The sequence below is a fragment of the Salmo salar genome, chromosome ssa02, assembly GCF_905237065.1.
Source record: "Salmo salar chromosome ssa02, Ssal_v3.1, whole genome shotgun sequence".
NCBI classification, from domain to species: Eukaryota; Metazoa; Chordata; class Actinopteri; order Salmoniformes; family Salmonidae; genus Salmo; species Salmo salar.
The window spans coordinates 79807419-79866920 of NC_059443.1; the positions used below are offsets into that span (position 1 = coordinate 79807419).

General features: G+C 43.1%; 2 protein-coding genes across 6 annotated transcripts in view; both read right to left on the reverse strand.

Moving 5' to 3' along the window:
• LOC106591099 (uncharacterized) overlaps window positions 1-14679 on the reverse strand; it is a 17597-nt gene extending 2918 nt beyond the window's left edge. The window contains exons 1-4 of one of the 3 annotated variants that reach the window (XM_045710926.1): window positions 14439-14679; window positions 13686-13854; window positions 1109-1188; window positions 915-1010 (exon numbers count right to left, since the gene is read on the reverse strand). In XM_045710926.1, the coding sequence (XP_045566882.1) occupies window positions 915-1010; window positions 1109-1188; window positions 13686-13854; window positions 14439-14490 (397 nt within the window). In that variant the 5' untranslated portion in view covers window positions 14491-14679. Of the gene's footprint in view, window positions 1-662; window positions 1011-1108; window positions 1189-1396; window positions 1567-6897; window positions 7106-13685; window positions 13855-14438 lie in introns of those variants that run through there. The other 2 variants (XM_045710924.1, XM_045710925.1) reach the window with 2 other exon arrangements.
• Window positions 14680-34840: 20161 nt separating this feature from the next.
• On the reverse strand, window positions 34841-51512 carry LOC106595580 (vascular cell adhesion protein 1). Of its 3 annotated transcripts, none has more exons than XM_045710890.1 (6): window positions 51292-51512; window positions 49523-49691; window positions 38718-38797; window positions 38272-38619; window positions 37835-38101; window positions 34841-35184 (listed from the first exon to the last, which is right to left on the reverse strand). In XM_045710890.1, the coding sequence occupies exons 1-6, from the start codon at window positions 51320-51322 to the stop codon at window positions 34994-34996; spliced, it is 1086 nt and encodes a 361-aa protein (XP_045566846.1). In that variant the 5' UTR covers window positions 51323-51512; the 3' UTR covers window positions 34841-34993. The 3 variants fall into 3 exon arrangements, with proteins under 3 accessions (XP_045566846.1, XP_045566840.1, XP_045566843.1); XM_045710884.1 differs by lacking the exon at window positions 51292-51512 and adding an exon at window positions 50337-50620; XM_045710887.1 differs by lacking the exons at window positions 49523-49691; window positions 51292-51512 and adding exons at window positions 38956-39124; window positions 39752-39980.
• Window positions 51513-59502: the final 7990 nt, after the last annotated feature.

The following is a 59502-nucleotide window of genomic DNA, read 5'->3' on the forward strand; positions in this document are numbered from 1 at the left end:
CATCTACAGATGGATAAAGTGTTACTGGGTTGCCTACCCCTGCCCTATATATTGCACTACATTTGACCATATGGGGAATACGGTGACATTAGGGATGTATGTTAGGGTAAAGTAGTGCACTACATAGGGAATAGGGTGCCATTAGGGATGTATCTCAGGGTAAAGTAGTGCACTATGTAGGGAATAGGGTGCCATTTGGGATGCAACCTTCCAGGAGTTTATAATGTCTCTGGTAATGTTGCATTCAAGTAGTGTTCAGTCAGATTCTCAGATGTCCATCCCTCCCTCTGCCCTCTCTCCCTCCACCTGCCCTCTCTCCCTCACTCTGCCCTCTCTCCCTCACTCTGCCCTCTCTCCCTCCCCCCGCTGCCCTCTCTCCCTCCCCCGCTGCCCTTTCTCCCCTCCGTCCAATCGTTCTGTTTTCCTCCCCCCAATATTTCACACCAGCCCACTCTGGCCTCTCACCCCCAGTCATTTCTCTCTCTCTCACACACACACACACACACACACACGGAGAGACCGAGAGAGCAGAAAGACCAAGAGAGCAGAGAGAGCAGAAAGACCAAGAGAGCAGAAAGACCAAGAGAGCAGAGACCGAGAGTAAAGGAGAACAGTGCAGACAGACATCACCAGTCGAGTCACAGAGAAACAGATGGACTCACAGTGCACGGTGAGTTTGAAGGGCTCTGATTCCACTTCAGGAGGAGGTTGGGGTCCCAGTTCTCCCAGTCCTAACAGGGCTGAACACCAGAGCTGGGCCCCATCATCACCTCTACTGGGGGACCACAGCAGGGGATATTCCCCACTAATAGGTTCCTTGGTGGTCTGCCTTGGTACATCTGGTGCATATAACAATGTCTTTGTCTTTCTACCGATGGCAGAGGCTTTGTAGAAGGACACATTGAGACTGTTACCTGGAGCGACCTTCTGGATGAGACACTTAAACTCGTACTCTTTCCCCTCAACCATCGGACCTGAGGGGCCTGTCATGGACACACTGTCTGGAAGCTCTGTGGAGGAATGGAAACACACACAGTGATTTAACAGTGCAGAGCCATACTAAGAATACATTCAGAAACTCCAGAGAAGATAAGGGAGAGTCACTCACTATAAACTGTGATGTCCAGCTGTTTCTGACACTGGCCTCCTTCTGTGTAGCATGTTGGTTTGATATTCCAGTCAGTCACACTGTCAAATCACATTACATTTTATTTAAAGCAGCAATCCTTAGTTGAAACAATAACCAACTTGATTTAAATTGCATTTAAAATAACAAATAAAGGCAATATCACAGTTTAAGTTCAAACATCAACAAAGTAGCCAGCTGCCACTGTTTGCCACTTTAAAGGCTAAGAAGGTGGGTTTTAAAAGTCTCAGCTGTGTCTGCCTCTCTTACCTGTCCACCCTCCAGTGTAGGAACTTCACCTCCTTGTCTGTTAGATCCGTCCCTCCCCTGGGTGGCTTCCCAGCCCATTTGTACAGGGGTATCTGAGCTGCAGTTAGAGGAGGCTGGGTCTCCATACTTCACCACCAGCCTGGCAGGACTGATCACCAGGCACTCAGCATCTGGAAGACCAAGGTCAAGTTATAACTTTATTGTTCTGTTATTGTTGATTTTATTGTTCAAACTAAACAGGACAATATTATTGTCTAATGTTTGTCTATCTGAATGTTAATCAACCACATGTTACACTCCATAACCCAGAAATATCCACACACACAAGATGAAGAACATACACTCACACACACACACACACACAGAGAGAGAGAGAACCTGTTGAAGCAACCCCTCCCTAGTATTCACCAATCATACCATGTCAAATGAGTGACTAGTTTAACTCTAGGAAGGAAGGAAGGAAGGAAGGAAGGAAGGAAGGAAGATACATTCCTACAGAATTTGAAAGGAGGGAGAAGGGCGTAGAGGCCAGATCAACTCAGAACCTTTTGACTCCAAATTATATTCTATTTCACTCTGTACCACGTAACACACAGGCTTTCCAATTTTTTCATTTAAAATAGTAAATACATAAAGTACTAAAACATTAGATCGAAACAGAAAAAAAATACTTAGGCACATTCATCACAACATTGTACTAGACCAGGGGCCTGTTGCACAAAAGTAGAATTAAGACATCCGGGATAAATGACTCAGCTGAGCTCAATGAAGCCAAAACATGTGCGTCCAGGCTTAATTGGTTGCACAAAGACCAAGCCAGGATGAGCAGACACGGATTCATTAAGCCAGGTGAAACCAATCCTGGATAGGTGCGCGCTCACGGCTCACTCAAATAGACCCCGCCACAGATCACAGATTAACTGATTTACCATGGCAACTAGAGCCGCGTACTTTTCCCCGTCGGAAGCACAAATCCTCATGGAGGCATACGAGGAGGTAAAATATATAATTAAGAAGAAAGGCAACACCGCCACAGTGATAAAGCAAAGAGAAAAAGCGTGGCAAAGTATTGCAGACCGCCTGAATGCGTAAGTAGTGCACAATTACACAGTCACCGCTCCGCTGAAACATCACAATTACAATTCAAATATTTAATTCACATCTCCAAAAATGCAGTTGTACTGTAATTATGAAACGGTTAAATTTTTAATTGAAATGCACTGCAGATATGAGTGAAATTGTGTAAAGTAACTCCATCACACTGTATAAAGCTATGATAGATTTTTTGATATTTTTACTGAAAACAAGACAAAAATACCAAGTAATTTTTTGCAGTGTGACTCCATTAAATGTGTGTGTGTGTGTGTGTGTGTGTGTGTGTAGATTAAACATGAACGGGCCAAAACGGACATGGCAGCAGGTCAAAATCAAATACAAGAACATTCTGCAGAATGGTATGGTCCCTGACTAATATTTAACAAAGCACAAGCATATATTGTACCCAGAAGGTGCCTGCTCACACATTGTCTGTACTGTTTTAGCAGTGAAAAAGAATACCCACAGACAAGGCACGGGTGGTGGGTCACCAAAGGCTGACCTTACCCCAGCAGAGGACATGGCCTTGGAGCTAAATAAAGGCAGGCCCGTCTTAGAGGGGATCCCTGGGGGGAAAGAGACGAGCATAGGTTCCTCCCAAGATGCCACCCGCTTCATTCAAGGTATGTCCTTCCATCTCTACATGGGATACAACCACATTCATATTGAATCAATTTGGACTGTCTGACTTTGGTTTACCTATTGCCTTGCAGTGTCTGGCAGCACTGTGTTCCTGTTAGAGCCACCAGCACAAGCACCAGACGATGCTGATCCAGTGAGTACTCCATCAAAGGCATACTGTAGGCCTGGCATGTCTTGTCTACTAGCTTCAATATGAATCCGATTAAATGTGATAGGGTGAAGGCCCCAGTGCAGCAGCAACAGCACATGATGGAGACGATGATGAGGAGGAGACCATCTCTCTGGATTCCAGAAGGCATGAGGTATCATGTTAAGACTGTGAAAGTACTATTTACTCTACAATGGTGAGGAGTCCTCATCAAAATCAAAAAATCTAATTTCTTTTACAGGACCCAGATGCTATACAGTGGGAAAACCAGCCTGGCAACATAGTGCGTATTAATAAAAGGACACCACATCCTGCCAAATTCCAGCTGCGCTAATTGTATTGTGTTCACAGAGCTCACAAGCTATCAGGAAGTTGTATGGCAACCACCTCCGGCGCCAAATAGAACTGGCAGACATAGACATTCAGTACAAGAAGAAAAAGATGGAAAATCTTGCACTGGAGTCCGAAATAAAAAGAGGACAATTAGGAAACTGGACCTTGAAATAAAAAAACTTGAGAGGGAGGTGAGATATGCCTTCAATGTACACTGTATGCTAACTGTAACACAAATGTATTAATCATTATTTTTCTTTCCTCCCCAGCTCCAAGAAGATGACACAGCTCAAAATAAAAATTAGGTATATTCTCGTAAAGTCAAGTGAGCCATGACATATGAGCTCTTATTGTGAGCACACAGGACGGTGGCATCTTTCTAAGGTTTTTTTATTTTCCCAGCAATCAGTACAACCAAGTCATCGTTATAAGGCATCGCCCTCTTTTGCCCACCCCCAGCACCAGGTGTGGCCACTAGCCTATATGAAGGCCCAAAATTGTGTGTTCCTTTCTGCTCTGACAATGGCATGCCCATTCGTGCGAGATGTGGTGGATGAAGAAGCACTTGTGCTGAGGAGAGCCTTCAGGCGAGAAAGGGTCTTCAGGGACCGGTTGGACCCACTGGCCTTCCCTGATGACCATCTATATGAAAGATACAGGTTTTCTGCAGATGGCATCAGGTATCTATGCAGACTACTGGGTCCCAGGATTAAGCACCGCACTGCACGGAGCCATGCACTGAGTGTGGAGCAAATGGTTTGTGTGGCCTTGCGCTTTTTTTCTAGTGGAGCCTTCCTGTACTCAGTGGGGGATGCAGAACAGCTGAACAAGGCCACAATTTGCCGCACAATAAGGAGTGTGTGTCTGGCTATCAAAGCATTAGCAGATGTCTTCATCTCCTTCCCTGGCCACAGAAGACTCTGTGACATCAAAGAGGAGTTCTATAGGATTGCAGGTAAGAGGATCTACAAATTACAGGACAACTGTTAACACATAGTAGGATACTCATTACTTTGTGTGACAGGTTTCCCCAATGTCATTGGTGCAGTGGACTGCACACACATAAGGATAAAAGCCCCCTCAGGTGCCCATGAGGCCGATTTTGTGAATAGGAAATCCTTTCACAGCATTAATGTTCAGGTGAACATAACTTTTTGATATTGTCCATTGACGAACACTCTGCATTGCCAGTGATGTGCATTGATTGGTGTAATATTCCTCATCTTATGATTTCAGATGGTCTGCAATGCTGACTGTGTGATCAGCAATGTTGTGGCAAAATGGCCTGGCTCAGTCCATGACTCCAGAATCTTTCGGGCCTCTGAAATCTATCAGTGCCTATCACAAGGTAAGCCACACAACCCCTATTTATAACCATCATGGCTGTGTCAAGAATATCACTGTGTTTATGAGGTAGTAATGATGAGATTTTGTGTTGACAGGTGAATTCTCTGGTGTGCTGCTGGGAGACAGGGGGTATGGCTGCCAGCCTTTTCTCCTGACACCTTTCACAGACCCCCAGGAAGCACAGCAGGCCTACAACCATGCCCATGCCAGGACCAGGGCCAGAGTTGAAATGACCTTTGGCCTCCTGAAGGCACGCTTTCACTGCCTTCACAAATTAAGGGTCAGCCCTGTTAGGGCATGTGATATTACTGTGGCTTGTGCTGTCCTCCACAATGTGGCCTGCCTGAGGAAGGAGAGGGCCCCCAGAGTGCCACCAGCCATGGACTGGGACAATCCGGCAATCTTCCCTGATGACGACAGTGGTCGGCTGCTGAGGGACCAATATGTGTTGAATTATTTTAGTTAGTATGTGTGCTTTCAATTTTGGTTAAATATGTCCTGCGGTGGCAGAGGAATTGGGTTTTTTTGGGTTCGTTTTTTTTACGAATTTGGCCTCTTATGATGTTTGTGCGGTATACTGTGTGTAATACAAGGCTGCAGGGAGGCTACTGCATCCATTCATTTGTCTGTTCAGTTGATGTGTATGGATTTGTCCTGCATTTATTTTAGTGTGCAGACATGCAGGGTGTGTTATATACAGACCTTTGAATGTGTATGTATCATTTTGTATAATATGCTTGGATTCTGTGCTTTCCATCTTGTAGTCACTGTGACTTCAGTTTCGAAAGGAGCTGATGGTTTACCTGCTTTGTTTTGTCCTTATTCAATAAAGGAACATAATGTTACACATTGTGTTTTTATATTCATCTGGAATGTGTATTTGTTTATATGACAGAGTACTAGGGCCACACTGAAGAAAAAGGATAAAGTCATAAATTTATGAGGCTGGTTCTTTCTGCAGAAAAGCTACATATTGTTTTTACAGTTTTGATACTTATGACAATGTGATACTTAATATTCTGGCACATCAGCATGTCTTTGTTTATGAAACCATACTGAAGTACAATTTCACCGAAATGCCCCACATCTGTCATTTTAACAACTGTCCTCCTTTAAAACAACCGGTTACAATATTATTACTTGTGTTTTTTTCCCCTCTGTGGCCCTAATATTCTATCATTTTATATATAGCCTTATAGTCTATGGGAAACTGTAAATTATCTAATGATAGCAACATAATCTAAAAATTATTTTTTATCCAAAATCATTGAAATTAATGATCACAAACGTTTAAATAATGACAGTGGGTCTAGTTATGTGATAACAATGTATAGTGAGCAGTGAAATAACTATTGGTTTCCATTTGTGGTGACTGCTGACTGACATTAGGGATGAGATTAAATAGATCCTGGAATTTAGCCTGGTCTGGAGCAGGCTAGCTCCACAGAATAAATCTCCATGGTAATTTATACCATAACATATCCTCCTGCCCCCTATCCATCTTTAGTGCAACCGGATTACGGATCAATTGAGCCAGGATCACCAAGATATCCTGGCTTAATCCCTTATCCTAGTTTTGTGCAACAGGCCCCAGAAGTCTAATTTACCAAGCACCTGTATCACAACATTGTACTAGACCAGAAGTCTAACTTACCAAGCACCTGTATCACAACATTGTACTAGACCAGAAGTCTAACTTACCAAGCACCTGTATCACAACATTGTACTAGACCAGAAGTCTAACTTACCAAGCACCTGTATCACAACATTGTACTAGACCAGAAGTCTAACTTACCAAGCACCTGTATCACAACATTGTACTAGACCAGAAGTCTAATTTACCAAGCACCTGTATCACAACATTGTACTAGACCAGAAGTCTAACTTACCAAGCACCTGTATCACAACATTGTACTAGAACAGAAGTCAAACTTACCGGTGAAGTCACAATACAGAGACAATAATGAAACAAGTATTACAATCTCCATTTCCCCGTAATAATCCCTGAGCGTCCCTCAGTGAAGGACACTGTATTCTGTTAGGGAGCTGAATCATTTTTACTGGAAACTCCCCAACGATCCGCCCTTCTCTCTCTCTCTCTCTCTCTCTCTCTCTCTCTCTCTCTCTCTCTCTCTCTCTCTCTCTCTCTCTCTCTCTCTCTCTCTCTCTCTCTCTCTCTCTCTCTCTCTCTCTCTCCTGCTTCTCTACGGGCAGTGAGGGGTGAGCCCTCCTCCTCTCTCTCTCTCTCGTGCTTCTCTAAGGGCAGTGAGGGGTGAGCCCTCCTCCTCTCTCTCTCTCTCTCTCTCTCCTGCTTCTCTAAGGGCAGTGAGGGGTGAGCCCTCCTCCTCTCTCTCTCTCTCTCTCTCCTGCTTCTCTAAGGGCAGTGAGGGGTGAGCCCTCCTCCTCCTCTCTCTCTCTCCTGCTTCTCTAAGGGCAGTGAGGGGTGATCCCTCCTCCTCCTCTCTCTCTCTCCTGCTTCTCTAAGGGCAGTGAGGGGTGAGCCCTCCTCCTCCTCTCTCTCTCTCCTGCTTCTCTAAGGGCAGTGAGGGGTGAGCCCTCCTCATCTCTCTCTCTCCTGCTTCTCTAAGGGCAGTGAGGGGGGAGCCCTCCTCCTCTCTCCTGCTTCTCTAAGGGCAGTGAGGGGTGAGCCCTCCTCCTCTCTCTCTCTCCTGCTTCTCTACGGGCAGTGAGGGGTGAGCCCTCCTCCTCCTCTCTCTCTCTCCTGCTTCTCTAAGGGCAGTGAGGGGTGAGCCCTCCTCATCTCTCTCTCTCCTGCTTCTCTAAGGGCAGTGAGGGGTGAGCCCTCCTCCTCCTCTCTCTCCTGCTTCTCTAAGGGCAGTGAGGGGTGAGCCCTCCTCCTCCTCTCTCTCCTGCTTCTCTAAGGGCAGTGAGGGGGGAGAGGACGAGGGGAAGTGTAGTAGGTTCCTGTCGGTGTCACTGGTTTGGAATTTCCCAAAAAGCTCAAGAAAAATGTTGTTCTGTTACTCCTCGTGACCAGAAACATAGTAATAATTCTGTATGACAGTACAGGCTAAAGAGAGGTGAGTGAGAGACAGAGAGAAATTGAGAGGGAGATGGGGGAGAGGGAGATGCCTTTATACCGACTACCCTTGGCCTGGGTACTGACTACCCTTAGTACTGACTACCATTGGCCTTGGTACTGACTACCCTTGGTACTGACTACCATTGGCCTTGGTACTGACTACCCTTGGTACTGACTGGCATTGGCCTTATTACCAAGGGTAGTCAGTACCAAGGCCAATGGCAGTCAGTACCAAGGGTAGTCAGTACTGACTGCCATTGCCCTTGGTACTGACTACCCTTGGTACTGACTACCCTTGGCACTGACTACCATTGGCATTGGTACTGAGTACCATTGGCATTGGCACCGGCTACCCTTGGCACTGACTACCCTTGGTACTGACAACCCTTGGCCTTGGTACTGACTACCCTTGGTACTGACTACCCTTTGCCTTGGTACTGACTACCCTTTGCCTTGGTACTGACTACCCTTTGCCTTGGTACTGACTACCCTTTGCCTAGTACCATTGGCATTGGCACTGACTACCCTTGGTACTGACAACCCTTGGCCTTGGTACTGACTACCCTTTGCCTTGGTACTGACTACCCTTTGCCTTGGTACTGACTACCCTTGGCACTGATTATCCTTGGCCTTGGTACTGACTACCCTTGGTACTGACTACCCTTTTCCTTCGTACTGACAACCCTTGGTACTGACTACTCTTTGCCTTGGTTCTGACTACCCTTGGTACTGACTACCCTTGGCCTTGGTTCTGAGTACCCTTGGTACTGACTACCCTTGGTACTGACTACCCTTTGCCTTGGTACTGACTACCCTTTGCCCTGGTACTGACAACCCTTGGCCTTGGTACTGACTACCCTTGGCATTGGTACTGACTACCCTTTGCCCTGGTACTGACAACCCTTGGCCTTGGTACTGACTACCCTTTGCCCTGGTACTGACAACCCTTGGCCTTGGTACTGACTACCCTTGGCATTGGTACAGAGCACCCATATGGAAAAGTCATATCTGGCCTTATACATATCAAAGAATACTACCGTTGTATCAACAAACAAAAAAGTTTGGGGTCACTTAGAAATGTCCTTGTTTTTAAAGATAATCACACTTTTTGTCCATTGAAATAACATAAAATTGATCAGAAATACAGTGTAGACATTGTTAATGTTGTAAATAGCTGTTAATGTTGTAGCTGGAAACGGCTCATTTTTAATATAATATCTACATAGGCGTTCAGAGACCCATTATCAGCAACCATCACTCCTGTGTTCCAATATCATGTTGTGTTAGCTAATCCAAGTTTATCATTTTAAAAAGGCTAATTGATCATTAGAAAACCTTTTTGCAATTATGTTAGCACAGCTGAAAACTGTTGCGCTAATTAAAGAAGCAATAAAACTGGCCTTCTTTAGACTAGTTGAGTATCTGTAGCATCAGCATTTGTGGGTTTGATTACAGGATCAAAATGGCCTGAAACAAAGAACTTTCTTCTGAAACTCGTCAGTCTATTCTTGTTTTGAGAAATGAAGGCTATTCCATGCGAGAAATTGCCAAGGAACTGAAGATCTCATACAACACTGTGTACTACTCCTTTCACAGAACAGAGCAAACTGGCACTAACCAGAATAGAAAGAGGAGTGGGAGGCCCCGGTGCACAACTGAGCAAGAGGACAAGTACATTAGAGTGTCTAGTTTGAGAAACAGACACCTCACAAGTCCTCAACTGGCAGCTTCATTAAATAGTACCTGCAAAACACCAGTCTCAACATCAACAGTGAAGAGGCGACTCCGTGATGCTGGCCTTCTAGGAAGAGTTGAAAAGAAAAAGCCATATCTCGGACTGGCCAATAAAAATAAAAGATTAAGAAGGGCAAAAGAACACAGACACTGGACAGAGGAACTCAAACTAAGTTTTTGCAAAGTAGTAGATACATTATTGTTATTTATTAAAACTGGATACAATACTCAGATAATAAAAGAGACAAAGATTTAAACAAAAAATCCTTACAATCAGACAATGTAATTTGTATATGAGCAAAGTAAATAGTCAATTGTATTTGATCTGACTCCATAAGATAATAAGGAAATGTAGAATGAAGTATTAAGTCATTGCTGACTAACATCAAGAATGGTCTGAGATCGTGAAATCAAATGCAGGCAATAACATTGTCAAATGAATGAAATCCATTATATATAAGGCAAAATTATAAAGTTACAAGGTAATATTATCAAAGTATTGTAGGCATGGTTATCAATCAAAGCTGCACTATGCGGAAATGGCTTCAGCCCTGGCAACCATCATTACCCACACCTTCTGTCACGCCCTGACCTGAGAGAGTCGTTTTTCTCTGTTTGGTTAGGTCAGGGTGTGACATGTGGTGGGCATTCTATGTGTTGTATGTCTATGTTGTTTTTGTATTTCTTTGTTTTGGGCCTAGTATGGTTCTTAATCAGAGGCAGCTGTCTATCGTTGTCTCTGATTAGGAATCATACTTAGGCAGCCTGTTCCCCACCTGTGTTTGTGGGTTATTGTTATTTTTCTGTGTGTACGGCACAGTGCGTTACGTTTCTTGCTGCGTACCTGTTTATTGTTTTGGTTTCGGTTTCCTTCAATAAAGATGTGGAATTACCGGCACGCTGTGCCTTGGCTCCTATGTGACAGGGAATTTGAAGATTCAGAACATGACAGAATAACCCACCACAAGAAGGCCAGGCAGCGTGCGCTGACTGGGAGGACGAGCTGGACCGGGGAGAATCAACGACAGAAGCCCGAGAGGCAGCGGCAATTTTTTTTGGGGTGGGGGGGGGGCACACGGGGGGAACACGGGGAGATCGGCGAGGTCGGGTTTGAGACCTGAGCTAACTCCCCGTGCTTACCGTGGGGAGCGAGTGACCGAGCAAGCACCGTATTATGAGGTGATGCGCACTGTGTCGCTGGTGCGCACTCACAGCCCGGTGCGCTCGGTGCAAGCTCCTCACAGTTGCTGTGCTAGAGTTGGCCGTCAGCCAGGAAGAAGTGCGCCGGCTCAGCGTATCTGCTCTCCAGTGCGGCTCTACGGCCCAGGTTATCCTGCGCCTGTTCTACGCATGGTACCAGCGCAGCACAGTTCATCCTGTGCCAGCGTCCCGCCCTTGCTGGGCTACAGTGACCATCCAGCCAGGACGGGGTGTGCCAGCCCTGAGCTCCAGACCTCCGGTGTGCCTCCACGGCCCAGTGTGCCCTGTGCCTGCTCTGCGCACCCAGTCTCCTGTGCGTCTCCCCAGTCTGGTGAGACTGGTTCCAGCTCCCCGTAGGAAGCCTCCAGTGATGATCCATGGTGCGGAACCAGTAGTGATGATCCATGGCACGGAGCCTGCAGCGAAGGTCCCCAGTCCGGAACTTACAAAGACGCCCCCCAGTCCGGAGCCTCCAGCGACGCTCCTCAGCCCGGAGCCTCCAGCGACGCTCCTCAGCCCGGAGCCTCCAGCGACGCTCAGCAGCCCTTGAACCAGATTAAACATCTCTGGAGAGACCTGAAAATAGCTGTGCAGCTACGCTCCCCATCCAACCTGATAGAACTTGACAGGATCTGCAGAGAAGAATGGGAGAAACTCCCCAAATACAGGTGTGCCAAGTTTGTAGCGACATACCCCAAAAGACTCAAGGCTGTAATTGCTGCCATAGGTGCTTTAACAAAGTACTGAGTAAAGGGTCTGAATACTTATGTAAATGGAATATTTTAGTTTTTTATTATTAATGTTTTTGCAAAGAAAATCCCTAAATGATTTAATCCATTTTAGAATACGTCTGTTACGTAACAAAATGTTGAAAAAGTGAAGGCGTCTGAATACTTTCCGAATGCACTGTATATTATTTACTATACGTAAAGACATTCAATTGATCAGCTCAGTTCAGCCTAAATTCAACACACCTGGTCTTCCAGGTGGGTTTAAATCAAAAACATGAAGTGCCTGTGGCCCTCCAGAACCAGGGTTGCCAGTTACACTTTATTTGGATAATCCAGTTGGTCATAATATCAACAAACTATCCATTGATAACAGAAGCTTACTAAATTTACGGTTAAGGTTAGGTTTAGAATAAGGGTTAGGGTTAAGTTTAGGGTTAAGATGAGTGTTAAGGTGAGGGTTAGGGTTAGTAGATAGTTGACATGTTACTGATAGTCTGTAGAGCATCTACAGATGGTGTTACCGGGTTGCCTACCCCTGCCCTATATAGTGCACTGCATTTGACCATATAGGGAATAGGGTGCCATTTGGGATGCACACTTCCAGGAGTTGTCCAGTATAAAGTCTCTGGTAATGTTGATTTCAGTCAGATTCTCAGATGTATATCCCTCCCTCTGTCCTCTCTCTCTCACTCTGCCCTCTCTCCCTCCCCCTGCCCTCTCTCCCTCCCCCTGCCCTCTCTCCCTCCCTCTGCCCTCTCTCCCTCACTCTGCCCTCTCTCCCTCACTCTGCCCTCTCTCCCTCACTCTGCCCTCTCTCCCTCACTCTGCCCTCTCTCCCTCACTCTGCCCTCTCTCCCTCACTCTGCCCTCTCTCCCTCCCCCTGCCCTCTTTCCCTCACTCTGCCCTCTCTCCCTCACTCTGCCGTCTCTCGCTCACTCTCCCCTCTCTCCCTCACTCTGCCCTCTCTCCCTCACTCTGCCCTCTATCCCCCTCTCTCTCCCTCCGTCCAATCGTTCTGTCTCCCTCCCCCAATATTCCACACCACCCCACTCTGCCCTCTCACCCCCAGTCTTTTCTCTCCCTGCCTCACACAGACACACACACACACACACACACACACAGAGAGAGCAAAGACCGAGAGAGAGAGGGAGCAGAGGTCAGAGAGAGAAGAGGTCAGAGAGAGAAGAGGTCAGAGAGAGAAGAGAGCAGAGACAAAGAGAGATCAGAGACAGAGAGAGAGACAGAGAGCAGATAGACAACAGAGACAGACATCACCAGTCGAGTAACAGAGAAACAGATGGACTCACAGTGCACGGCGAGGTTGAAGGGCTCTGATTCCACTTCAGGAGGAGGTTGGGGTCCCAGTTCTCCTGGGCCCCATCATCACCTCTACTGGGGGACCACAGCAGGGGATATTCCCCACTAATAGGTTCCTTGGTGGTCTGCCTTGGTACATCTGGTGCATATAACAATGTCTTTGTCTTTCTACCGATGGCAGAGGCTTTGTAGAAGGACACATTGAGACTGTTACCTGGAGCGACCTTCTGGATGAGACACTTAAACTCGTACTCTTTCCCCTCAACCATCGGACCTGAGGGGCCTGTCATGGACACACTGTCTGGAAGCTCTGTGGAGGAATAGAAACACACACACACACAAAGTGATTTAACAGTGCAGAGCCATACTAGGAATACATTCAGAAACACCAGTGAAGATAAGAGAGAGAGATGTCACTCATTATAAACTGTGATGTTCAGCTGTTTCTGACACTGGCCTCCCTCTGTGATGCATGTTGGTTTGTTATTCCAGTCAGTCAAATCAAATGAAATATTTAAAGTGGCAATCCTTAGTTGAAACAATAAACAACTTGATTTAAAGTGCATTTCAAATAACAAATAAAGGCAATATCACAGTTTAAGTTCAAACATCAACAAAGTAGCCAGCTGCCACTGTTTGCCACTTTAAAGGCTAAGAAGGTGGGTTTTAAAAGTCTCAGCTGTGTCTGCCTCGCTTACCTGTCCACCCTCCAGTGTAGGAACTTCACCTCCTTGTCTGTTAGATCCGTCCCTCCCTGGGTGGCTTCCCAGCCCATTTGTACAGGGGTATCTGAGCTGCAGTTAGAGGAGGCTGGGTCTCCATACTTCACCACCAGCCTGGCAGGACTGATCACCAGGCACTCAGCATCTGGAAGACCAAGGTCAAGTTAAAACTTTATTGTTCTGTTATTGTTGATTTTATTGTTCAAACCAAACAGGACGATATTATTGTCTGTTTGTCTATCTGAATGTTAATCAACCACATGTTACACTCCATAACTCAGAAATATCCACACACACAAGATGAAGAACATACACACACACACACAGGAAGGGGGAAGATACATTCCTACAGAATTTGAAAGGAGGGAGGGAGGGAGGGGTAGAGGCCAGATCGACTCAGAACGTTTGACTCCAAATGATATTATATTTCGCTCTGTCCTATTAGAGGGTCCCCCGTGGTAGGGAGAAGAAAAAAAAAGAGAAAAAAAAGATGTATGAAATGTATGCATTCACTACTGTAAGTCGCTCTGGATAAGAGCGTCTGCTAAATGACTAAAATGTAAAATGTAAATGTATTAAGTACCACGTAACACACAGGCTTTCCAATTCATTCATTTAAAAATACTTCATAGTAAATACATAAAATACTAAAATATAAAAACTGAACAGAAAATAAAATACCTAGGCACATGTATCACAACGTTGTACTAGACCAGAAGTCAAATTTACCGGTGAAGTCACAATACAGAGACAATAATGAAACAAGTATTACAATCTCCATTCCCTGTAATAATCCCTGAGCGTCCCTCAGTGAAGGACACTGTATTCTGTTAGGCGAGCGGCAGACGCTGTTTCTTCTCCGGTGACCGTTGAAAGTGAAAGTATTATTTACTGGAAAACCCTTAATGACCCTTCCTTCTCCTCTTATCTCTCTCACACACACACACACAGTGTTCTATCACTCCCTCTTCTCCTTCTCTAGGGGCAGTGAGAGGATGATGGGGAAAGGATAGAGGGAGGGGTAGGGGAGGAGTTCTGGTTCCAAATAAGGACATGACAGTAGGCTATATTAGTGTGTTTAGGTTTAGGGGTTACAACGGGATTCTGTCTTTTCTTTCTAACAGAAACAGAACTCCCTCTGTAAATCCCATTGTCTCACGTCTGCACTGATCTGTGTGATAACTCGCAGAACACTCATGAGTTATCTACAATAGGCTGTCCTGACGCTCTAAAATATTACCAAGGTGACATCGTCCCTTTCATCCTTAAAATAGTTAATCTTACCAAAAGCTATAATAAACCTGTAGCCAATATTGACTTTTTTTAATGAGCAAGTCTTCTCTACCTAATTCTACATCTAGCTAAGGTGTTTTGTGGTTGTAGAATCAGTATTTATGAAAATCGAAATGTGCACGAAAATGAGCAACCAAGTCAGTGTCTGCTTGCTGCATTCTGGCTGAACTGGTCTTAAATCAATCCATATATGAAACGAAAGGGATGCTAACAACGCCAGTTGTAGCTAGTGTAGTGAAATTCTAGCTAATAGCACGAATACGTTTTCATGATAAGGCAGTTCCTGTTCTGTTGTGATAAGTGCGCTGAGTTCTGCAGCACAGCTGACTGTTTCTAGCTGCGATGTTATCACGTTGGCCAACTGTTACAACGTCACCGGCTGTCACAATCAGATACATGCTGATTGCTTACAACAGTCCCAGAACTTTGGTGCCATACAGAGTGTTGCCAACTAACTTTCAGGGTAAGTTGCTAGAGGCAGGTTGATTTGTTGCCAGAAGTTGCTAAACGACGTTGTGATGTCATTGCGTGATAACGTAAAACTGCGTCATTACGTAGAATACACACTAACATTACTCAAATTGACTCCCATCTCGGCAAAAAATATGATTTGACATTTGTTCAGGTACAGACTCTTTTCTGTACTTCTGGCTGTACAATTTTGATTGACATGTTGATTGATGTTGTAAGTTCTGTTCAAGGTCAAACATTCGGGACCAACTATATTCATTGGGTTTGGCTCATCGAACCCGTTCTACTGCAGTCAGCCAACAATGATTTGCAATTTACTGAAATTGCTGCTGCTGCTGGCTGTACAATTTACTGAAATTGCTGCTGCTGCTGGCTGTACAATTTACTGAAATTGCTGCTGCTGCTGGCTGTACAATTTACTGAAATTGCTAAAAGTTCCAAATACGTTTTTAAAAGTAGCTACATTTGTTGCTAAGTGCTGTTTGAAAAAAAAGTTGCCAGGGTAATCTGAAAAGTTGCTAAATCTAGCAACAAAATTGCTAAATTGGCATCACTGGCCATACAGCTTTATCAACCAGCTACCGCAATGACCATTCATTCAAACAAGCTAGCTGGAAAGATTGCTCAGCTGATCAAGCAAGGTTTACCATAGTAGCCGTGTTTCTAGTGGTCAGCCTGAGCAGCTTTATTTATTTTTATTTAACCTTTATTTAACTGGGCAAGTCAGTTAAGAACAAATTGTTATTTACAATGAAGGCCAACCCTAGTCAGTTGCACAACTGAACGCATTCAACCGAAATGTGTTTTTCCTATGAATCAGAGAGGTGAGGGGGGCTGCCTTAATCACATCCATGTCATCAGTGCCCGGGGAGTAGGTGCTGTTGGGGGACAAAATGCCTAGCTCAAGGGTAGAACAGTAGATATTTTTCACCTTGCCGGCTCAGGAATTCGAACCAACCACCTTTCCGTTACTGTCCCAACGCTCTTAACAGCTAAGCTACCAGCTAGTCATGTCATTGCTGAGATGCGGTGCGTTTTCTGTGCCCAGGAAATATCACTTTTTATTTAGTATAAAATGCGGATTTCAAAAGGCTTTAAATACAAGATCAGGTGTCTATTACCTTAAAAACGTAAAAATCTGGATCTTGAAAGAGAAATGTTATGCATTTAGAAAAAAAAATGTTTTTTTGGATGTAGGAGTTTTGTATCGCCGGGTGTTATTCATCAACTTCCACGAGAAATATAAGCCTTAAAATAATAGCATATTTAAAGTCTCTCTTCATCATTTTATATTTCTCGTTAAATTTTCTCTCATCAATGACATTTTATTTTCATGATTATTGTATTTATTATTTATTTTAAGATTTTCCGTGTCCCTGATATCACTTTCCTCTCTGTTAGTTTGTTGTTATTCTCCATTTAAGAAAACAACCCCTTCCTACAATGACACCACATTCAGGAAGTGTCATCATTTCTGTGGTGGGAAAACAACGGTGCAACGCCACATACATATAAACACTCCGTTTGATATATTTGTCCATGTTTCATGTTGTTAGTCCCCAAAAGAAAAATCAGCCCCGTCACAGTTAACGATGCCTTGCTCCCAGACAGACTAAACAACTTTTATGCTCGCTTTGAGGACAATACAGTGCCACTAACACGGCCCGCTACCAAAACCTGCGGGCTCTCCTTCACTGCAGCCAACGTGAGTAAAACATTTAAACGTGTTAACTCTCGCAGGGCTGCATGCCCAGACGGCATACCCCGGCCGCGTCCTCAGAGCATGCGCAGACCAGCTGGCTGGTGTGTTTACAGACATATTCAATCAATCCTTATCCCAGTCTGCTGTCCCCACATGCTTCAAGAGGGCCACCATTGTTCCTGTTCCCAAGAAAGCTAAGGTAACTGAGCTAAATGACTACCGCCCTGTAGCACTCACTTCCGTCATCATGAAGTGCTTTGAGAGACTAGTCAAGGACCATATCACCTCCACCCTACCTGACACCCTAGACCCACTCCAATTTGCTGCTCCGCCCATAACCGGAAGGCTCTCCAGAGGGTAGTGAGGTCTGCACAACGCATCACCGGGTGCAAACTACCTGCCCTCCAGGACACCTACACCACCCGATGTCACAGGAAGGCCAAAAAGATCATCAAGGACAGCAACCACCCGAGCCACTGCCTGTTCACCCTGTTAACATCCAGAAGGCGAGGTCAGTACAGGTGCATCAAAGCTGGAACCGAGAGACTGAAAAACAGCTTCTATCTCAAGGCCATCAGACTGTTAAACAGCCATCACTAACACAGAGAGGCTGCTGCCAACATACTGACTCAACTCAAGCCACTTTAATAATGGGAAAATTGATGTAATCAATTTATCACTTGCCACTTTATATTATTTATATTAGATCATGTTTACATAACCTACATTATTAATCTCATATGTATATACTGTACGCCATACCATCTACTGCATCTTGCCATCTTGATGTAATTAGATGTATCACTAGCCACTTTAAACAATGCCACTTTATATAATGTTTTCATAACCTGCATTACTCATCTCATATGTATATACTGTACTCTATACCATCTACTGCATCTTGCCATCCTGATGTAATGTATCACTAGCCACCTTAAACAATGCTGCTTTATATGTTTTCATACCCTACAATACTCATCTCATATGTATATACTGTACTCCATACCATCTACTGCATCTTGCCTATGCCGTTCGGCCATCACTCATTTATATATTTTTATGTACATATTCGTGTTCATACCTTTACACTTGTGTGTACAAGGTAGTTGTTGTGGAATTGGTAGATTACTTGTTAGATATTACTGCATGGTCGGAACTAGAAGCACAAGCATTTCACTACACTTGCATTAACACCTGCTAACCATGTGTATGTGACAAATACATTTGATTTGATTTGACTCATAAACTTCCACCCTGTTATGCAAAATTAACCACATTTTTTCATGTTAAAATATGTTTGATAGAGAAGTTAAAATCCTGTTCAAGTGTCTAATTTGGGCTCCAAATGTCCACCCTAGATTATGCACCTAACAGGTTGGACAATGCACCTAAAAAAAACAAGCTTGACCAATATGTTTTTATAACTCTGGACATGAAACAGCATCATTTTTACTTGAAACCTTTAAGGAGGCTATAAAGAAGGGAGAACTACCTGCCTCTCTGAAGCAAGGGGTTATTACTCTTATACCTAAACCACACAAGGATCTCTTAAATATTGATAATTGGGGTCCAATCACACTCCTAAATAACAACTACAAAATGATAGCCTTAATCTTGGTGAAAAGGTTAAAGTCTTGCTTGAATGATCTGATTGATGAATGTCAATCAGGGTTTATGAAAGGGTGCCATATATCTAATAATCTGAGGCTGGTGTTAGACTTGGTTGAGTATTGTGATCTATTGGATCACTTCCCTGTTTTCTTATTGTTGGATTTTCAGAAAGCATTTGATACCCTTAAGTCGCCAATTTTATCTTAGATTGTTTTAAGCATGTGAAGTTTGGTCATTTTTGTTGTTGATGCTATTAGAGCTCTGAACTCAAAGGAACACGATAAGGTTGTTCAATCTCACCTTTTTTATTTTTGTTAGTATCCCAAATCTTATGCTCATTAGTTCATCAAAGTCAATTTGAAGGCATTACATTCCAGTCCAGAGAGATCAAGATATCCTAACTGGCGGATGTCACAAGCTAGATTACCATTGGATATTGTGAAGCAGTTCTCTAAAATCTCAGGTTTGGTATTACATTTTTCCAAATGTGAGTTGTTTGTTTTGAAAGGAGCTGTCAATCCAGCAGATTGTAACATCTCTGAAAAAGATACTGTAACCTACCTCGGTGTAAAGATCACCAAAAATCTTAAGGCTGTGAATGATCTTAATTTGAATCCTGTAACTGAATCTGTCAACAACAAAAAATTATCCTCATGGTTAGGAAGGTATTTAAGTCTTCAAGGAAGGGTGCTTTTATCCAAAGTTGAGGGGCTATCTCGTGCATCCTATCTTTTTTAATCTATTGACATTCTCAAATCCACTTGCTGTACCTTAGATAGGTTGTTATTGTACAACTTCATATGGAAAAACAAGCCACAAAAGAGATGTTATCACCAACAGGGTTTGTGATGGCGGTCTAAATGTCTTAGATTTCACTCTTTTCAATCAGATATCAAAAGTCAACTGGGTTAAAAGGTACATAACAATAACTTCAGAAGTTCGAAGGGCTTAATTTTTTACTACAATGTCCGTATATTTTGGGTAAACTTCCTGTGAAATTGGCGGGTTTTCACAAGCAGGCTTTAATGTGCTGGGCTTTGCTGTATAAACACAACTTTTCACCTCATAAATGGAACAATGGGTCGATATTACATAGAAACAAGATGTTATTTTACCGTAACTGGTTCTCAAAAAACATTGTCCTTGTCAGCCAATTTGTTAGTATTAATGGGAATCTATTTACGGAGAGAATTTATTGAAAGATACAACTTTGAGGTTTCAAGCAAGGAATATGACACTGTTATAAAAGCTATACCTAGTGGGATAAAATCTTTACTTAAGAATAATGCATATTTTGGAATATCTCTTATTGTAAGCGATATCCAGATGAATGGCATAGGTTTACTAGATACGAAATTCAACAATCGTTTATTAACCTCTATGGCTAGGTGGGACGCTTGCGTCCCACCTACTAACAGCCACTGGCAGCCTGTGGCGCGATTTTCAAAACGTTAAAAATCCTATTACTTCAATTTCTCAAACATATGACTATTTTACAGCTATTTAAAGACAAGACTCTCGTTAATCTAACCACACTGTCCGATTTCAAAAAGGCTTTACAACGAAAGCAAAACATTAGATTATGTCAGCAGAGTACCAAGCCAGAAATAATCAGACACCCATTTTTCAAGCCAGCATATAATGTCACCAAAACCCAGAAGACAGCTAAATGCAGCACTCACCTTTGATGATCTTCATCAGATGACAACCCTAGGACATTATGTTATACAATACATGCATGTTTTGTTCAATCAAGTTCATATTTATATCAAAAACCAGCTTTTTACATTAGCATGTGACGTTCAGAACTAGCATACCCCCGCAAACTTCCGGGGAATTCGCTAACATTTTACTAAATTACTCACGATAAACGTTCACAAAAAGCATAACAATTATTTTAAGAATTATAGATACAGACCTCCTCTATGCACTCGATATGTCCGATTTTAAAATAGCTTTTGGTGAAAGCACATTTTGCAATATTCTAAGTACATAGCCCAGGCATCACGGGCTCGCTATTTAGACACCCGGCAAGTTTAGCACTCACCATAATCATATTTACTATTATAAAAGTTTGATTACCTTTTGTTGTCTTCGTCAGAATGCACACCCAGGACTGCTACTTCAATAACAAATGTTGGTTTGGTCCAAAATAATCCATTGTTATATCCGAATAGCGGCGTTTTGTTCGATGCGTTCCAGACACTATCCGAAATAGTAAAGAAGTGTCGCGCGCATGGCGCAATTCGTGACAATAAAATTCTAAATATTCCATTACCGTACTTGAAGCATGTCAACCGCTGTTTAAAATCAATTTTTACGAAATTTTTCTCGTAGAAAAGCGATAATATTCCGACAGGGAATCTCCTTTTCGGCAAACAGAGGAAAAAATCCCAAAGGCGGGGGCGGTCGGGGTCACGCGCATAAGCCCAGTGTCCCTTGATCGGCCACTTGAGAAAGGCGATAATGTGTTTCAGCCTGGGGCTGGAATGACGACATTCTGTTTTTTCCCGGGCTCTGAGCGCCTATGGACGACGTCGGAAGTGTCACGTTAGAGCAGAGATCCTTAGTAAATGATAGAGATGGAAAAGAAGTTCAAGAAATGGTCAGACAGGCCACTTCCTGTAAAGGAATCTCTCAGGTTTTGACCTGCCATTTGAGTTCTGTTATACTCACAGACACCATTCAAACAGTTTTAGAAAATTTAGGGTGTTTTCTATCCATATGTAATAAGTATATGCATATTCTAGTTACTGGGTAGGAGTGGTAACCAGATTAAATCGGGTATGTTTTTTATCCAGCCGTGTCAATACTGCCCCCTAGCCCTAATTAAGGGATATTTTCTACAGGAAGTCTATTACCTCTGCGATATTTTGTTGGGCTTCATCGTTTGATGTAAACTGGCGCCGTGCTTGGCTCACTCCACACAGATTTATGGTGACCAATAAAGTAAATGAGATCTCCTTTAAGATAATCCATAGATTATATCCGTGTAATAGCTTGATTTCTAAATATATACCTGATGTTACCAGTGAATGCACTTTTTGTGAACTAGAAACTGAATCTATTGAACACTTATTCTGTCATTGTTTATATAGTGAAGTGTTCTGGACTATATCTTGGCAACAAAATGCATACAACCATTGAATTATCTAAGTTTGACATTATTTTACTACACTGAATCCACAATTGAACGTGAGTATGTCATAAATGTCTTTATTTAATTAGGAAAAATGTTCATACACAAATCAACATTTGTGATGTTTCCTTAATTTTTTAATCTGATCTGGGAAACTATTTAGAATCATTAAAACGTATACAGAACAAAATGTCTAAATAATGTATTCGCTACATGTCTGTATTTGAATTGATACAATGTGGATTTGTATTTTTTTCTTCTCTTATTTCTTTGTGGAATCCCTCTGGCTGTTCTGTTTCTGTTTTGCATGTTATTGTTTAATAAAAATAAAAATAATAATACAAAATAAAAAACTTCAAGCTGTGTTGTCCCTCCTACCATTTCATTCGCTCTTCCGACTGTCCATCAAGTCCTGGCTGAACCCTACATCACAGCCATTGACAAAGCACATTTTCGATTCCGCTGGTTTGAGTAGTTATGCAGCGTTTAAAACACCTGGGAAAATACAAGGTAAAATCATGACTTCAATGATCTTCTGATCTGAAAGAGACCAGAGTTTCCGAGTTAGAATTCTGAGTTGGATGACCTTTCAAATTTGGAGTTGGCGATTTCCGAGTTCCCAGTTGCGAGCCCGCAGTTGTTTTGAACGCGGCATAAGCGCCGACTTGGGAAACACAGTTTCAGCTTGATCACCAAATTAATTGGGAAATAAATAAAAGCCTCAACAGCTAGCTTCCGATCAATTTTAGTTTCACTGTCTGATCATTAAAAAACGGGCACACTAATTGTTATTTTGACCTTTCCACAAACGTTCTGGCATGTGTTGCTTGATATGAGCACGTTAACACAAACGGTCTGGTGCAGTATGTGTTGCTTGACAAGTTAACACAAATGTATCACAGAATAGGTCATCAGTCCACGTTAGTTAATGGCTAGTGCCTGGCCAGTCATCTAGCTCGCTATATTTCAGTAATGCTGCATGACAGTGTCATAAACCGTATTTTCTACAAGTTATTTAAAATATGATGGATAAAAAAAACATGACTGTAAAGAATTCATTACAACAACAAAACGATTTAAGAAGCAAACTTTCAATTGAAGGGAAAATTCTTGGCAGGAAGAAACCCTGCCATAACCAGACATAAAATAATACAATATTTGTCACAACAGGTGTAAATATATGGGTCATGACAGTGTTATGACCATATTATGACAAGTTGGGTGTGTTCGCAAATTTATTTTGGCTATCTACTCCTATTTCATAGCACTCTCGTCTGAGTGTGCCAAAGCGCAGAATAACTGATGAATTAACAAACGCTCAACACCCGTTGAATATGACCGGTGTCAGTAAACATTGGCAAAAAAAGTGTAATTAAATTGTTGCTAGCAGCACAGTTACAGTCACTAACGCTTTAAATAACATGAAAACAGTTTATCCAGTTCTGGCAGGGGGAGTAAAATGGTCAGAGTGAGGTGTTCCCTCATTTGTGTCTGGAAGTAGCTAGCAAGCTAGCCAACGTTAGCAAGTTAGCTTGTGTGCTTGACCGCGGTTGTGAGGTCAGAATGCTCGGATCAACCCTATTCCTCTGCCAGTGTGCACTCTGAACGATCTGAGATCGAAACACTCTGAATTTATGAAATTACAATCTGACAATGCTCTGAATTTTGCGAACGGCCCAGAGCGCAGTCTGAGACAACACTGGAGGCAATTAACGAAACACACCCAATTATGTCAACTGTTATGACATATTATGTCATGGTTATGATCAAATGTTTTCATATCATATTTGTAATGTGTACTTGAGTTTTTGTCCTCAAAAAGTGACTACACCTCAGCAATTTATTTAAAAAACACATTACCAGAAAGGTGAAATTTGAACCTTTCCTGGAGCCATACAGCATTACTAGTTATTGTTTAAATAATTACTTTTGATCGAATCCCCGAGCTGACAAAGTAAAAATCTGTCTTCTGCCCCTGAAAAAGGCAGTTAACCCACTGTTCCCCGGTAGGCCGTCATTGTAAATAAGAATTTGTTAATAACTAACTTGCCTAGTTAAATAAAGGTTATATTTAAAACATAAAACAATATGTAGAGTAAATTTTAGATTCCATGTACAGTCGTGGCCAAAAGTTTTGAGAATGACACAAATATTAATTTCCACAAAGTTTGCTGCTTCAGTGTCTTTAGATATTTTTGTCAGATGTTACTATGTAATACTGAAGTATAATTACAAGCATTTCATAAGTGTCAAAGACTTTTATTGACAATTACAAGAAGTTGATGCAAAGAATATTTGCAGTGTTGACCCTTCTTTTTCAAGACCTCTGCAATCCACCCTGGCATGCTGTCAATTAACTTCTGGGCCACATCCTGACTGATGGCAGCCCATTCTTGCATAATCAATGCTTGGAGTTTGTCAGAATTTGTGGGGTTTTGTTTGTCCACCTGCCTCTTGAGGATTGACCACAAGTTCTCAATGGGAATAAGGTCTGGGGAGTTTCATGGCCATGGACCCAAAATATCGATGTTTTGCTCCCCGAGCCACTTAGTTATGACTTTTGCCTTATGGCAAGGTGCTTCATCATGCTGGAAAAGGCATTGTTCGTCACCAAACTGTTCCTGGATGGTTGGGAGAAGTTGCTCTCGGAGGATGTGTTGGTACCACTCTTTATTCATGACTGTGTTCTTAGGCAAAATTGTGAGTGAGCCCACTTCGTTGGCTGAGAAGCAACCCCACATATGAATGGTCTCAGGATGCTTTACTGTTGGCATGACACAGGACTGATGGTAGCGCTCACCTTGTCTTCTCCGGACAAGCTTTTTTGCGGATGCCCCAAACAATCGAAAAGGGGATTCAGAAAAAATGACTTTACCCCAGTCCTCAGCAGTCCAATCTCTGAACCTTTTGCAGAATATCAGTCTGTCCCTGATGTTTTTCCTGGAGAGAAGTGGCTTCTTTGCTGCCCTTCTTGACACCAGGCCATCCTCCAAAAGTCTTTGCCTTACTGTGCGTGCAAATGCACTCACACCTGCCTGCTGCCATTCCTGAGCAAGCTCTGTACTGGTGTCGCCCCGATCCCGCAGCTGAATCAACTTTAGGAGACGTTCCTGGCGCTTGCTGGACTTTCTTTTGCGCCCTGAAGCCTTCTTCACAACAATTGAACCGCTCTCCTTGAGGTTCTTGATGATCCGATAAATGGTTGATTTAGGTGCAATCTTACTGGCAGCAATATCCTTGCCTGTGAAGCCCTTTTTGTGCAAAGCAATGATGACGGCACGTGTTTCCATGCAGGTAACCACGGTTGACAGAGGAAGAACAATGATTCCAAGCACCACCCTCCTTTTGAATCTTCCAGTCTGTTATTCGAACTCAATCAGCATGATAGAGTGATCTCCAGCCTTGTCCTCATCAACACTCACACCTGTATTAAAGAGAGAATCACTGACATGATGTCAGCTGGTCCTTTTGTGGCAGGGCTGAAATGCAGTGGAAATGTTTTTTGGGATTCAGTCCATTTGCATGGCAAAGAGGGACTTTGCAATTAATTGCAATTCATCTGATCACTCTTCATAACATTCTGGAGTATATGCAAATTGCCATTGTACAAGCTGAGGCAGCAGACTTTGTGAAAGTTAATATTTGTGTCATTCTCAAAACTTTTGGCCACGACTGTAGTTACATTTAACAGGATAACTAATGTCTGGTGTATTACTACACCCTCACAACAGTGATGTACTATACTAGACACGCTAGCTCACCATCATGTCGCTAGCTTCACCATCATGTCGCTAGCTTCACCATCATGTCGCTATCTTCACCATCATGTCGCTAGCTTCACCATCATATCGGTCCCTTGCCCATTTCGCTTCCCTTCATTGAAAATGAATGGTGCTCCATTGTGTCATCTCCCCCAATGTGCTAGATGGTTTCTTATCAGAAGGGTAATACAGACACAGATTCACAGAGTTTCCATCCATCAGAAACAACAGGACTGCTGCTGCTGGGAGTGGAGAGGCAGGATGAGGCATGAAACAGACAAAGTTTAAGCTCTGGTTAAAAGTAGTATGTAGGGAATAGGGAGCCATTTGGTACTGAGTATTGAATAACCTTGGCTTTGGTATTGACCACCCTTGGCTTCGGTACTGAGCACCCTTGGCTTTGGTACTGAGCACCCTTGGCTTTGGCACTGACCACCCTTGGCTTTGGTACTGACCACCCTTGGCTATGTCCAAATCCTCTTGACTGGCTCCTTTTCTCTCTATAGTGCACTACCTTCCACCAGAGCACTATTGGCTAAAAACACATTGTGAATGTGACACAATAGCACCACCTACAGGACAATAAGGGAAACTACATTATTTCAAAAAAAGTTTTTACATGGATATAAAAAAGTGATTATATTTGTCCTGTTGAAAATGGCATATCCCAACTCTCTCTGAGACACCATCTGAGAGTAAGGTCATGGCAATTAGGCTGGGAAAGAGTGGAAAGATGAGACTCTCACAAAAAATATAAATAAATGGAGGTAGTTTTGTGCCAACAAAATAAAGGGGTTAAATATGTGTAAAAAAAAATAATTATATATATATATATATATATAGCCTTTTAAATAATTTCATTACAAAAATCCTAAAATCAAATTGCTAAATGATCAATGGTATGACCATCTTAAAACAATTCCATATGTTAGCTTAGTAGAATGTAATTTACCAAGCACCTGTATCACAACATTGTACTAGACCAGAAGTCTAACTTACCAAGCACCTGTATCACAACATTGTACTAGACCAGAAGTCTAACTTACCAAGCACCTGTATCACAACATTGTACTAGACCAGAAGTCTAATTTACCAAGCACCTGTATCACAACATTGTACTAGACCAGAAGTCTAACTTACCAAGCACCTGTATCACAACATTGTACTAGACCAGAAGTCTAACTTACCAAGCACCTGTATCACAACATTGTACTATACCAGAAGTCTAACTTACCAAGCACCTGTATCACAACATTGTACTAGACCAGAAGTCTAACTTACCAAGCACCTGTATCACAACATTGTACTAGACCAGAAGTCTAACTTACCAAGCACCTGTATCACAACATTGTACTAGACCAGAAGTCTAACTTACCAAGCACCTGTATCACAACATTGTACTAGACCAGAAGTCTAATTTACCAAGCACCTGTATCACAACATTGTACTAGACCAGAAGTCAAACTTACCGGTGAAGTCACAATACAGAGACAATAATGAAACAAGTATTACAATCTCCATTTCCCCATAATAATCCCTGAGAGTCCCTCAGTGAAGGACACTGTATTCTGTTAGGGAGCTGAATCTTTTTTACTGGAAACTCCCCAACGATCCACCCTCCTTCTCTCTCTCTCTATCTCCCTCCCTCTGCCCTCTCTCCCTCCCTCGTCCCTCTCTCCCTCCCTCTTCTCTCTCTCCCTCCCTTTGCCCTCTCTCCCTCCCTCTGCCCTCTCTCCCTCCCTCTGCCCTCTCTCCTCCTCTACCTTTTTCAATCTCACACACACACACACACACACACACACACACACACACACACACACACACACACACACACACACACACACACACACACACACACACACACACACACACACACACACACACACACACACACACACACAGAGAGTTTCTATCCATCAGCAACAACAGGACTACTGCTGCTGGGAGTGGAGAGGCAGAGTGAGGCATGAAACAGACAAAGTTAAAGCTCTGGTTAAAAGTAGTATGTAGGGAAAAGTGTGCCATTTGGGACATGATCACCCTTGGCCTTGATACTGACTACTCTTGGTACTGGCTACCCTTGGTACTGACTACCCTTGGTACTGGCTACCCTTGGTACTGACTACCATTAGCCTTGGTACTGACTACCCTTGGTACTGACTACCATTGGTCTTGGCACTGACTCCCCTTGGCACTGACTACCCTTGGTGCTGACTGCCCTTGGTACTGGCTATCCTTGTTACTGACTACCCTTGGTACTGGACTCCCTTGGTACTGAATACCCTTGGTACTGACTACAATTGGCCTTGGTACTGACTACCCTTGGTACTGACTACCATTGGTCCTGGCACTGACTACTCTTGGCACTGACTACCCTTGGTGCTGACTACCCTTGGTGCTGACTACCCTTGGCCTTGGTACTGATAACCCTTGGCCTTGGTTTTGACTACCATTGGCATTGGCACTAACTACCCTTGGTACTGACTACCCTTGGCCTTGGTACTGACTACCCTTGGCCTTGGTACTGACAAGTTAGGAACCAATATACACAGGCAGTTAGGAAAGCAAAGGCTAGCTTTTTCAAACAAAAATGTGCATCCTGTAGCACTAACTCCCAAAAGTTCTGGGACACTGTAAAGTCCATGGAGAATAAGAGCACCTCCTCCCAGCTGCCCACTGCTCTGAGGCTAGGAAACACTGTCACCACCGATAAATCCGCGATAATTGAAAATTTCAATAAGCATTTTTCTATGGCTGGCCATGCTTTCCACCTGGCTACCCCTACCCCTGTCAACAGCCCTGCACCCCTCACTGCAACTTGCCCAAGCCTCCCCCATTTCTCCTTCACCAAAATCCAGATAGTTGATGTTCTGAAAGAGCTGCAAAATCTGGACCCCTACAAATCAGCAGGGCTAGACAATCTGGACCCTCTCTTCCTAAAATTATCCGCCGAAATTGTTGCAACCCCTATTACTAGCTTGTTCAAACTTTATTTCGTATCGTCTGAGATCCCCAAAGATTGGAAAGCTGCTGCGGTCACCCCCCTCTTCAAAGGGGGAGACACTCTAGATCCAAACTGCTACAGACCTATATCTATCCTCCCCTGCCTTTCTAAGGTCTTCGAAAGCTAAGTTAACAAACAGATCACCGACCATTTGGAATACCACCGTACCGTCTCCACTATGCAATCTGGTTTCAGAGCTGGTCATGGGTGCACCTCAGCCATGCTTAAGGTCCTAAACGATATCATAACCGCCATCGATAAGAGACAATACTGTGCAGCTGTATTCATCGTCCTGGCCAAGGCATTCGACTCTGTCAATCACCACATTCTTATCGGCAGACTCAACAGCCTTGGTTTCTCAAATGACTGCCTCGCCTGGTTCACCAACTACTTCTCTGACAGAGTTCAGTGTGTCAAATCGAAGGGCCTGTTGTCCGGACCTCTGTCAGTCTCTATGGGGGTGCCACAGGGTTCAATCCTCGGGCCGACTCTTTTCTCTGTATACGTCAATGATGTCACTCTTGCTGCTGGTGATTCTCTGATCCACCTCTACGCAGATGACACCATTCTGTATACTTCTGGCCCTTCTTTGGACACTGTGTTAACTAACCTCCAGACGAGCTTCAATGCCATACAACTCTCCTACCGTGGCCTCCAACTGCTCTTAAATGCAAGCAAAACTAAATGTATGCTCTTCAACCGATCGCTGCCCACACCTACCCACCCATCCAGCATCACTACTCTGGACGGTTCTGACTTAGAATATGTGGACAACTACAAATACCTAGGTGTCTGGTTAGACTGTAAACTCTCCTTCCAGAGTCACATTAAGTATCTCCAATCCAAAATTAAATATAGAATCAGCTTCCTATTTCGCAACAAAGCATCCTGCACTCATGCTGCCAAACATACCCTAGTAAAACTGACTATCCTACCGATCCTTGACTTCAGCGATGTCACAGTCTATCACAGTGCCTACCGTTTTGTCACCGAAGCCCCATATACTACCCACCACTGCGACCTGTATGCTCTCATTGGCTGGCCCTCGCTTCATATCCGTTGCCAAACCCACTGGCTCCAGGGCATCTATAAGTCGTTGCTAGGTAAAGCCCCGCCTTATCTCAGCTCACTGGTCACCATAGCAGCACCCACCCACAGTACGCGCTCCAGCAGGTATATTTCACTGGTCACCCCCAAAGCCAATTCCTCCTTCAGCCGCCTTTCCTTCCAGTTCTGTGCTGCCAGTGACTGGAACGAACTGCAAAAATCACTGAAGCTGGAGACTCCTTCACTAACTTTAAGCACCAGCTGTCAGAGCAGCTCACAGATCACTGCAACGGTACATAGCCCAGCTGTAAATAGCCCATCCAAGTACCTCATCACCATATTGTTATTTATTTTATTTATTTTTGCTTCTTTGCACCCCAGTACCGCTACTTGCACACTCATCTTCTGCACATCTATCACCCCAGTGTTTAATTTGCCATACTGTAATAATTTCACCACTATGGCCTATTTATTGCCTCAACCCCCTTATCCTACCTCATTTGCACACACTGTATATAGACTTTCTCTATTGCATTATTGAATGTATGTTTGTTTATTCCATGTGTAACTGTGTTGTTGTTTGTGTCTTGGTACTGACTACCCTTGGTACTGACTACTCTTGGTACTGACTACCCTTGGTACTGACTACTCTTGTCCTTGATACTGACTACCCTTGGTACTGACTACCCTTGGTACTGATTACTCTTGGCCTTGGTACTGACTACACATGGTACTGACTACTTCTGGTACTGACTACCCTTGGTACTGACTACTCTTGGCCTTGGTACTGACTACCCTTGGTACTGACTACTCTTGGACTTGGTATTGATTACCCTTGGTACTGACTACACATGGTACCGACTACCCTTGGTACTGACTACACATGGTACTGATTACCCTTGGTACTGACTACACATGGTACTGACTACCCTTGAACTGACTACTCTTGGCCTTGGTACTGACTACACACGGTACTGACTACCCTTTTTACTGACTACCCTTGGTACTGACTACACATGGTACTGATTACCCTTGGTACTGACTACACATGGTACTGACTACCCTTGAACTGACTACTCTTGGCCTTGGTACTGACTACACACGGTACTGACTACAATTTTTACTGACTACCCTTGGTACTGACTACTCTTGGTACTGACTACCCTTAGTACTGACTACTCTTGGTACTGACTACTCTTGGCCTTGGTACTGATTACACATGGTACTGACTACCCAGTCCAATATTATATTCCAATTCATATGTTTTTTCTGAATTAAAAACCTTTTGCTCTTGAATTTCATTTTAAAGACTGCTGGGATTTAAAATCTTGCACTATTCAAATAGCATTTAGTGCAATTGTACATAACGGATTGTATATGTGCAGGTGAGTTAAAAATAGGGACTTTACATCAAATCTCCTCATAATGCGGATATTAATGGTGACCTGTGCAACACCATTTCCCCCCCCATAGTTTATTTTTTGTTTGTAAGTATTACTTATTAAATAATTTCTAAATAAAACTGACTAAATGGATTTTAACACACTTGTGTGAAACCCTATGCCATAATCTTCTACAGGGGTAACTGGCCCTTCTACAGGGGTAACAACATTTCATGAAATAACAAAAAAAGTGTAAACTGTAGTCATTTATCTCCCTTTATAGTTTATTCGCCTAAGCATGACCTTTATCCACCATTTTTTCACCAATTGTTGCTTTTTTGTGTCAACAATTAGACATTGTTCTTGGGGGGGGGGCTAGATACCTCCTAGTACCCTACAGGCTGTGACTTACAGCTAGGCGAAATAGACAAAAAAAATAGTTATTAGTGCCTTTAAATTCATTTTTAGAAACAGGAGTTTAGCCAGTCTGTGGCTTCAGGCTCATGCGATGGTGCCTTGAGAACAGGTGTTGTGCCGAAAAATCTCTCCCCTGCCAGAATTCAACCCCCACCTTCAGCGACCGCCCCCGCTTGCGACAAGATGCCCATGTCGCCCGTACCTAAATCCGCTACTGATTTGTATTAGTCTATAAATAATCTCTTTGCCAAAATTCGTCATCTCTCCAATGTCTTATTCGACTAGTAGTTGTTCTGAAATGTTTATTGCTTGCCAACATTTTACTCCCTCCTCTGTGTTTAATATAACACACAAACATAAATTATTAATTTCGGTTGCCTATCCTGACGTGACGTTTGTTCTATAGAAAGTATTTGACTCTGATATGTGCCACATAAAGTATTTGACTCTATCCACAAATTAAGGAAATTAGAAGGGGGGGATAATTCTGGCAGGGGGGAGACTTTCGGCACAACACCAGTGAATATCCTCTCCATACTTGCAGAGCCATTGGCGATGCAAAACAACATTTTGGCTATGGAACGCAGTTCCGTCAAATATACAGGTCAAATAATATTTGACACGTTAAATAAGCTTTTAATTTAAACCCTGTTGCCCAAAGATAACGTTATAAGCAGCCAGCTAGTTTAATGAGGCTCGATCGGACCGGATTATGTGTTGTAAACCTAGACACAGTAAGGATTAGGAACAATATTTTTTTATTTGCGATTTGCTTTCAAAATAAAAGTACCTCTTTGGAAGTGATGCGGAAGGTTACAATTGGTGGAATCATGCCAAATGTAAACTAGATAATGTTAAACAAGGTTGGAATGTGAAGCAATGAAATGGGGTACCAGTCTACTCGGTGACACCCACAGAACACAACTGTGAAGAGTTTAGGCAAATATTAGCGTTGTAGCTCTTATTACCGGACTGTGACTGTGTGAAATCCCCTCCCCAGTCAGCCTGTTGTGGGTATTGACATTTATATTGCACTGTACAGGTTTACCTAATGATTGGGGATCAATGAGATGGGGTATCAGTCTACTCAATACCCAATATATTTCTCCCAACATCCTCCTCAGAGTTATCAGACTCCAAAACATCCACGCAGTATTGTTTTTCCTCAGGAATAGTGTTCAATACACATAGGTTGACAATAAATGTGGCTCAATTCACAGTCGTTTCAGAGTCCCGCAATAAGAGCTACGACACTAATGTTCTCTGGGTGTCACTGAGTAGACTGATACCCCTTGTCATTGATCCACAATCCATAGGTAAGGCTGTACAGTGAAATAAGTATGGCCCCCAATGCAATTCTAAAGTCTAATAGATCCACTAGGATTAAAACAGATTTTTGTCAAATTAACAAATGATTCCAACCTCATTTAGCATGATCTATTCAATTATGGCATAATTCTACTATTTGTATTCATTTGCATCAATGTCAATAACATACCTTTATTTTGAAGGCTAACCGCAAGGTCCACTCTTGTGGCTAATGTTTATTGTGGCTAGCTTCACATAGATGGGTGCGACCAACATTAATCAAATAAAAACTGTCTTATAAATTAGGGTTATTTTAGATGATGACAACTAGCTATATAGTTAGCTTGCTAACTACAGCTACTGAAACAGATTGTCGTTTTGCTATTTTTGGGTGGAAGAACATTGTTTGCATCCATGAGCTAGCTAGCTTTTTTATGACCATCACTGTAGGTGCGCGCGAGACAAGTTTACTAGCGTCATAGCATACCTATCGATTAATCGTTGTGACATATGAAATACGAGTGATGTAATCAATGTGTAATAACTACGTAAAAAAGTTATGAACGCGTTAAATGATCATGTGACGTGAAGTCATATCCAGGTCCTGATTGGTCAACAAGCTTATTTGAAACGTCAAATAGTGTTAATTGACACGTCAAATAGTGTTTATTGACATGTATATTTTTTGGCATGCAAAGACCCAAACGGCGTTTCATATATATGACCACTCCAGGCAGAGTTGTTACAAACACATCTATATGTAGGCCTAAAGCTTTTTAGGCAAAATAGCCCAATCAAAACGGAAAGCTCCTTGAACGTGGGAATATGCCAGGCCTATTGGGCCAAAATCAATTGTATAAATAATAGAAAGAAAATGAACGAAACGTTTAAGATCTCACATTGTTTATAAATACTTTGCTACCATGACACACTTAGTTATCTCCCCACCTCGTTTCCTTTCTTTTAGCATGTGCACATAGTAAGTACACCATCATACTTTTGGGATAAGTGTATTTTCAGATTCCACAATGATTCTTTAGTTGTGGATGTTTCATGTAGCCAGCGTGTAACAACTGCTTTATCCCAAGCATAAAACAATGACATCCGGTCTATAACCTAACAGTTTAACGCCATACCAGCAGCCTTACACATAACAGTGGACTGACTCTACGTTACCGCACTCTCTCTCTTGCTCTTGGTCCTCATCTTTGTAAGTCACCTTGATTTAGACCCTGTGTGCTTTATCAGCTTCTTTATGAAAATATTTAGCGAACTCCATGACAGTAGCTAAAGCAAGGGGCTATTATATATAGCAGCACACACGAGACTACAAATGCATGCTGGGCCGGGCATGCCCTGAGCTGAAGTGAGCGCTACTGGAGCGAAATTGGTGCCGGCGAGATGACCGACGCTCCAGCCTTTGGGAATCTCGCTCCACGATCCAGTCAAATTGGGCACGCTCTGCTCCGTTCCAGCTCCGCTCACGTACTCTGGTCCCTACCAGGCTACTGTGTTGCACTGGTAAATGCTTCACAATGTATTTCTTTGTAGGCTATAGCCTGGAAATAATTGAAATAATATAGCCTAAATAATTAATTTTAGTTCCTTCTCAGGCCCCTGACCAACTTAGTGTTTATATGCTGTTTAATATGACATGTAGCCTATTTGAAATTATGTTCGGTCTAAGGCACTGCATCTCAGTGCTAGAAGCGTCACTACAGATCTGGTTCGAATCCAGGCTGTATCACAACCGGCAGTGATTGGGAGTCCCATAGGGCAGGACACAATTGGCCCAGCGTCATCCGGGTTTGTAGTAAGAATTTGTTCTTAACTGACTTGACTAGTTAAATAAAGGTTACATTTACAATTACAAAAAAACATCCTATGTTCATCTTTTCATGTTTATTCAAATACGTTTCATTCAAATCCATATTGTTTGTTTTTCAATACTTAAAAACAATTGGTAGGTCCAGGTAGTCACATAAATAGATGGGTGTTTGTGAAATTGTGATTTTAATGAATGGAGTGAATTTGGAAAAGTGTTTTTTTCTGTGAGGGAGCAGTAGGAAAGGACAAGGAGAGCCACACCCACTCATCCGAATTTCCAACCGCTCACCTCTGTTCACATGCTCTGACCCCAACCCCTCCTCTACATAAAGGACTGGTCCATTCCGTTGTGGTGCACCACCTGTTTGTTCTTGTGTCGTCGTGGCAACCTGTCTTTCAGCTGGTAGTGGCCCATGCGTGTGTGTTTATAGTAAGAGGAGTAGATGAAACAGGAGAACAAGATGATCACCACCGCAGCTGCAGCCAGCTCTGCAATGATGAGCAGGTAGTTCACTACAGGGCAGGAGAGTAGAAAGAGAGGAGAGAGAGAGGCAGATGGGAGGAGGAGAGAGAGAGGGAGATACAGTGAATTTGGAAAGTATTCAGATCCCTTGATTTTTTCCACATGACGTTATGTTACAGCCTTATTCTAAAATGGATTCAATAAAAAAATCCTCATCAATCTACACACAATACCCCATAATGACAAAGTGAAAACAGTTTTTAAATACTTATTAAAAAATGAACAGCAGAAATACCTTATTTACATAAGTATTTGGACACTGCTATGAGACTCGAATTGAGCTCAGGTGCATCCTGTTTCCATTGATCATGCTTGAGATGTTTCTACAACTTGATTGGAGTCCACCTGTGGTAAATTCAATTGATTGGACATGATTTGGAAAGGCACACACCTGTCTATATAAGGTCCCACAGTTGACAGTGCATGTCAGAGCAAAAACCAAGTCATGAGTTGAAGGATTTGTCCATTGAGCTCCGAGACGTGATTGTGTCGAGGCACAGATCTGGGGAAGGGTACCAAAAAAATGTCTGCAGCATTGAAGGTCCCCAAGAACACAGTGGCCTCCATCATTCTTAAATGGAAGATGTTTGGCGCCACCAAGACTCTTCCTAGTGTCACGATCGTCGTAATGGATGGACCAAGGTGCAGCGGGTATGTGAATGCTCATTTTTATTAAACACGAAACAAAACAAGAAAACGATGAACGGACGACAAACAGTCTTGTAGGCTCACACAGCAATACAAAGAACAATCTCCCACAATCCCCAAAACAAACAAACTCCTAATTATAGGACCTTCAATCAGAGGCAACGATAACCAGCTGCCTCCAATTGAAGGCCCTAATCCCAAATACTAAACATAGAAATAAACACCCTAGAAACAGACATAGAACTGTACAACATAGAACTAAATCAAAAACCACGGAAACATAAATAAAACGCCCCTCTACATAAACACACACTCAAAACCATATAAAACAAATACCCCCTGCCACGTCCTGACCAAACTATAATAACAAATAACCCCTTTACTGGTCAGGACGTGACAACTAGAGCTGGTAGCCCAGCCAAACTGAGCAATCAGGGGAGAAGGGCCTTGGTTGGGGAGGTAACCAAGAACCCGATGGTCACTCTGAAAAAGCTCCAGAATTCCTCTGTTGAGATGGTTGTCCTTCTGGAAGGTTCTCCCATCTCTGCAGCACTCCACCGATCAGGTCCTTTATGGTAGTGGCCAGACGGAAGCCACTCCTCAGTAAAAGAAACATGACAGCCCACTTGGAGTTTGCTAAAAGGCATCTAAAGGACTCTCAGACCATGAGAAACAAGAATCTCTGGTCTGATGAAACCAAGATTGAACTCTTTGACCTGAATGCCAAGCGTCACATCTGGAGGAAACCTGGCCCAATCCCTGCGGGGGAGCATGGTGGCGGCAGCATCATGCTGTGTGGATGTTTTTCAGCGGCAGGGACAGGGAGACTAGTCAGGATCGAGGGAAAGATGAACGGAGCAAAGTACAGAGTGATCCTGGAGAGACCTGAAAATAGCTGTGTAGCGATGCTCCCCATAGAGAGCTTGACAGGATCTGCGGAGAAGAATGGGAGAAACTCCCCAAATTTTACATTTTAAATGTAACCTTTATTTAACTAGGCAAGTCCAGTTAAGAACAAATTCTTATTTACAATGACGACCTACCCGGCCAAACCCGGACGACGCTGGTCCAATTGTGCACCACCCAAAGGAAATCCAAATCACGGCCGGATATGATACAGCCTGGATTCTGGGTTAAACTTGGAACATTGATATACTCAGAAGAATAGTATCTGAAGAGTGAAGGAGACTGGTTTTTACATCAGATGTTAATGGTTATCTGTCGGAGACAGATGGCTGTGGAATGTGTTGTGGGAGACGGGTGGAGATCATTGGATTAGACATCAAGGGGGTTGAGGTCAGGTCAGTTTCCCTTAAGGGAGAAACAATGGTTTATTATCCTATCACTTCGTCTTCCTGTCAGACCATAATAGATGTTTGGATTGGAGAGAAGGAGGAGTGGCCATATTGGAGTATATACTGTATACTTGTGATGTTGTAAACGTGCGTTGTCTGAATGCAGCTGTATTGACCCTCTGGGCAGAATAAAGTTGGTTGAACTTTCATAATAGTTCGTTGAGTTTTTCACTCTGAGAATTAGAACCTAACAATTCGAACCAGGGACTGCAGTGATACCTCTTGCACTGAGATGCTGTGCCTTGGACCGCTGCACCACTCGGGAGCCCAAATACAGGTGTGCCAATACAGGTGTGCCAAGCTTGTAGCTTGTAGACTTCAAGGCTGTAATCGCTGCCAAAGGTGCTTCAACAAAGTACTGAGTAAAGGTTCTGAATACTTATGTAAATGTGATAAAGTTTTGTATTTATTATAAATTTGCAAAAAATTCTAAAAACCTGTTTTTGCTTTGTCATTATGGGGTATTGTGTGTAGATTGAGGGGGGGAAAACAATTTAATCAATTTTAGAATATGGCTGTAACGTGACACAATTTGGAAAAAGTCAAGGGGTCTGAATACTTTCCAAACGCAACCAACCAATCATTCAATGAACCATCCAACCAATCATCCACCCAACCAATCATCCATCCATCTCACCTGTGACCTCCACGTTAACAGTACAGGTGCTGTTTCCCAGGGGGTTTCTGGCGATGCAGGTGTACTCTCCAGAGTGAGACTTGGCCATGTTGGTGATGGTCACTACGGATCTCTCTTCTGTGGTGTTGGGGGCGGGGGCGGATTGGGGGTGCAACCAATCGTAGGAGGGGGCAGGGTTACCCTTTGCACTACAGTTAAGTGATAAGGTGTCGCCCTCTGTGATGCTCATGGAGAAACATCCAGGACTCATAGTGATCTGAGGCTTGTCTGGGGGGGTATGAGAAACAAGTTGATTAATGAGAGAGAAAGAGAGATGAAACAAGTTGTTTAATGAGAGAATATGAAGTGAAAACAACATCAGTCAATGTCCTGAATCGTCTGGTATCCAACTAACAGTTGTACTAAATGTGTGGAGACAGAGAACCAGATGGACTCACAGAGCACGTTGATGTTGAGGCGGTCTGATTCCATTACAGGAGGAGGTTGGGGTCCCTCTGGTCCCAGATCCAACATGGCTGAACACCACAACTGGGCCCCGTCATCATCTCTACTAGGGGTGAAGTCCAGAGTATAGGTCCCATTTTCTGGTGTCTTGATGTTGTCCTTGGATTTCTGTTGTGTGTCTAATTCTGTCTGTTCACCAGTGGTATTGACTTTGTAGAAGGTCACCCTGAGTCTCTCAATAGGAGCGATGTTCTGGACAAGACATTGTAGCTGGTAGTGATGCTTCTCAACCATCGGATCAGGGTACTTCCTATAGCTGATGGAGACACTGTCTGGAAGCTCTGTGGAGGAATGGAAACACACAAAGTGATTTAACAGTGCAGAGCCATACTAAGAATACATTCAGAAACTCCAGAGAAGATAAGGGAGAGTCACTCACTATAAACTGTGATGTCCAGCTGTTTCTGACACTGGCCTGCTTCTGTGAAGCATGTTGGGTTGTTATTCCAGTCAGTCACACTGTTAAATCAAATGAAATATTTAAAGTGCATTTAAAATAAATCAATGAAAAATAGAAGCCAGAACTGTCTAAAATACCAGTAAAACCATGAATTAAAGGCTATTGAAGCCTTTTTTAAATGAGTTTTAAAAGTCTCAGCTGTGTCTGCCCCTCTTACCTGTCCACACTCCAGTGTAGGAACTTCACCTCCTTGTCTGTTAGACCCGTCCCTCCCTCGGTCGCTTCCCAGCCCATTTGCTTAGGCTGATCGAAGGTGCATTTGGCTGAAGCTGGGTCTCCATACTTCACCACCAGCCTGGCAGGACTGATCACCAGGCACTCAGCATCTGGAAGACCAAGGTCAAGTTATAACTTTATTGTTCTGTTATTGTTGATTTTATTGTTCAAACCAAACAGGAAAATATTATTGTCTAATGTTTATCTATCTGTATGTTAATCAACTACATGTTACACTCCATAACCCAGAAGTTGCCACACACACACACACCACACACACACACCATGCTACCGTACATCTCCCGTACTAGCAGACCCCATGCTTCTAATGACCTCTAGTTATCACTATGGCAACACAGACAACATCTGGACCCTCCTCTTCCTGCCATTGTGCTCTGTGATGCCAAACACACACACACACACTTACATTTGAGTCATTTAGCAGACGCTCTTATCCAGAGCAACTTACAGTAGTGAATGCATACCCAAATCAATGGTATGACCATCTTAAAACAATTCCATATGTTAGCTTAGTAGAATGTAACTTACCAAGCACCTGTATCACAACATTGTACTAGACCAGAAGTCTAACTTACCAAGCACCTGTATCACAACATTGTACTAGACCAGAAGTCTAACTTACCAAGCACCTGTATCACAACATTGTACTAGACCAGAAGTCTAACTTACCAAGCACCTGTATCACAACATTGTACTAGACCAGAAGTCAAACTTACCGGTGAAGTCACAATACAGAGACAATAATGAAACAAGTATTACAATCTCCATTTCCCCGTAATAATCCCTGAGCGTCCCTCAGTGAAGGACACTGTATTCTGTTAGGGAGCTGAATCATTTTTATTGGAAACTCCCCAACAATCCTCTCTCTCTCTCTCTCTCTCTCTCTCTCTCTCTCTCTCTCCTGCTTCTCTAAGGGCAGTGAGGGGTGAGCCCTCTTCCTCTCTCTCTCTCTCTCTCTCCTGCTTCTCTAAGGGCAGTGAGGGGTGATCCCTCCTCCTCTCTCTCTCTCTCTCCTGCTTCTCTAAGGGCAGTGAGGGGTGATCCCTCCTCCTCCTCCTCTCTCTCTCTCCTGCTTCTCTAAGGGCAGTGAGGGGGGAGCCCTCCTCCTCTCTCTCTCTCTCTCCTGCTTCTCTAAGGGCAGTGAGGGGTGATCCTCCTCCTCCTCCTCTCTCTCTCTCTCTCTCTCTCTCTCTCCTGCTTCTCTAAGGGCAGTGAGGGGGGAGCCCTCCTCCTCTCTCTCTCTCTCTCTCTCTCTCTCTCCTGCTTCTCTAAGGGCAGTGAGGGGGGGAGCCCTCCTCCTCTCTCTCTCTCTCTCTCTCTCTCTCTCCTGCTTCTCTACGGGCAGTGAGGGGGAGCCCTCCTCCTCTCTCTCTCTCTCTCTCTCTCTCTCTCTCTCTCTCCTGCTTCTCTAAGGGCAGTGAGGGGGAGCCCTCCTCCTCTCTCTCTCTCCTGCTTCTCTAAGGGCAGTGAGTGGTGAGCCCTCCTCCTCTCTCTCTCTCTCTCCTGCTTCTCTACGGGCAGTGAGGGGGGAGCCCTCCTCCTCTCTCTCTCTCTCTCTCTCTCTCTCTCTCCTGCTTCTCTAAGGGCAGTGAGGGGGGAGCCCTCCTCCTCTCTCTCTCTCCTGCTTCTCTAAGGGCAGTGAGGGGTGAGCCCTCCTCTCTCTCTCTCTCTCTCTCTCTCTCTCTCTCCTGCTTCTCTAAGGGCAGTGAGGGGGGAGCCCTCCTCCTCTCTCTCTCTCTCTCCTGCTTCTCTAAGGGCAGTGAGTGGTGAGCCCTGCTCCTCTCTCTCTCTCTCTCCTGCTTCTCTACGGGCAGTGAGGGGTGAGCCCTCCTCCTCCTCTCTCTCCTGCTTCTCTAAGGGCAGTGAGGGGGGAGAGGACGAGGGGAAGTGTAGTAGGTTCCTGTCGGTGTCACTGGTTTGGAATTTCCCAAAAGCTAGAGAAAAACATTGTTCTGTTACTCCTCGTGACCAGAAACATAGTAATAATTCTGTGTGACAGTACAGGCTAAAGAGAGGTGAGTGAGAGACAGAGAGAGAAATGGAGAGGGAGATGGGGGAGAGAGAGGGAGGGAGATGGGCAGCGAGAGAGACCCAAATAAGGACAGTAGTGTATAATGGAGTATTGGAAATAGAGAACTGTCTGATTTATTCTCTGTGCCACCAGGTGTCTCTCACTCTCACCACAAACACACACTGTCTCATCTGGTGAGCCCATTCTATTGAAATGTAGTGGGTACACCCACATTACTTTAGTTTCTGTGTTTTTTTACCATAATTCTACACTGAGTATACCAAAACCAAGCAGCGTTGCAGTTCTTGACACAAACCGCTGCGTCTGGCTCCTACTACCATACACTGTTCAAAAGCCACTTAAATATATTTGCCCATTCACCCTCTGAATGGCACAAATACACAATCCAAGTCTCAATTGTCTCAAGGCTTAAAAATCCTTCTTTAACCTGTCTCCTCCCCTTCATCTACACTAATTGAAGTGGATTTAACAAGTGACACCAATAAGGGATCATAGATTTCACCTGGTCAGTCAATGTCATGGAAAGAGCAGGTGTTCATAATGTTTTGTACACTCAGTGTATGTGTACAAAAGTATTGGGACAGTGACATATGTTTTGTTGTTTTGGCTCTGTACTTCAGCACTTTGGATTTTAAATGATACATTGACTACGAGGTTACACTGCAAACTGTCAGCTTTAATTTGGTGAACCGTTTAGAAATTACAGCACTTTTTGTACAAAGTCCCCCCATTTTATGGGACCAAAAGTATTGGGACAAATTCACTTATGTGTATTAAAGTAGTAAAAAGTTAAGAATTTGGTCCCATATTATTAGTACCAAATGATCACATAAAGCTTATCACTCTACAAACTTGTTGGATACATTTGCTGTTTGTTTTGGTTGTGTTTCAGATAATGTTGTGCCCAATAGAAGTGGTAAATAATGTGTTGTGACATTTTAGTCTCTTTTATTGTAAATAACAATAGAATATGTTTCTAAAAACTTCTACATTCATATGGATTTTACCATGATTGTGGATAGTCCTGAATTATGAATACTAATGAGTGAGAAAGTTACAGACCCACAAATATCATACCCCCAAGACATGCTAATCTCTCACCATTACAAGACAGGGGAGGTTAGCATTGTATACCATACCCCCAAGACATGCTAATCTCTCACCATTACAATAACAGGGGAGGTTAGCATTGTATATCATACCCCGAGACATGCTAATCTCTCACCAATACAATAACAGGGGAGGTTAGCATTGTTTATCATACCCCCACGACATGCTAACCTCTCACCATTACAAGACAGGGGAGGTTAGCATTATTGGGCGGTATGATATCTGTGCGCCAGAGAGCTAAACAGAACTGAGGAAGTTGATTAGATCTGAACACACACAACATTCCTGAACTACCTCTCTGTAATGTCAGCCCTCCTCCTCCTCCCATACTTATCCCAAATGGCACCCTATTCCTTATATAGTGCACTACGTTAGACCAGTCGCCTTGCACCACATAGGGAATAGGGTGCTGTTTCGGACTTATATTCCAGGAGTTTATAATGTCTCTGTTATTGTTGCATTCAAGTAGTGTTCAGTCAGATTCTCAGATGTACCTCTCCCTCCCTCTGCTCTCTCTATCTCCCTCTGCCCTCTCTCCGTCCCTCTCTCCCTCCCTCCCTCCCTCTGCCCTCCCTCCCTCTGCCTTTTCTCCTCTAACTTTTTCAAGCCCACTCTACCTCTTCCTTCTTTTTCACTCATCCAACTCCACCCTTCTCTGAGTGGTACGTGTTTACTCAGAGGAAGGGAAAGTTTCTTATCAGAAGGGAAATAAACACACACCCACCGAGTTTCTATCCATCAGAAAAAACAGGACAACTGTATATACTCTATTATTTATGTTTTTTGTATGCTATTTTAATATTTGAGAATAAACCAATGATATCAGGCAAAACCCGGCCATGATTACAGCACCTGTGTGTGTGTCTTTTGACACTATATAAACGAGTCACACCGCAGTTTTTGTCATTATACCCTGATGAAGACAGCTTGTCTGTCGAAACGTTGGACATAAATATTTTTGCATCTGAGGTTCCTAGAGTGTGCGGCTCTCCTTTATAGCCAGCACCTCGTCTAAATGGGTGTGCGTTTATTTCACCTCTAGATTGTTTTCTTGTTTACGTCTGTCTCCTACCCTGTTCCCTTTACTCTGCTCCTGTTCTCCAGGACCTAGGGGTTCTGCCCAACACCCAGATCCACCTGACGTCCTCCTTTACCAACCACCCTCCAACTTTTCATTACATCAGCTACTGTTATTGTCAAGTTGTCATTATCTGCTAAGTAAGAGCAGGACAACTATCATACTGGGCACATCATGTGAGCTGCACAGATTAGCTAAAAACACCAGCACTGCAAACACTCAGAACAAAGAGGGCAGCAGCGCCTGGACTTTGCAGTTTCCCTCTTCGAGTCCACTACCTGCTGAAAAACAAGTGACAGGCAGAACCTCCCATCCACACAATACCCACCTCTTCTCTATTCCACACACCAGAATTTTGTATTTCAGTCTGACTGCCATGTGAGTGTACAAACAAGCTGAAAGTAAATTGACACATGTACCAAATAAATATCAATGGTTATGTATTTAAGTCTAAAATATTGCTAGATTGTTTTCACAGCTGCTTCATAAGGTGTTCGTTATTGTAAATTGTAACTATCCCTTGATGGTATTTGTTAGTTCAACATTATTCATTGTATCACAAGACATGCTATATTATATATATATATTCAACCACAAGGGTGTACTAATGAGCTATGGTTTTTTTTATCATAATTGAGGACTAAAATGATTTCAGTGTAGATAAGGGAATGCCTGTTTAAAATGAAAACATGACAGCCAGACAAGCCAGTGTATGAATCAAATGTATTTTCATATGAATGGAGTGGAAATTAGCTCACTTTGTGATCTGTAAGGTAAGTAACAATGTGTGTGTGGAGGGCATTGAAATTATATTGTTTACACTGATGCCTGTTTATTTATAAGAAGCAGAAGATGGTAAATAACATCAATCGCAATGGTTAGCCTATGCAAATTAATAGGAATACATTTAGCCTAATTGGTAAAAACATATGACGTGGGGGGAAAATCGGGATCCTAGTCAGGCTTTTGTTTGTCAATTCATGTGTATCAAATCTGTTGGCAATTGTGGGCTAAATCAATGACAAGCAGCTTAAATGTTCAGCCTTCATCATGGTCTGTGATCAAAACAGGCTGGGGTGTTTTCGGTTCCGTTTAGTGAGTGAGAACGCAACTGCACTGAAATGCATAGCCTGATTCAATGGGATTCTCCTGAATAATACATGTTTTTATCTGTTAAACTGCTTGGTCGATGCATAGACCCATACCTATTCTAACTTTTTGGTATTTTGCATTAGGCATAGCTCTACATTGCAGAGCATTTAATAAACCAACCACATTTCCTGTGATGTTTAGGATGCGCAAGACCTTCGATAGGCTAGTAGACTGCGGAAATAATCGTGGAGATTACCATTGTTATAGTCTAGATCGCTTATAAAATCTGGACCGTTGGTTTTCCTATAGCTAAGCAAACAAGTGGTAGCATATGCTTTTTAGACGTCTCTATAACAAGGCCAATATCCTCACATACCCCCTCAATTCGAACCCTGCTTTTAACCATAAAACATCACAGAAATGTATAGACGAAGGATTGCATGGTGACAGTGATTGTGTCTGTTAATCGGGTAAACTGGGAAGTGGGGGGAACGAGGTCAAATCATGACATCAGTAATTTTCAGGTCAGAGAACGATGCCAGAGATTCCGAGATGGGATGAGCGCGTTTCTTTCATAGTTCCCAGTTGACCGACTGAAGTCGGAAGTCAGAAATGAAAGGTGTCCAGGTGAGTCCAATGATGCGCTGCTGCGCGTGATGGTGACCGGTGATGAAGCGCAGGTGCGCGTAATGATGGCGACAGGTGTGCATGATGAAGGCAGTCTGGAGCCTCGAGCAGAGAGGGAGAGCGGGAGCAGGCGTGACAGTAGGTGTATATACACATATACAGTATTTGTGTATGTATTTTTTTATATACAGTATGTGTCATCGTATAAAAAAGCTAAATGTTTGCAAAGTAGTAAAAACTAGATTTTTATTTATTGAAACTGGATACAGTACTCAGTCAGATAATAAAAGAGAAAGAAGTAAACAAAAAGTCCTCACCATAATCAGACAATGTAATTTGGATATGAACAAAGTAAATAGTCAATTGTATTTGATCTGACTCCATAAGATAATAAGGAAATGTAGAATGAAGTAATGAATGGGCATCAAGAATGGTCTGAGATCGTGAAATCAAATGCAAGTAATAACATTGTCAAATTAATGAACTCCATTATATGTATAAGGCAAAATTATAAAGGTACAAGGTAATACGATCAAAGTATTGTCGTCATGGTAATCAATCAAAGCTGCACTATGCAGAAATCACTCAGCAAAAAAATGAAACTTAAGGGGAGCATAGAAATACCGCATGTAGAACAGATCTACCGCTTCTTAGACTTGCTTTCAATGAGAATGACATATCTATAACTCACATTTCTATGTGGATATGGTCAGGTCACCAACTCGCTCCCTCTCTCCAGCACTCGACGTCGCCGGTCTACTAACCATCATAATACCTCCTCATCATTACCCACACCTGCTCCCCATCATTACCCACACCTGCGCCCCATCATTACCCACACATGCTCCCCATCATTACCCACACCTGCGTCCCATCACCTGGACTTCATCATCTTGACTACCTTCCCTTCATGTAGCCCTCGGTAGCTTCAGTCATCAGGCAGTAGAGGTTTGTTTTCATGTTCAGTACTCATCCCCTGTATTGTTCATTTAACTAGCATCATCGTTATCAAACTGTCCTACTGCACCTGACTCCCTGCATATACCTGACAATTATACATTTACATTTTACATTTTAGTCATTTAGCAGACGCTCTTATCCAGAGCGACTTACAGTAGTGAATGCATACATTTCATACATTTGATTTTCATCTCATTCATTTTTTTTTTTGTACTGGCCCCCCGTGGGAATCGAATCCACAACCCTGGCGTTGCAAACACCATGCTCTACCAACTGAGCCACAGGGAAGGCCATAAATCAATAGTTAGCAGAAAGTGGACAGACAGCCACAGTGGGAGGGGGTTGGAAAAGAATCACATGTATTCAGCCAATCAGTGGGTTCAGGAAGTGGTCTTACAGCCAATGAATGAGCTGGAGGAGAAACACCGCCACCATGGCACTTCCAGCAGCCTGACCGGAACATGCTGAGGAGGGAAACAGATGTTTAGGCTGTGATTACACAGGCAGCACAATTATGATCTTTTGCCAATATTTGACATGTTTGATACAGTGCATTCGGAAAATATTCAGACCCCTTCACGTTTCCACATGTTATGTTACAGGCTAATTCTAAAATGGATTACATTTTTTTTTTTTTATCCTCATCAATCTACACACAATACCCCATAATGACAAAGCGAAAACTGGCTTTTAGAAATGCTTGCAATTTTTTTTTTTTTAAAGCATTCAGACCCTTTGCTAAGAGACTCAAAATTGAGCTCAGGTGCATCCTGTTTCCATTGATCATCCTTCAGATGTTTCTGCAACTTGATTGGAGTCCACCTGTGGTAAATTCAATTCATTGGACATGATTTGGAAAGGCACAAACCTTTCTACATAAGGTCCCACAGTTGATAGTGAATGTCAGAGCAAAAACCAAGCTATGAGGTCGAACGAATTGTCCATAGATCTCCGAGACGTGATTGAACGGAGCAAAGTACAGAGAGATCCTTGATGAAAACCTGCTCCAGGAAGCCACTCCTCAGTAAAAGGCACATGACATCTCGCTTGGAGTTTGCCAAAAGGCACCTAAAGGACTCTCAGACCACGAGAAACAAGATTCTCTGATCTGAAGAAACCAAGATTGAACTCTTTGGCCTGAAAGCCAAGCATCACGTCTGGAGGAAACCTGGCCCAATCCCTGCGGTGAAGCATGATAGTGGCAGCATCATGCTGTGGGAATATTTTTCAGCGGCAGGAACTAGGAGTCTAGTCAGGATCCAGGTAAAGATGAATGGTGCAAAGTACAGCGATATCCTTGATGAAAACCTGCTCCAGAGCACTCGGGACCTCAGACTGGGGTCGAAGGTTCACTTTCCAACAGGACAACGACCCTAAGCACACAGCCAAGACAATGCAGGAGTGGCTTTGGGACAAGTCTCTGAATATCCTTGAGTGGCCCAGCCACAGCCCGGACTTGAACCAGATTAAACATCTCTAGAGAGACCTGAAAATAGCTGTGCAGCTACGCTCCCCATCCAACCTGACAGAGCTTGAGAGGATCTGCAGAGAAGAATGGGAGAAACTCCCCAAATACACGTGAGCCAAGTTTGTACCGTCATACCAAAGAAGACTCGAGGCTGTAATCACTGCCAGGTGCTTTAACAAAGTACTGAGTAAAGGGTCTGAATACTTATGAAAATGTGATCAGTTTTTTATTAGAAATGTTTTTGCAAAAGAATACCAAAACCTGTTTTGCTTTGTCATTATGGGGTATTGTGTTGAGATTGAGGGGGAAAAAACTATTTAAGTCTGTTACGTAACAAAATGTTGAAAAAGTGAAGGCGTCTGAATACTTTCCGAATGCACTGTATATTATTTACTATACGTAAAGACATTCAATTGATCAGCTCAGTTCAGCCTAAATTCAACACACCTGGTCTTCCAGGTGGGTTTAAATCAAAAACATGAAGTGCCTGTGGCCCTCCAGAACCAGGGTTGCCAGTTACACTTTATTTGGATAATCCAGTTGGTCATAATATCAACAAACTATCCATTGATAAGCAGAAGCTTACTACATTTACGGTTAAGGTTAGGTTTAGAATAAGGGTTAAGGTTATGTTTAGGGTTAAGTTTAGGGTTAAGATAAGGGTTAAGTTGAGGGTTAAGATAAGGGTTAAGGTGAGGGTTAGGGTTAGTAGATAGTCTGTAGAGCATCTACAGATGGATAAAGTGTTACTGGGTTGCCTACCCCTGCCCTATATATTGCACTACATTTGACCATATGGGGAATACGGTGACATTAGGGATGTATGTTAGGGTAAAGTAGTGCACTACATAGGGAATAGGGTGCCATTAGGGATGTATCTCAGGGTAAAGTAGTGCACTATGTAGGGAATAGGGTGCCATTTGGGATGCAACCTTCCAGGAGTTTATAATGTCTCTGGTAATGTTGCATTCAAGTAGTGTTCAGTCAGATTCTCAGATGTCCATCCCTCCCTCTGCCCTCTCTCCCTCCACCTGCCCTCTCTCCCTCACTCTGCCCTCTCTCCCTCACTCTGCCCTCTCTCCCTCCCCCGCTGCCCTCTCTCCCTCCCCCGCTGCCCTTTCTCCCCTCCGTCCAATCGTTCTGTTTTCCTCCCCCCAATATTTCACACCAGCCCACTCTGGCCTCTCACCCCCAGTCATTTCTCTCTCTCTCACACACACACACACACACACACACGGAGAGACCGAGAGAGCAGAAAGACCAAGAGAGCAGAGAGAGCAGAAAGACCAAGAGAGCAGAAAGACCAAGAGAGCAGAGACCGAGAGTAAAGGAGAACAGTGCAGACAGACATCACCAGTCGAGTCACAGAGAAACAGATGGACTCACAGTGCACGGTGAGTTTGAAGGGCTCTGATTCCACTTCAGGAGGAGGTTGGGGTCCCAGTTCTCCCAGTCCTAACAGGGCTGAACACCAGAGCTGGGCCCCATCATCACCTCTACTGGGGGACCACAGCAGGGGATATTCCCCACTAATAGGTTCCTTGGTGGTCTGCCTTGGTACATCTGGTGCATATAACAATGTCTTTGTCTTTCTACCGATGGCAGAGGCTTTGTAGAAGGACACATTGAGACTGTTACCTGGAGCGACCTTCTGGATGAGACACTTAAACTCGTACTCTTTCCCCTCAACCATCGGACCTGAGGGGCCTGTCATGGACACACTGTCTGGAAGCTCTGTGGAGGAATGGAAACACACACAGTGATTTAACAGTGCAGAGCCATACTAAGAATACATTCAGAAACTCCAGAGAAGATAAGGGAGAGTCACTCACTATAAACTGTGATGTCCAGCTGTTTCTGACACTGGCCTCCTTCTGTGTAGCATGTTGGTTTGATATTCCAGTCAGTCACACTGTCAAATCACATTACATTTTATTTAAAGCAGCAATCCTTAGTTGAAACAATAACCAACTTGATTTAAATTGCATTTAAAATAACAAATAAAGGCAATATCACAGTTTAAGTTCAAACATCAACAAAGTAGCCAGCTGCCACTGTTTGCCACTTTAAAGGCTAAGAAGGTGGGTTTTAAAAGTCTCAGCTGTGTCTGCCTCTCTTACCTGTCCACCCTCCAGTGTAGGAACTTCACCTCCTTGTCTGTTAGATCCGTCCCTCCCTGGGTGGCTTCCCAGCCCATTTGTACAGGGGTATCTGAGCTGCAGTTAGAGGAGGCTGGGTCTCCATACTTCACCACCAGCCTGGCAGGACTGATCACCAGGCACTCAGCATCTGGAAGACCAAGGTCAAGTTATAACTTTATTGTTCTGTTATTGTTGATTTTATTGTTCAAACTAAACAGGACAATATTATTGTCTAATGTTTGTCTATCTGAATGTTAATCAACCACATGTTACACTCCATAACCCAGAAATATCCACACACACAAGATGAAGAACATACACTCACACACACACACACACACAGAGAGAGAGAGAGAACCTGTTGAAGCAACCCCTCCCTAGTATTCACCAATCATACCATGTCAAATGAGTGACTAGTTTAACTCTAGGAAGGAAGGAAGGAAGGAAGGAAGGAAGGAAGGAAGATACATTCCTACAGAATTTGAAAGGAGGGAGAAGGGCGTAGAGGCCAGATCAACTCAGAACCTTTTGACTCCAAATTATATTCTATTTCACTCTGTACCACGTAACACACAGGCTTTCCAATTTTTTCATTTAAAATAGTAAATACATAAAGTACTAAAACATTAGATCGAAACAGAAAAAAAATACTTAGGCACATTCATCACAACATTGTACTAGACCAGAAGTCTAACTTACCAAGCACCTGTATCACAACATTGTACTAGACCAGAAGTCTAACTTACCAAGCACCTGTATCACAACATTGTACTAGACCAGAAGTCAAACTTACCGGTGAAGTCACAATACAGAGACAATAATGAAACAAGTATTACAATCTCCATTTCCCCGTAATAATCCCTGAGAGGCCCTCAGTGAAGGACACTGTATTCTGTTAGGCGAGCGGCAGACGCGGTTTCTTCTCCGGTGACCGTTGAAAGTGAAAGTATTATTTACTGGAAAACCCTTAACGACCCTTCCTTCTCCTCTTATCTCTCTCTCACACACACAGTGTTCTATCACTCCCTCTTCTCCTTCTCTAGGGGCAGTGAGAGGATGATGGGGAAAGGATAGAGGGAGGGGTCGGGGAGGAGTTCTGGTTCCAAATAAGGACATGACAGTAGGCTATGTTAGTGTGTTTAGGTTTGGGGGTTACAACGGGATTCTGGCTTTTCTTTCTAACAGAAACAGAGCTCCCTCTGTAAATCCCATTGTCTCACGTCTGCACTGATCTGTGCGATAACTCGCAAAACACTCAGTATTTATGAAAATCGAAATGTGCACGAAAATGAGCAACCTGGTCAGTGTCTGCTTGCTGCATACTGGCTGAACTGGTCTTAAATCAATCCATATATGAAACGAAAGGGATTCTAACAACGCCAGTTGTAGCTAGTGTAGTGAAATTCTAGCTAATAGCACGAATACGTTTTCATGATAAGGCAGTTTCTGTTCTGTTGTGATAAGTGCGCTGAGTTCTGCAGCACAGCTGACTGTTTCTAGCTGCGACGTTATCACGTTGGCCAACTGTTACAACGTCACCGGCTGTCAGAATCAGATACATGCTGATTGCTTACAACAGTCCCAGAACTTTGGTGCCGTTCAGCTTCACCAACCAGCTACCGCAATGGCCATTCATTCAAACAAGCTAACACAAAGCTGCTAGCTGGAGAAGGTTTGCTCAGCTGATCAAGCAAGGTTTACCATAGTAGCCGTGTTTCTAGTGGTCAGCCTGAGCAGCCATTACGTACCTTTGGGGAAAGGGAGTAGGTGGATACCCATTCAACCGAAATGTGTTTTTCCTCTGAATCAGGGACTGCCTTAATCCATTTCATTTCATCGGCGCCCGGGGAGTAGGTTCTGTTGGGGGACAAAATGCCTAGCTCAAGGGTAGATCAGTAGTTATTTTTCACCTTGCCGGCTCAGGAATTCGAACCAACCACCTTTCAGTTACTGTCCCAACGCTCTTAACAGCTAAGCTACCAGCTAGTCATGTCGTTGCTGAGATGCGGTGCGTTTTCTGTGCCCAGGAAATATCACTTTTTATTTAGTATAAAATGTGGATTTAAAAAGGCTTTAGATACAAGGTCAGGTGTCCATTATCTTAAACGCAAAAATATGGATCTTTAAAGGGAAATGTTATGTATTTAAAAAATGTTTTTGTGGATGTAGGAGTTTTGTATCGCCGGGTGTTATTCATCAACTTCCACGAGAAATATAAGCCTTAAAATAATAGCATATTTAAAGTCTCTCTTCATCATTTTATATTTCTCGTTAAATTTTCTCTCATCAATGACATTTTATTTTCATGATTATTGTATTTATTATTTATTTTAAGATTTTCCGTGTCCCTGATATCACTTTCCACTCTGTTAGTTTGTTGTTATTCTCCATTTAAGAAAACAACCCCTTCCTACAATGACACCACATTCAGGAAGTGTCATCATTTCTGTGGTGGGAAAACAACGGTGCAACGCCACATACCTATAAACACTCCATTTGATCTATTTTCCATGTTGTTACTCACAAACTTCCACCCGGTTATGCAAAATTAACCAAATGTTTTAATGTTAAAATATGTTTGATAGAGAAGTTAAAATCCAGTTCAAGTGTCTAATTTTGGTGGATCGAATCCTCGAGCGGACAAGGTAAAAATCTGTCATTCTGCCCCTGAACAAGGCAGTTAACTCACTGTTCCCCGGTAGGCCGTCATTGTAACTAAGAATATGTTCTTAACTGACTTGCCTAGTTAAATAAAGTGATAACTCAGAGGAGGGGAGAGTTACTGACTACTCTTGGCCTTTTTACTGAGCACCCTTGGCTTTAGTACTGAGCACCCTTGGCTTTGGTACTGAGCACCCTTGGCTTTGGTACTGACTACCCTTGGCCTTTTTACTGAGCACCCTTGGCTTTGGTACTGAGCACCCTTGGCTTTGGTACTGAGCACGCTTGGCTTTGGTACTGACCACCCTTGGCTTTGGTACTGAGCACCCTTGGCTTTGGTACTGACCACCCTTGGCTTTGTACTGAGCACCCTTGGATGTGTCCAAATCCTCTTGACTGGCTCCTTTTCTCTCTACAGTGCACTACCTTCCACCAGAGCACTATGGGCTAATAACACACTAAACTCCACTAACTGCATTGTGAATGTGACTCAATATCACCACCTACAGGACAATAGGGGAAAATACATTATTAAAAAATACTTTTTTAAATAGATGAAAAAAAAGCCTATATTTGTCGTGTTGAAAATTGCATATCCAACTCTCCCTGAGACACCCTCTGAGAGCGAGGTCATGACCAGGGTCTGCCATTATCAACAGGCAATCCTGGAGCAATTAGTGTTAAGTGCCTTGCTCAAGGACACGTCGATTTTTCATCTTGTCGACTCGAGTATTCGAAATAGGAACATTTCAATTACTGGTCCGACGCTTTAACCACTAGGCTACCTGCCCCCCTAAATAGAAGGCAGAAGTACGAAATCCCATAGTAGGATACATTAGTTATTCAGATCCAATAAAGATAATTAAAAAGTCAACGGTGTTTACCAGGGAATGTGTTCATGAATGTGGTGCGGGACAAAAACTCACCTGGACCCATAATTAGACTGTCATTTACATATTGACAAAGTCTTGTTCATTGTATCTGACTCCATAAGATAATAAGGAAATGTATTATTATAAGTGTTAGCTGACTAAGATCAAGAATGGTCTGAGATAGTGAAATCAAATGCAAGTAATTAAAACCCTTTAACGCCTGACGTTAGTATCTTTAAACACCTGGTAAAGTTCCTGTAGCCGATCAAAACATAAAAAAACACCGTTCTCAGACGATAAACTAGAAATAAACAGTTTTGCCACCATCTAGAGGCCGATCTTTGTAAGAGATCGGCCACAGAAATCGTCAGTCTAAATTGAACGCCTTTGCAGGTTGTCAACAAGGCAGTTCTGCTTCTCCGAAACAGCCTCGTACGTGGTCAAAAAGGTGTTTAGAAATTCAATGCATGCAAAATGCTCATTAGATGTCCAGAGATGCCTGGGTACATTTTCTAAGAAAAATATACACTTTTGGCGAAGCATAGCCACTCAAAATTCATGTTGCTTATATTTAACACCAGGTGTTAAGTGATGCAAACCACACATTTTATGATTAAGCAATAAGGCCCGAGGGTGTGTGGTATATGGCCAATATACCACGGCTAAGGGCTGTTCTTAAGCATGACCCAACGCAGAGTGCCTGGATAAAATCAAATGTTATTTGTCACATGCCCCGAATACAACAGGTATATAGACTTACGGTGAAATGCTTACTTACAAGCCCTTAACCAACAATGCCTTTTTAAGAAAAATAAGTGCTAAGAAAATATTTACTAAAATAAACTGAAGTACATTTAAAAAAAAACATTTAAATAAATAAAAGAAGAAAATATAACACAGCCCGTAGCCATGGTATATTGGCCATATATCACAAACCCTTGAGGTACCTTATTGTAAACTGGTTATCAACGTAATTAGGGCAGTAAAAATATTTTTTTTGTCATACCTGTGGTATACGGTCTGATATACCACAGCTGTCAGCCAATCAGCAATCAGGGCTTGAACCACCCAGTTTATAATGCTTTATATACAATAACATCGCAACACTAATAATAATATTATTTTATAACAACTGTGTTTTCCGAATTGTATGGTTTACTACAGTTAACATATAATGCCAAGCATCCCCTTTTAACTGTGTGTCATAATCCGTGTTATGTAGGTGGCAGGGAAGTCAGGCGCAGGAGAAACCAAAGTGGTTAAAAAAATTGAGTATTTATAAAAGAACTAACTCCAAAACCAACGTAGAAAAATAATTTGGGTAAACAATAACCCGTCGCACACCGATACATCAACAACACGTACATAACAAACAATCACCAACAAGGATATGAGGGGAAACAGAGGGTTAAATACACAACATGTAATTACTGGGATAGGAAACAGGTGTGTAAGGAGACCAGACAAAACGAATGGAAAATGAATAACTGATCAATGCTGGCTAGAAGACCGGTGATGTCGATCGCCGAGCACCACCTTAACAAGGAGGGGCATCAACTTCGGTAGAAGTCGTGACACTGTGAATCTCCCTGATTTATTTTGCGGACGGAACACACAAATGAGCCTAATTGTAGCCTAAGACTTACCTACCAGTACATACTTGATGATACAATTCAAAATGTTGAAAAAGGGTGCAGTATGACAGCATTTTATTGTAAAGGATGACGCCAAAAAAGTGGAATGGGAACTCTTCAAACAGCGGCCTGCTTATCATAGATTGACAACGAATATGACACACCACTTGAAAACAGTTAGTTGGCCTACTTTGTTTTAATAGTTGCATGCTAAAACATTGATAGGTTTTACATGCTTGACACAGAGACGTGACAAACAGAGACGTGACAAACAGAGACGGGACAAACAGAGACGGGACAAACAGAGACGTGACAAACAGAGACGTGACAAACAGAGACGTGACAAACAGAGACGGGACAAACAGAGACGGGACAAACAGAGACGTGACAAACAGAGACGTGACAAACAGAGACGGTACAAACAGAGACGTGACAAACAGAGACGTGACAAACAGAGACGGGACAAACAGAGACGTGACAAACAGAGACGTGACAAACAGAGACGTGACAAACAGAGACGTGACAAACAGAGACGGGACAAACAGAGACGGGACAAACAGAGACGGGACAAACAGAGACGGGACAAACAGAGACGTGACAAACAGAGACGGTACAAACAGAGACGGGACAAACAGAGACGTGACAAACAGAGACGGGACAAACAGAGACGGGACAAACAGAGACGGGACAAACAGAGAAAGAATAGACACACTGTAAGAAGAAAGTCATAAAGCAGAGATACAGTACTGCTAATAGGAGAAAGACATGACATAAAGCAGAGCTACAGTACTGCTAACAGGAGAAAGACATGACATACAGTACTGCTAATAGCAGAAAGACATGACATACAGTACTGCTAATAGGAGAAAGACATGACATACAGTACTGCTAATAGGAGAAAGACATGACATAGAGCAGAGATACAGTACTGCTAATAGCAGAAAGACATGACATAAAGCAGAGCTACAGTACTGCTAACAGGAGAAAGACATGACATACAGTACTGCTAAAAGCAGAAAGACATGACATACAGTACTGCTAATAGCAGAAAGACATGACATAAAGCAGAGCTACAGTACTGCTAATAGGAGAAAGACATGACATACAGCAGAGATACAGTACTGCTAATAGCAGAAAGACATGACATACAGTACTGCTAATAGCAGAAAGACATGACATACAGTACTGCTAATAGCAGAAAGACATGACATACAGTACTGCTAATAGCAGAAAGACATGACATAAAGCAGAGCTACAGTACTGCTAATAGGAGAAAGACATGACATACAGCAGAGATACAGTACTGCTAATAGCAGAAAGACTTGACATACAGTACTGCTAATAGCAGAAAGACATGACATACAGTACTGCTAATAGCAGAAAGACATGACATACAGTACTGCTAATAGCAGAAAGACATGACATAAAGCAGAGCTACAGTACTGCTAATAGGAGAATATCAATAAAAGTAAAAAGGAAGTTGTGTTCTTTTGTAACATGTTTAATATAATATCATTGGCTAATCATTACCCATGAGACTGAGTTGATAGCCTATCAGTAATACCACATACATGGGCTTCATAACGATGTTTAACATGTTTGTTTCTGTTCCGAATTCCGACCCATTTCATTGAGGTGGATTTATGATAGTGCGTACTATTCTGGTAAGTATGACCTAACTGTTACTTCTGATTTCCTTTGTCACTGTTCCTCATCTCACACACACACACACACACACACACACACACACACACACACACACACACACACACACACACACACACACACACACACACACACACACACACACACACACACAGTTTCTGCTGTAACATCCTGTCAATTCCGCCCGTCTCATTACACACACACAGTTTCTGCTGTTACATCCTGTGAACTCTGCCCTCATCTTTTTCCTCTCCTCCCCAGTTATGACCGAGCCTATGAACAACAGTGAGACTGACTAACACAGTCAGCAAGACTGGACAGCCATGCAGGCAAAGGGAACACAACACACAATTTCAGCTGTTATATCGTGGATCCTCTGTCCCTCTCATTACAGGCACAGAGTTTCAGCTGTTATATCGTGGATCCTCTGTCCCTCTCATTACAGGCACAGAGTTTCAGCTGTTATATCGTGGATCCTCTGTCCCTCTCATTACAGGCACAGAGTTTCAGCTGTTATATCGTGGATCCTCTGTCCCTCTCATTACAGGCACAGAGTTTCAGCTGTTATATCCTGGACCCTCTGATTACAGACAGAGTTTCTGCCATTAAATCCTCTCTCATCTCTCTCCTCTCCTCCCTAGTTTAGAATCTCTGTCCTCTCCTCCCCAGTTTAAGAATCTCTGTCCTCTCCTCCCCAGTTTAAGAATCTCTCTCCTCTCCTCCCCAGTTTAGAATCTCTGTCCTCTCCTCCCCAGTTTAGAATCTCTGTCCTCTCCTCCCCAGTTAAGAATCTCTGTCCTCTCCTCCCCAGTTTAGAATCTCTGTCCTCTCCTCCCCAGTTAAGAATCTCTGTCCTCTCCTCCCCAGTTTAGAATCTCTGTCCTCTCCTCCCCAGTTAAGAATCTCTGTCCTCTCCTCCCCAGTTAAGAATCTCTGTCCTCTCCTCCCCAGTTTAAGAATCTCTCTCCTCTCCTCCCCAGTTTAAGAATCTCTCTCCTCTCCTCCCCAGTTTAGAATCTCTGTCCTCTCCTCCCCAGTTTAGAATCTCTGTCCTCTCCTCCCCAGTTAAGAATCTCTGTCCTCTCCTCCCCAGTTAAGAATCTCTGTCCTCTCCTCCCCAGTTTAGAATCTCTGTCCTCTCCTCCCCAGTTTAGAATCTCTGTCCTCTTCTCCCCAGTTTAGAATCTCTCTCCTCTCCTCCCCAGTTTAGAATCTCTGTCCTCTCCTCCCCAGTTTAGAATCTCTGTCCTCTCCTCCCCAGTTTAAGAATCTCTGTCCTCTCCTCCCCAGTTTAGAATCTCTGTCTTCTCCTCCCCAGTTTAGAATCTCTGTCCTCTCCTCCCCAGTTTAAGAATCTCTGTCCTCTCCTCCCCAGTTTAAGAATCTCTGTCCTCTCCTCCCCAGTTAAGAATCTCTCTCCTCTCCTCCCCAGTTAAGAATCTCTGTCCTCTCCTCCCCAGTTTAGAATCTCTGTCCTCTCCTCCCCAGTTAAGAATCTCTGTCCTCTCCTCCCCAGTTTAGAATCTCTGTCCTCTCCTCCCCAGTTTAGAATCTCTGTCCTCTCCTCCCCAGTTTAAGAATCTCTGTCCTCTCCTCCCCAGTTTAGAATCTCTGTCCTCTCCTCCCCAGTTTAGAATCTCTGTCCTCTCCTCCCCAGTTAAGAATCTCTGTCCTCTCCTCCCCAGTTAAGAATCTCTGTCCTCTCCTCCCCAGTTAAGAATCTCTGTCCTCTCCTCCCCAGTTAAGAATCTCTGTCCTCTCCTCCCCAGTTAAGAATCTCTGTCCTCTCCTCCCCAGTTAAGAATCTCTGTCCTCTCCTCCCCAGTTAAGGCCGAGTCTATGAACAACAGTGAGACTGACAGGCAGCAACACTGGACAGATTCTCCTAGGAATAATATTTTATATAGAGCTGAAGCTGAAATGGACCAATCAAACTCATCCTTTGTTGCGGCATTGAATAATAAAATTGCCATGCAGTCTGATATCTTGTGCTTTCTGTCCGTTCTTTTGAAAACATGTGTCTTGTCCTACAGTAAATTCTCTATGAAGGACGAGGAAGGGATCCGGCAAGTTGTCCTACAGGAAAATGGCCCTGAAAACCTTGTGGAATTACCTGCAGGAATCTTACCTACAGGATATCCCACAGGATTGTGGGGTCATTTTGCTGTAGGACGATTCCTGTAGGAATCCTGTAGTTAGTCATTATGGAAAAAATCTTGCAGGATTTATTTGAAGACTATCTGCAAGATTCCTGCAGAATTTTTCTCCTGAATGACTACCTGCAGCCCAGGATGTTGGCTAGTCCAAGGGAAAGCTGCCATGTCCTTGACATGATGTCTGTGCCCCAAATGCCACTATTTCCTACATAGTGCACTACTTTTGGTCAGAGCCCTGGTCGGAGCCCTGGCCAGAAGTAGTGCACTATGTAGGGTATTGTACATTACCAGAAACAGGAAGAGGAGTGACTCCATCCGTGTTAGCTCTGCAAACCCAAAACAAGTTACCAAACCACCATGAAGCGGTGTATTGCCAAGTAGATTAGAAAACAATAAAATGTTGATTATCTCTTTGGAAGTCTTGCAGTCATTAGTTTGGAATTTTTACCAAAAAAGTCAGAGAAAAACCTTTGTTACTCCCCCCGAGACCAGCAGCTGAAACATCTGCACTGTCACTACTGCCAGAACTGGATCCAGTTCCTCTCACGGCATGATTCATTCACTGTTTCACTGTTGGCGCTGTAAACATTCTAAAAAAGCGATCAGAGTTAAATCATGTTGCTTCCTCGTTATTTCTCCCGCCGCCCAGGTGGCGACGAAGTGCTCAGAGCAGGTACAATGCGGATGGAGGCTCAGTTCAAGAACAATCAAACGTATAACCCCTAGCTTTGTCATAGAAAATTCAGAGCTGGGCTGTACAACATGTTAAAACGGTAGGGAGTTTGGGGTCTAGGAAAGACTGGAGGGATTAAACTAACAGGAGAATGGGTGGAATGTACAGTACCACTAATGTCCACACAGATGCCTCCAGAAAAAAAGTGTTTTTTTTTGGAAAACTAAGGTAGGAACATATTTCTCCTTTACAAACTTGTTGTGTAGTGTGAAGTTAAGGTGAATGTGCTTCATATTAT

Bases quoted from the DNA above. Each gene is read 5' to 3' on its own strand.
- LOC106595580 (XM_045710884.1), bottom strand. From the start codon at position 50,388: ATGGAGATTGTAATACTTGTTTCATTATTGTCTCTGTATTGTGACTTC. The intron at 38,798-49,522 runs GTAAGAGAGGCA...TTGATTTAACAG, and splicing joins CTACACTGGAGGGTGGACAG to TGTGACTGACTGGAATAACA. The intron at 35,185-37,834 runs GTGAGATGGATG...CCTGCCCTGTAG, and splicing joins TGTTAACGTGGAGGTCACAG to TGAACTACCTGCTCATCATT.